At 34.7% G+C, this 72,089-nt stretch overlaps 1 non-coding gene across 1 annotated transcript; it reads right to left on the bottom strand.

The window, feature by feature from the left end:
- Nucleotides 1-43,669: 43,669 nt before the first annotated feature.
- Nucleotides 43,670-43,776, bottom strand: LOC141715901 (small nucleolar RNA R71). Its single transcript, XR_012572643.1, has one exon. It is a non-coding gene; the product is annotated as a small nucleolar RNA R71 (small nucleolar RNA).
- Nucleotides 43,777-72,089: the final 28,313 nt, after the last annotated feature.

Below are 72,089 nucleotides of genomic sequence, written 5' to 3'. Positions count from 1 at the left end.
CTTAAATAGTTCCTGGTCGTAGGATTACTAACTGGTAATTAATAATCCGCAGAGATCGGTACATACTATGCTTGCTTTATTATGAAGGATGTCTGTTCTCATAGACATTTGTGTGGTGACACTATAGCTAGTATGTAGGTGCTTATTATAGAATAAGTTCACTGAACATGACTCGCACAGCTGAACAACTGATGGAGTTCACTCACGTGTCAGCAGTTGTTCACATAGTGATAGTTGTACAAGTATCCTTAGACATGAGGTCATCATAGTCATCTTGTGTACACTGAACTATGCTTTGGTTTAGTTCTTAGTCTCCAGGGACAATTATTAGGGCTCTACTGGGTATAGGAATTTGTACACGAAGATAGTGTATGATCAATAAAGGATCTACCCCTTCCAGTGAAGGAAGCGAATGTTCAAGGCTGATCCACTTATGCTAGTTTAGGAATCTCTGGCCAGAGTGAATGAAATTAGAAAGGAGTTTCTAATTTGCATAGAACTAAGCATAGTAAATGGTAAGCAAGTGATTAAATTAGATAGGCTTGACACGAGATCCATGCCTTGTATTTAATCGGGACATTGTAGGATAGAAGGAGTTTATTGTACGGTAACTATTCACTGAATAGGTTCTTGGTATTCTAAGCATTGATTTCATATTATCCGGATAGTCGCGATATGCTGAGAAGTATCCCTCACGATGTAGAATAAATGTGATTAATTAATTAATCATATTTAATAAATTAGAGAATTTATATAAATAATGATAAAATAGTTTTATTATTATTTATTTCTACTACCGGCTTAATATTGAACCTACAGGGTCACACCATAAAAAGAGAATGATTTGATGGTGGAGGAACTAATTAATAATGACTAATAATTATTTATTTATGAAATAAATAATTAATTGGAAAATTTAATAATTGATTAAATGAGACTTAATTGATTATAAATTAATTAAGAAAAGTTCTTAATATTATTAATTAAAGGATTTATTTTTTTGGAAATTAAATCAAGAGAGAGAATTATTTCTAAAGTATTTAGAAAAAGGATTAATAATTAAAAGGTGTTTTAATTATTAATGAGAATAATAAATGGGATAATAATAATAATATTTATGGGAAAATTTCAGCTGAAAATTTACCTATAAATATACTATTATAAACCCTATTTTTATTCTAACCCCAAAATTTTATAAAACCTAATTCTCTCCACCTCCTCCTCCTTAACGTCGTTTTCTTGGTGGATACCGGTGGAGTGCTTCACGTTTGAGGAGCAGCTACTAAGGATCTCCGATCGTTGCTCTTGGATCGCATATTAAAGGTTAGTAATCGATCCCTACGTTTTTACCACGATTTATATGCTTTTATTTGGATTTTATGTGTGTAAAAGTGTTTTACCATGCCTCCGCTGCGATTAAAATCCAACATACTCAACTCATATGATTTTATTCGGTATACACCTCTATCTACCCTTCGTTTTACCCAAATCCGACTAACGGATTGAAAGTCATGCTAAAAACAAGTAAACACTGAACATGTAACACCCGAGAAATATCGTGTAATTATTTGTATCAATATATGATTATTATGTGAATATTATATGAAATTTTGGTAAATTATCTGATGATTGATAATAATATTTGGATGTTTATATATAATAAAATGTGAGTATGTTAATTTTAATATATCCAGAATAAAATATAGATAATTAAGGTATTTTTCTGGTAATTTATGAAGTGTTATATGATTTTATAATGATTTATGAATTTATTAATTATTTTCTGAATAATTATAAAATTATTTTATAAAGCCTGGAATCGTCCGACTTCAACCGTCCTAACCTAATCTGGTAATTCCGGACATTTTCCGTGTTTTGACTTTTTCGATCCGGATTACGGTTCGACCCGTGCACGGCCCGGCGCAAAATTTTCGATACGATAATCATTTCGGTGAATCAACGAAACTCGTATTCTCAAAAGACAGGGTATTATTACATTATATCCGTATTAAGTGTTTTATAAAAAGCCCGGTTTGGATAATTATCTAATACGGGTATCAAATCGGATCGTTATTGCAGTTACTTAGCGGCTAAGCAACTAATTTAACGATCCAAAATGATCCGAAACGAACCAATATTCCGTAAATATAAATAGCACATTTCTTATTTCGTTTTATTCATTTATTCATTTACAACCAGTAAAAATATAGTAAATACAGAGAAAAACCCTAGAACCCGATACGTTCCTGAGAATCAAACGCACAAACAAAGGCGTTACCGAACTTCGATTCAAGCGTGCGATATATCAAAACGAAGCTCTCGAAAAGTACTTTCTGAATCAATCAACCATTTAAGTGCAGAAATCAAGGTGATTTTATTATTTATTTATTTTAATTCAAAATAATTAAGGATTAATATATGAATTTTTGTTCTTGATGTTGTTGATATGATTTGATGATTCCATCGTGTAGATAATATTTTTCTGGTCATTTTGGTATATTACACTTCAAATTTGGAGTTCAATAACGCATATAAATTGAGGTTTGATTTTCTGAAAATCCTCTAAAAAGTTGTTCTTGGTGTTCTTGAAGAATTATAAAAATCAAAGTCAAATTTGAAGGTGATATTGAACTCCAAATCACAAGTATTTGTAACCGTTGTGAAACCCTTGATCTGTTCTATCTATTTCAACCATCAAATCGTTTAAACGATTAGCAATTTTCAAAATTTGATTCTAGGGTTCTTGACCCGAATTGGGGGTTTTTAATCTATGAATCGTTTGGTGATTTGGAAGCTTGGATGAGCTTTATGATTGAATTTAGAGTCGATTGATGTATATACTTGATGATTATAACCCCTGGAGTAATTAAGTCGAGTTCTTGAAATTTTTAGTTTCTATTTTTCAATTTTCTGGATTTTCCTTGAATTGGTTGATAGTTTTGATCCTAGGAACAGATAGGGAATGATCTAAGCTTTAAATTCATATATAAAACTGTGATTTTGATCGTGTTTTGATACTTCGCCGAAAATTTGCTCGAGCTTGCCGGCTAGCCGCGAGTGTTCGCCGGATTTGATGATCCCGATACCGGGTGTTAGTGTAATTAATGTATGAAGACTGTTGGCAAGTTTATAATGGATTTTGGTTGGAAAAACAAAAGGAACCATGCCGATTTGGGACAAATCGGGGCTGCCGGATTCCAGCCGGAAGGTTCGCCGGTTTCTGGAAAAATTTCCAGATTATGGTCACCTTCAAAGCTTTTCCAGCAACTGTTCTTCACTAAGGGGGTTTTGATCTTCCCTACTCTAAAATCCGAAAAATAAAACTGTTTATGAATTTCTAATTTAAAAATAATTCAAAAATCCTATTCTAATTTTAAAAATTAATATCTTTAATTCTAAAATTATTTTTAAAAACGAAGTTAAATCCTAATTATTTAATTAATTAATTTTAAGTGATAATTAATTATTTAATTAATCAATTAATTTAATTATTAATTGGTTAATTATTAATTAAGCTTAATTGATTTAATAATTAGATTTAATTATTTAAAATTGATTTAAAAATTCCGAAAAATAGTATCGAGCTTTAAAATATTATTTTAAATTATTTTCAAGGCTCGATAATTATTATAAAATTATTTTAAAGACAGATTCGAGTATTCGAACTCTGTTATTTAATTATAATATTATTAGGAGACCCGTTTTAATTCCAAAAAATGTTCAAAAATTCATAATTAATCAACCGTTCGTCCGTTTAATACGAAACGAACGCCTCTAGACTCAGAAAAATATTATGCTTCTATTAAAAATATTTTCGAGACCTAAATTCTTTTGTATAAAAAGGGCGTTTGATTTATGAATCATTCTGAGTCAGTTATTGATCGATAAAATACTCTTTTTGACCCGATTTTAATTCTAGACGTATCAAGACCTATCTTTTGACGATTAAACTTATGTGCTAAGTGAAATATGTGACTATGTGTTATATGAAATATGTGATATGTGCCTTATGTGTTTATGTGGTATGTGAACTATGAGTCCACGTGTCTATAAAACTTTATATGATTAAAGATGATCCTTATCTGTTATTATCGGGCGGGTAGACGATAAGAATAAACGTATAGACTAGACAATTATATATTGTCAGTTAATTGAATGGTATCTTTTATGATAGATACACATAGTGTGAGGCATTTAAAGACAGACAGAGATTGTAAAAGTGAAGCCTGATTAATAGTAAGAAGACGAGCGAATTCAGAATATAGATAAACTTGAAATAGCAATTGTTAAGAAAGGTCAAGTAGCATGTTAATGGAAATACAGACACATCAGGACTGAGTGATATGAAAGATAGTTAAAGATCATAGGGTCACCAATTAAGACAAGTATTCCTAACCTTTCTCCTTAAATACGGCAAATATTTATTCGCTCCTATTCTAATTTCAGAATAGTTAAATATTTTATATTTCGCTGTAATTACTCTTATTTATGCAAGTGCCTTTTTGATCATGTTCTTGATTATCGATTGATCTCTTGAGCAAGTACCCATTCGTTCGGGTTATTTGCGAACCCTGATTTGGGATGTTTTGAAATCAAAATGATTTGATATCAAAATACTCTACGGGCTGGACGGTTATTATGAGGACCAGTGATGAGCTGGATCCTATAGGTCCGGGATGAACCGGACCCTTGGGCCATAGTGCCAGGGTACCTATATGTTGGTGGGTCTATACAGTTGGGTATAGATCTGCACTCTATCCTGACTGATCGGCATGTTATAGTGCATATGTTGGTTTCTACTGTCCAGACTAATTTATTGTTGATCGCCATTAACAACATTCCTTCCCGAATAGTTCATAATTACAAATCAAACAAAGATTTGATTCAAAAGGATGAAATATTGAAACGATCACAGTTCTTTTACAGAAAAATGTGATTTATGATTGAAGGCCAATGAGGGCCAATATTTTGTTCGCTCAACTATTTAAATATGTAAAGATGTTTTTAAAATCATTCAACAATCGTTTCCAGGAGTTTTTCTGATCCGATACCTGGAAACCATTTATGATACTTGCTGGGCACTTTTGGCTCACTCTTGCTTTGTGAACTCTTATTTCTTTTAGTATCAAATGAGGGCAAAGTGAATAGCTTTTAATAGACAGCAAAAGTGGTGAGATTCCAGCTGAAGATATTTGGAGGTGTCAGAGTGATCAATACAAGGAAATTAGTAATGAGGTAATGAAATTGTATTTAGACAATGTAAATTTTAGAAGGTTAGATTCTTATTTCATACTATAACTTGTAAGCGATCTTGAATAATAAGGGGTTATATGTATATTTATTTTAATATACAGGTTTTTAATATTTTAAAGTTGTGTAGTGACACCCAATCCTGACCCCGGATTTGGGGGTGTTACAGTTGGTATCAGAGCTACAGGTTATTGGTCACTGAAATAAGAATAGGTGAGGGTAAGATATGAGTGATAGGTCATATGAGATAGGAAAGATTCTAGGCATACTCAGTTTAAGTTCGAAATGAGTGCGAATGAGGACTAGCAAGTCCGATACGGAATTGGTAAGCCCGAATTGTTGAGGGAAGTGTACGGCGAATATCGTAACGCTATAGATATATTGAGTTCTCCGATCCTACATTAATGAGGAATCGATAGATCGGCGGAGACTGGATATGTTACCCTACGTTTCATGCGGTTTTGAAGAAAATGCAATTGATTTTTGTGAGAACTTGTGAAAGAGATGCTAGGTGAGTTTTGATACGATTTAACTTAGAATTAGGTAACAAAACGAGATCCACGCTTGAGGAAACAAGTTGATGGAAGCTGATGAAGGGCCAAAGTTTCAAGCTGTAAAGGCACCACCGTTGTAGAAAGATTCTTATCACATACTGGGCGCTGCGTGAAGACCGATATTTACCTTACTAGGTATAGGTAAGGCTAGCAAGAAGGTGCGATCCTATCAAAAACATCGAACCGCCTGCGTGATTGTAAGTATAACGTCAAGAATGATGGCAAGATTGTCAGAGATAGTACCAGATGTCAGCATTGCGGAAAAATTGCGAATAAATGATATACAGTAGTAAATGAAACTTTATCGACTAATAAGTGCGAATAGAATCCAAGGAAAAGTAGAAGATGTACCAAAATGGAGAGACCCTTATATGGACATTCCTTCAGTTAAATATTTCATTAGCGGATCAAAAGAATAACAAGTAACTTATATAGTAATGACGACCAAATATTTGATTTACAAAATTTTAAAATGAGATTTCGGAGAAGATTTTCTTAATCAATTTTCAGAAGATTGTTGCATGAAATGAGTTTTACGATTTGGTTGTCGAATTACTATTAAAGTTCTTGTTATTATAAACAGAAAATGACCTAAAAAGAAGAATGGGCATAGAATCAGTGTTGTTAGTTTGAAGGACTAAGTGGAACCCCCCAGTAGGGAGAAAGTTTAAAGTTTTCATGAAAAACGAGAGTAATCTTTGTTTAAATAATACCAGCAATTGAATGAACATGTTAAAATATTATATACCCAATTCATGAAATTATTAAAATTTAACGAGATTTGTAATTTGAACGGACAGCGGATGATTGAAGGAAATGGAAGAATCTTCCAGATAATTGGAGAAAAATAGTATTCCTATTGACGGAATTGAGACGTTGCGGGATCGACTGTTACCCTACGTGGCATAAAGGAAATCGGAAGTAATAATTATAAACTTCGTAGGAATGCGATTACGATCAAATCATTAAAGCATTTAATGTGTAGGCATTTCCAGACGACATTTTGAAGATATAATGTGACCTAAATTATGAATCTCTCATTCGACTGGTTTCTGAAGGCATACGTAGGTGAAGCGTGGAAGGTGATCAACATCGAAATTCCTCTTCTTAATACGATAACATATGTTGTTTTTGATTCTTGGATATGTATAAGTTTCTTCTATGGATAAATCATATGAGGTGAAAACGAAAGAAAATTTGTTGTATTCTTTCTGAATTGTTTCTCTCCTCAAATCACTGATTTCTGATTGAGACAAGCAGTGTTGTGGTATGACGCTTTGTCGAAATGATGAAGAGTCGGGTGGGACGCCACCTAATCATGTGATGTATGCCATATAGTATGAAAGACTGGCCATCTTGAATACGAATATGGTTGTCTCATTCACATCTAAATCTTCACTCATTCTTCTTCCTTCAATTTACTGAATTTACTGAATAAGGAATAACAATGCCACAAACGATTAGGAGAATTTGTAATTCAGTAAATTGAAGGAAGATGAATGAGTGAAGATTTAGATGTGAATGAGACAACCATATTCGTATTCAAGATGGCCAGTCTTTCATACTATATGGTATATAGCACATGATTAGGTGGCGTCCCACCCGACTCTTCATCATTTTGACAAAGTGTCATACCACAACACTGCTTGTCTCAATCAGAAATCAGTGATTTGAGGAGAAAAACAATTCAGAAGGAATACAACAAATTTTCTTTCATCTTTACCTCATATGATTTATCCACAGAAGAAACTTATACGTATCCAAGAATCAAAAACAACATATGTTATCGTATTAAGAAGAGGAATTTCGATGTTGATCAGCTTCCACGTTTCACCTACGTATGCCTTCAGAAACCAATTGAATGAGAGATTCATAATTTAGGTCACATTATATCTTCAAAATGTCGTCTGGAAATGCCTCCACATTAAATGCTTTAATGATTTGATCGTAATCGCATTCCTTTGAAGTTTATAATTATTACTTTTGATTTCCTTTATGCCACGTAGGGTAACAGTCGATCCCGCAACGTCTCAATTCCGTCGATAGGAATACTATTTTTCTCCAATTATCTGGAAGATTCTTCCATTTCCTTCAATCATCCGTTGTCCGTTCAAATTACAAATCTCGTTAAATTTTAATAATTTCATGAATTAAATAATATTTTAACATGTTCATTCAATTGCAGGTATTATTTAAACAAAGATTACTCTCATTTTTCATGAAAACTTTAAACTTTCTCCCTGCTAGGGGGGTTCCACTTAGTCCTTCAAACTAACAACACTGAGTCTATGCCCATTCTTCGTTTTAGGTCATTTTCTGTTTATAATAACAAGAACTTTAATAGTAATTCAACAACTAAATCGTAAAACTCATTTCATGCAACAATCTTCTGAAAATTGATTAAAAAAATCTTCTCCGAAATCTCATTTTAAAATTTTGAAAATCAAATATTTGGTCGTCATTACTATATAAGTTACTTGCTATTCTTTTGATCCGCTAATGAAATATCTAACTGAAGGAATGCCCATATAAGGGTCTCTCCATTTTGGTACATCTTCTACTTTTCCTTGGATTCTGCTCACACTTATTAGTCGATAAAGTTTCATTTACTACTGTATATCATTTATTCATAATTTTGCCGCAATGCTGACATCTGGTACTATCTTTGACAATCTTGCCGTCATTTTTAACGTTATACATACAATCACGCAGGCGGTTCGACGTTCTTGATAGGATCGCTCCTTCTTGCTAGCCTTACCTATACCTAGTAAGGTAAATATTGGTCTCCACGCAGCGCCCAGTATGTGATAAGAATCTTTCCATAACGTGGTGCCTTTGCAGCTTGCAACTTTGGCCCTTCATCAACTTCCATCAACTCGTTGCCTCTAGCGTAGAGCTCATTTTATTACCTAATTCTAAGTTAAATCGTACCAAAACTCACCTAGCCTCTCTTTCACAAGTTCTCACAAAAATCAATTGCATTTTCTTCAAAACCGCATGAAACATATGGTAACATATCCAGTCTCCGCGATCTATCGATTCCTCATTACTGTAGGATCGGAGAACTCAATATATATATAGCGTTGCGATATTCGCCGTACACTTCCCTCAACAATTCTGGCTTACCAATTCCGTATCGGACCTGCTAGTCCTCATTCACACTCAGTTCGAACTTAAAATGAGTATGCCTAGGATCTTTCCTATCTCATATGACCTATAACCGAAAGTTCGATACGAGAACATAAGTGGAGATAGAGTAATGGTGATTCTACTGCGAGACTTTTTAAGAAATAACGAACTGATGATGGAGTTTTCACCCGATTGTGACGATGATAATTAAGACCTTGTGTAGTTATTGAAAGATAAATAAACTCACTAATGAAATTGAGTGTGTATTGTCAAAGAAGGAGTATTGGTGTAGTTCGTTGAAGGATGCGGCATAATTTTTAAAAGTAAGTATACCCAATTAGTAATGGTAAGGGATAAGTTAAGAGACTTGCGAAATAAATTTTTTAGAAACAACAAGATAAACTTTAAAGTTCGCTAATAAAATTTTGTAATATTCTGAAAGAACTGAGAAAAGTGTGGTTATAGTAATCATTGTTGGTTTAAGACCTTAGTCCCATTTCAAAAAGATATATGTTATACCAATTAATCATACAAATGCTGGTCAGAATGATATAGTTAGAATTATGGTGAATGGATGAATTTGGTTGATGGAAGTGGATGGATATGATTATGGACAATTTGGTTGATTGATGGTGTCCGCTTGAGTTCGACTGGTAGTCAATGATAAGGGGGAAGTGCTCCCCAAATTTTCAGAAATTACCCTACATGTAAGGATAAAGAAGTATATTATCGTTCTCGTCAGTACTCCAAGTAACTACGATCTCGAATCTTGAGAAAGTTAGTATGCCCAAACCGACTTTATATAATTGGTCTTTCATTCCAGTTAGCTAGACAACACTTGGTTTAAGTGATCAGTTAAAAGAGTTAATTGAACAAATTTACCAACCAATGGTTAGCTAAATGGAGATCGATTCCAATTAGATTGAGTCAAGCTCTAACATGATTTTCAGATCCAAAATCAAAACGGTTAGCAAGTTGAAGGAAGTGATGGCATTAGCAGGAATCAAAATTTTAATATAATTAGTGTGATGTTACCACAGATATATGCGATATTTTATCTAGATGAATACTCTCTTTTCGATAAACAAGAGGAACGGAAAGTAATTGGTACATGCTAGTAAGAAGAAAATTTTCAAGAACTAAAGGTTCAAGATAAAGCAAAGAGATTCTATCATCTGTAATAACATTCCAGGAAGGACCTGAAAGTATACCCATATCGAATGGTGATTGAATAAAAGTTTTCGAAAGCTCGCAAATCCAAGTATCGAATGTAAGACGAAGACTAGCGAAGTACGCATGTGAACTTGGGAAGAAGAAATGTTGATCAATTGGAGAAAGCCAAATATGTGATCAATAATGATTTAAGTGAAGCTAAGAAAGTAACTATCAATGAATTCCTTCTTCCTTACCTGCAGATGTCCATCATTTATCGGTTTGCAGTCGTATCTTGGTTTGTTGTATGATTCCATGTACTACTCTATTTCTTTTCTTTTTAAATTGTCAGAGAACAGACTCTACGCAAGAGGAGAGTTTGCGAATATGACTTTGATTGAAAACTGAATAAGGAATAATAATGCCACAAACGATTAGGAGAATTTATAATTCAGTAAATTGAAGGAAGATGAATGAGTAAAGATTTAGATATGAATGAGACAACCATATTCGTATTCAAGATGGTCAGTCTTTCATACTATATGGCATACAACACATGATTAGGTGGCGTCCCACCCGACTCTTCATTATTTCGACAAAGCGTCATACCACAACACTGCTTGTCTCAATCAGAAATCAGTGATTTGAGGGGAAAAACAATTCAGAAGGAATACAACAATTTTTTTTTCATCTTCACCTCATATGATTTATCCACAGAAGAAGCTTATACGTATCCAAGAATTAAAAACAACATATGCTATCATATTAAGAAGAGGAATTTCGATGTTGATCACCTTCCACGCTTCACCTACGCATGCCTTCAGAAACCAGTCGAATGAGAGATTCATAATTTAGGTCACATTATATCTTCGAAATGTCGTCTGGAAATGCCTCCACATTAAATGCTTTAATGATTTGATCGTAATCGCATTCCTACGAAGTTTATAATTATTACTTCCGATTTCCTTTATGCCACGTAGGGTAACAGTCGATCCCGCAACGTCTCAATTCCGTCGATAGGAATACTATTTTTCTCCAATTATCTGGAAGATTCTTCTATTTCCTTCAATCATCCGTTGTCCATTCAAATTACAAATCTCGTTAAATTTTAATAATTTCTTGAACTGGGTAAATAATATTTTTAACATGTTCATTCAATTGATGGTATTATTTAAACAAAGATTACTCTCGTTTTTCATGAAAACTTTAAACTTTCTCCCTGCTAGGGGGGTTCCACTTAGTCCTTCAAACTAACAACGCTAAGTCTATGCCCATTCTTCTTTTTAAGTCATTTTTTATTTATAATAACAAGAACTTTAATAGTAATTCGACAAGCACATCGTAAAACTTATTTCATGCAACAATCTTCTGAAAATTGATTAAGAAAATCTTTTCCGAAATCTCATTTTAAAATTTTGAAAATCAAATATTTGGTCCTCATTACTATATAAGTTACTTGCTATTCTATTGATCCGCTAATGAAATTTCTAACTGAAGGAATTCCCATATAAGGGTCTCTCCATTTTGGTACATCTTCTACTTTTCCTTGGATTCCGCTCGCACTTATTAGTTGACAAAGTTTCATTTACTATTGTATATCATTTATTCATAATTTTGCCGTAATGCTGACATCTTGTACTATCTCTGACAACCTTGCCATCTTTCTTGACATTATACATACAATCACGCAGGCGGTTCGACGTTCTTGATAGGATCACACCTTTTTGCTAGCCTTACCTATACCTAGTAAGGTAAATATCGGTCTTCACGCAGCGCCCAGTATGTGATAAGAATCTTTCCACAATGGTGGTGCCTTTGCAGCTTGCAACTTTGGCCCTTCATCAGCTTCCATCAACTTGTTGCCTCCAGCGTGGAGCTCGTTTTATTACCTAATTCTAAGTTAAATCGTACCAAAACAGACCTAGCCTCTCTTTCACAAGTTCTCACAAAAATTAATTGCATTTTCTTCAAAACCGCATGAAACATAGGGTAACATATCCAGTCTCCACGATCTATCGATTCCTCATTACTGTAGGATCGGAGAACGCAATATATCTATAGCGTTACGATATTCGCCGTACACTTTCCTCAACAATTCTGGCTTACCAATTCCATATCGGACCTGCTAGTCCTCATTCACACTCAATTCGAACTTAAAATGAGTATGCCTAGGATCTTTCCTATCTCATATGACCTATAACCGAAAGTTCAATACGAGAACATAAGTGGAGATGGAGTAATGGTGATTCTACTGCGAGACTTTTTAAGAAATAACAAACTGATGATGGAGTTTTTACCCGATTGTGATGATGATAATTAAGACCCTGTATGGTTAATGAAAGATAAACAAACTCACTAATGAAATTGAGTGTGTATTGTCAAAGAAGGAGTATTAGTGTAGTTCGTTGAAGGATGCAGCATAATTTTTAAAAATAACTATACCCAATTAGTAATGGTAAAGGATAAGTTAAGAGACTTGCGAAATAAACTTTTTAGAAACAACAAGATAAACTTTAAAGTTCGCTATAAAATTTTGTAATATTCTGAAAGAACTGAGAAAAGTGTGGTTATAGTAATCATTGTTGGTTTAAGACCTTAGTCCCATTTCAAAAAGATATATGTTATGCCAATTAATCATACAAATGCTGGTCAGAATGGTATAGTTAGAATTATGGTGAATGGATGAATTTGGTTGATGGAAGTGGATGGATATGATTCTGGACGATTTGGTTGATTGATGGTGTCGGCTTGAGTCTGACTGGTAGTCAATGATATGGGGGAAGTTCTGCCCAAATTTTCATAAATTACACTACATGTAAAGATAAAGAAGTATATTATCGTTCTCGTCAGTACTCCAAGTAACTACGATCTCGAATCTTGAGAAAGTTAGTATGCCCAAACCGACTTTATATAATTGGTCTTTGATTCCAGTTAGCTAGACAACACTTGGTTTAAGTGATCAGTTAAAAGAGTTAATTGAACAACTTTACCAACCAATGGTTAGCTAAATGGAGATCGATTCCAATTAGATTGAGTCAGGCTCTAACATGATTTTCAGATCCAAAATCAAAGCGGTTAGCAAGTTGAAGGAAGTGATGGCATTAGCAGGAATTGAAAGTTTAATAGAATTAGTGTGATGTTACCACAGACATATGCGAGATTTTATCTAGATGAATACGCTCTTTTCGATAAACAAGAGGAACAGAAAGTAATTGGTACATGCTTGTAAGAAGAAAATTTTCAAGAACTAAAGGTTCAAGATAAAGCAAAGAGATTCTATCATCTGTAATAGCATTCCAGGAAGGACCTGAAAGTATACCCATATTGAATGGCGATTGAATAAAAGTTTTCGAAAGCTCGCAAATCCAAGTATCCGATGTAAGACGAAGACTAGCAAAGTACGCATGTGAACTTGGGAAGAAGAAATGTTGATCAATTGGAGAAAGCCAAATATGTGATCAATAATGATTTAAGTGAGGCTAAGAAAGTAATTATCGATGAATTTTATAATACTGTCAGTAAAAACTTAAATATTATAAATAAAAGCCTTTTATTAACTTCAGAAATGGCTTAGCTAATAATGCACATATTAATATTATCAAAAAAAGTGGGCATTCCTTATGTTAAAAGAGTTAATGAGTAATGAGAATGAAGAACTAAATAAGAAAAGAAGTGGAATCAAAAGGATGATAAAGAAATTTTATAAAATAGTTCAGGATATAAGTAAGTGGTAACTGTCAGCTGTGTCAGAACTGATAGGAGAATGAAGTGAAGCACTGATAATTGAAGATAGAAATTTCATTCAAAGAATGCGTGTAAACAGGGGAGATTAAACCCAGGGTATTAGTGGCAAACTGTTAAGGAAGAACGTTGCAATGAATCTCATATCGGAATTCTTCAGAAATAAAGCAAAGCCCCGAAGATTCTAACGAATGATTTACCAAGGTTACCTCAGGAAATGAGGTAAGAATTTCTTATCAGTTACTGTACGGAGTGGAGCTGGTGTCAAAAGCCCTGTATCGTATAACCCAGTAGGGATGAGACAGTGAGTAAAGGAAAACTTCAGAAATATGGAATGAAAGAATAATGAAATAAAGAGTACTTCGCGCTATACACAAAAGTGATCATGGAGAAAAGAGAAACGCATCGGTTATCAGAAATTGTAAGTCTGAAGATAAAATAAATATAGTGTATAAGGAATAATTGGATAGTGTAATTGTATTTATTAATAACATCTTCGCCCATTCAAGAATTAAGGAAGACCAAGTTGAACACCTGGAGATATGCATGCGAAGGGTAAAAGATTAGCAACTGCGTTCTAAGCTACAAAGGTATCAACTCTGGCTATAATTACTTATGAGCTACGGAAGTATGATTAATTACCAACCAAGCAAGATCCATTCAGAGACAGATGTCTTGAGTAGAAAAGAAAGAGTGAGCATCACTAAGATTGCTGGAGAGTGGATAAAGGAATTGTAAAAGTTAGGAATTGAGAACAGGTTTTGATCCAACTTCTGGATTAAACTGATAATTACTTTGTTGTTAGATATCAAAGGTGGTATTAATATAAATGATTGACGTTAACTTCAGTATGGAATGTTGTGAGCATCAAAGTTCATATTGATATCTAATTTGATATGACAACAAAATTAGTATTAATACCAAGAGTTCGGTTTTGAATAAAGTTATGGTTCATTCTATTCCAAATTAATATTTCCTTTCAGATAGTAAAAGATTTCGCTCGATGAATATACTTGTTAGTGATTGAAAAGAAATTGAAAAATACTACAAAGTGATGAGTTAAATGCAATTGTCGAGATTCTCTTTTAATTTTTAGTTTTGAATAGATTTAGAATATTTCAAAGCATCAGACGCAATGAGCTCAGTATATCGGGTGCATACGGATGGAAAGTACAAGAGACCAGCTAAAGGTTCTCGAATACAATTGAAAACGATTATAGGCCAGACTAACCAAACAGAAGGAGACGCGAGAAGTAAAGTAGAACAGTCAGGAAAATGGAAGGTGTATAAACACAAATTATTAAAATTAGAAAGAAAAGCAGATTAGTATAAATTAAGTTAGTCCATCGAGACAATGAGATAGATAGAACGATTAGAAATGGGTTGACCCTGTTGTTACAGGCATAATGAGTTCATAAGATGTTCAAATGTATATGGATAAGAAGGATAATGTGGCTCCCTACGTATAAAATGAAGGTTGATTCAGGTTACATGAGTAACTGACATATTTAATGCCGGTGAGAGGCCGTTGAGTTGTGATTAAAGTGATGAGACCCAAGGAATTATAGGAAAGATACTTGAAAAATATCATAATTAACAACAGAAAGCAAATACGCCCTGGTCTCAGTCCATCATTTACAAATGAAGAAGAAGATTACAGGAACGGTTAAAGAGCCTCGAATGCGATGTGAAGCGATTACAAATTAGGTTATTTGAACGAAGAAACATATGAGGACGAGGTTCAACACCGAGTAACAGTTGGAAACGCACATAAGCACGAGTTACTAGAATTAGAAATAAAAGAGAATTAAGATGTGTTTGCTGGTCCCTCCTAGATATTAAAATAGGCCGGATAAATAGAAGTGAGTTGGCTTCACCGCTACCCGTATAGCAAATTTATAGGGCGTTTATATGTACATATCCAGAAGGAGTAAGTTAGCTCCATTATATATATAGGAGATGGAAAGTTGAATTGAGTTATACAAGCAACAAATAGAATATGATTTTAGCGAGAGACTATTAAGGTTAAAGTTATAAAAAAATTATAAGGTTGAGAGATTAACCTGAGAAAATGAAAGTGATAAACTTGAAAAGTATCAGTATTATTCATTAACGTGATTCTGAGGACATAATCCTTTTAAGGGGGAAGGATGTAACTCCTAGGAAATATCGTGTAATTATTTGTATCAATATATGATTATTATGTGAATATTATATGAATTTTTCGTGAATTATCTGATGATTGATAATAATATTTGGATGTTTGTATATTATAAAATGTGAGTTTGTTAATTTTAATATGTTAAGAATAAAATATATATAATTAAGGTATTTTTCTGGTAATTTATGTAATGTTATATAATTTTATAATGATTTATGAATTTATTATTTATTTTCTGAATAATTATAAAATTATTTTATAAAGCCGGGAATCATCCGACTTTAACCGTTTTTACATTTTTACAACCCGAAACCCTTCCGAAAACTCCTTTCTAACCTAATATGGTAATTCCGGACATTTTCCGTGTTTTGACTTTTTCGATCCGGATTACGGGTTGACTCGTGCGCGGCCCGGCGCAAAATTTTCGATACGATAATCATTTTGGTGAATCAACGAAACCCGTATTCTCGAAAGACATGGTATTATTACATTATTTTCGTATAAAGTGTTTTATAAAAAGCCCGGTTTGGATAATTTTCTAATACGGGTATCAAATCGGAACGTTATTGCAGTTACTTAGCGGCTAAGCAACTAATTTAACGATCTAAAATTATCCAGAACGAACCAATATTCCGTAAATATAAATAGCACATTTCTTATTTTGTTTAATTCATTTATTCATTTACAACTAGTAAAAATATAGTAAATACAAAGAAAAACCCTAGAAACCGATACGTTCCTGAGAATCAAACGTACAAACGAAGGCGTTACCGAACTCCGATTCAAGTGTGCTATATATCAAAATGAAGCTCTCGAAAAGTATTTTCTGAATCAATCAACCATTTTAGTGCAGAAATCAAGGTGATTTTATTATTTATTTATTTTAATTCAAATTAATTAAGGATTAATATATGAATTTTTGTTCTTGATGTTGTTGATATGATTTGATGATTCCATCGTGTAGATAATATTTTTGTGGTCATTTTGGTATATTATACTTCAAATTTGGAGTTCAATAACGCATAGAAATTGAGGTTTGATTTTCTAAAAATCCTCTAAAAAGTTGTTCTTGGTGTTCTTGAAGAATTCTGAAAATCAAAGTCAAATTTGAAGGTGATATTGAACTCCAAATAACAAGTATTTGCAACCGTTGTGAAGCCCTTGATCTGTTCTATCTATTTCAACCATCAAATCGTTTAAACGATTAGCAATTTTCAAAATTCGATTCCAGGGTTCTTGACCCGAATTGGGGGTATTTAATTTATGAATCGTTTGGTGATTTGGAAGCTTGGATGAGCTTTATGATTGAATTTAGAGTCGATTGATGTATATACTTGATGATTATAACCCCTGGAGTAATTAAGTCGAGTTCTTGAAATTTTTAGTTTTTATTTTTCAATTTTTCTGGATTTTCCTTGAATTGGTTGATAGTTGTGATCCTAGGAATAGATAGGGAATGATCTAAGCTTTATATTCATATATAAAACTGTGATTTTGATCATGTTTTGATACTTCGCCGAAAATTTGCTCGAGCTTGCCGGCTAGCCGCGAGTTTTCGCCGGATTTGATGATCCCGATACCGGGTGTTAGTGTGATTGATGTATGAAGACTGTTGGCAAGTTTGTAATGGATTTTTGTTGGAAAAAACAGAAGAAACAATACCGATTTGGGGCAAATTCGGGGCTGCCGGATTCCAACTGGAAGGTTCGCTAGTTTCTGGAAAAATTTCCAGATTCCGGTCACCTTCAAAGCTTTTCTAGCAAATGTTCTTCACTAAGCGGGTTTTGATCTTCCCTACCCTAAAATCCGAAAAATAAAACTGTTTATGAATTTCTGATTTAAAAATAATTCAAAAATCCTATTCTAATTTTAAAATTTAATATCTTTAATTTTAAAATTATTTTTAAATACAAAGTTAAATCCTAACTATTTAATTAATTAATTTTAAGTGATAATCAATTATTTAATTAATCAATTAATTTAATTATGAATTGGTTAATTATCAATTAATCTTAATTAATTTAATAATTAGATTTAATTATTTAAAATTGATTTAAAAATTCTGAAAAATAGTTTCGAGCTTTAAAATATTATTTTAAATTATTTTCAAGGCTCGATAATTATTATAAAATTATTTTATAGACAGATTCGAGTATTCGAACTCTGTTATTTAATTATAATATGATTCGGAGACCCATTTTAATTCCGAAAAATGTTCAAAAATTCATAATAAATCAGCCGTTCGTCTGTTTAATACGAAATGAACGCCTCTAGACTCAGAAAAATATTATGCTTCTATTAAAAATATTTTTGAGACCTAAATTCTTTTATATAAAAAGGGCGTTTGCTTTATGAATCATTCTAAGTCAGTTATTGATTGATAAAATACTCTTTTTGATCAGATTTTAATTCTAGCGTATCAAGACCTATCTTTTGACGATTCAACTTATGTGCTACGTGAAATATGTGACTATGTGTTATATGAAATATGTGATACGTGCCTTATATGTTTTTGTGGTATGTGAACTATGAGTCCACGTGTCTATTAAACTTTATATGTTTAAAGATGATCCTGATCTGTTATTATCGGGCGGGTAGACGATAAGAATAAACGTATAGACTAGACAATTTTATATTGTCAGTTAATTGAATGGTATCTTTTATGATAGATACACATAGTGCGAGGCATTCAAAGACAAACAAAGATTATAAAAGTGAAGCCTAATTAATAGTAAGGAGACGAGTGAATTCAGAGTATAGATAAACTTGAAATAGCGATTATTAAGAAAGGTCATGTGGCATGTCAATGGAAATACAGACACATCAGGACTGAGTGATATAAAAGATAGTTAAAGATCATAGGGTCACCAATTAAGGCAAGTATTCCTAACCTTTTTCCTTAAATACTGCAAATATTTATTCGCTCATATTCTAAGTTCAGAATAGTTAAATGTTTTTATATTTTGCTGCAATTACTCTTATTTATGCAAGTGCCTTTTTGATCTTGTTCCTTGATTATCGATTAATCTCTTGATCAAGTACCCATTCGTTCGGGTTATTTGCGAACCCTGATTTGGGATGTTTTGAAATCGAAATGATTTGATATCAAAATACTCTACGGGATGGACGGTTATTATGAGGTCCAGTGATGAGCTGGATCCTATGGGTCGGGGATGGACCGAACCCTTGGGCCATAGTGCCTGGGTACCTATATGTTGGTGGGTCTATGCAGTTGGGTATAGATCCGTACTGTATTCTGACTGATCAGCAGGTTATAGTACATATGTTGGTTTCTAGTGTCCAGACTAATTTATTGTTGATCGCCATTAACGACATTCTTTCCCAAATAGTTCATAATTACAAATCAAACAAAGATTTGGTTCAAAAGGATGAAATATTGAAACGATCACTGTTCTTTTACAGAAAAATGTGATTTATGATTGAAGGCCAATGAGGGCCGATGTTTTGTTCCCTCAACTATTTAAATATATAAAGACGTTTTTAAAATCATTCAACAATCGTTTCCAGGAGTTTTTTTTATCCGATACCTCGAAACCATTTATGATACTTGCTAGCACTTTTGGCTCACTCTTGCTTTGTGAACTCTTATTTCTTTCAGTATCAAATGAGGGCAAAGTGAATAGCTTTTAATAGACAGCAAAAGTGGTGAGATTCCAGCTGAAAAAATTTGGAGGTGTCAGAGTGAACAATATTAGGAAATTAGTAATGAGGTAATGAAATTGTATTTAGACAATGTAAATTTAAGAAGGTTAGATTCTTATTTCATACTATAACCTGTGTAATGACACCCAGTCCTGGCCCCGAATTTCGGGGTGTTACAGAATATATAGACCGACAGTCAAACAAACAAGTCACATAACATGTCAAACAATCAATGAAATTTCATTGATAAGGAAATCTTGGGTCTTGAACAGTCTTTCGGGTATTTAATATGATTTTAAAAACATTTTTCAGAGTTAAAACGGGTCGTTGGGTCAATTTTAAAGCAATAGACAGGGTTCGGTTGGCCAAATCTGGCTTCAAAATAATTTTCTAATAATTATCGAGCCTTGAAAACAATTTAAAATAAAATTTTAAAGCTCGAAACTATTTTTCGGAATTTTTAAATCATTTATAAATAATTAAATCTAATTAAATAATTAATTAAAATCAATTAATAATTAATTAAATCAATTAATCAATTAATTTTTGAATTAATTGACCAATTAACTAATATATTATTAACTAAAATTAATTAACTAATTAATTCAGATTTATTTTTGAATTAAAAATAATTTTTGGAATTAAAATAATAATTTTTGGAATTTTCAGTAATTAAAAATGAATTTTTATAATTAAAATAAATAGGAAATATGATTTTTAATTATTTTATAAACAGGAATCCTATTTCTGCAACTTCTGGAAACTACAGGGACTAAACTTCATCGTCCCCAAAAGTTCAGGGACTAAACTGCAATTTTGCAGTTCAGTCGCCGGAAAATACCCTGTCTCGCCGGAGAAGGCGATCCAGGTACAGTCACACCACCACAAGCTCCAGAATTGAAGCACAGACCACCAGGAACTTATATCAACAATCAAATCATCCTAATAATCTCTGTGTTGGCCGGAAATTGGCCGAGAAGTTCGTCGGTTCCCGGCGAGCTCGACGTAAACTTCAAATGACAACTCCCTCCTCTACAGACCTCGTCGATTTGCAAGACTTATACGAATCGATTGCAAATTTCATAAGGAGCGCAACTCACCCCTCTAGAACATCTATCTATCCCGAAATAAGAAACCCCCAAATTCAATCAAGAACATTCAAACGAATTATAAACCTTAATTTCTAAATTCCAAAATCAAACTCAATTTTGAACATGTTATTGAACTCCAAATCAGTCATATAACTTATCAAAATCATCAGGAAAACAAGCTCTACAACATGTAAGCATCAAATCATTCAAACAATCATCCGTACGAAAATTCATATTTTTAATCAAAATAATTTGAAAATAAATAAAAATATATAAAATCAACCTTTGATTCTGCAGTAAAACGAGTTCTGGAATCTGATAGTACTCCTCAAACCTTCGATTTGGTTACTCGAGCTTTCCAAACAAAGATCAATAACACCTTCAAAAGCTGGTTTGATTTTCAGAAGATTTTATGAATATATGAATTTTCTCTGTAAAATTCTATAATTACTGTTTGCAAATGATTTTCAGTACGAAATAAAATACTGTAAAGGCTATTTATAATTACGGAAAATTAGTATCCCGTTGGATCATTCCGGATATAATATTGTACATTTATTTATAAAATAGATCTAAACGGTACCGATTTTCGGGATAATTATCCAAATCAGTACAATTTGTACTACGGTCTTGGTCTCAGCGCCTGGGTATACGTATTACGAGGTGATAATTATAATAGTTTAATAAAAAGATCCTGTTTATCGAAAATACGAGTTTTATTGATTTACCGAAATGAATATTGTATCGAAAATATTGCACCGGGACCCGCACAGGACAAACCGTACGCCGGATCGAAAAAGTCGAAACATGGAAAATGCTCGGAATATTGCAATTGGGTTAGGAAGGAGTTCTCGGAAGAGTTTCGGGTTATAAAAACGTAAAAACGGGTGAAGTCGGCTGGTTTCCGATTAAATTAAATAGTTTATAAATACTCGGAAAAAGAATTTATAAAATCCATAAATTTCCTATAAAATCATAAATCAACATAAAAATAAATAGGAAGATATGACATTTATCTATATTTTATTTTGGACATATAAAAATTAAAATACTCAATTTATATTATTTTTAAACATCCAAACACATATACCACTTAACAAATAATTCACAGAATAAATACTGAACATGCATAATATTTATTTATTTGCAAAATAATTACACGATATATCCCAGATATTACAGGCCGGATTTGTGGCCGAGTATTTGTGACGGCCTCAACCCTTGGGTCGGGAGTTGACGTCACTAACAATATCAAAATACAATTATAATACAATCAACTCACTTTTATTTCAATATAAACAACCCCTTCACAAGATCTTTTCCAGGTTCAAGTATAATTTAGGTTACACACTTTAATACAAACCAACTTATTTAAAACAATCTGACACATCCAACTTCCTACAGCAACTCACAGACCACACATGGTCTGACACCATAAACTGAGAGGAGCTCAACACATGAGGAACTAGAAACTGGCCCTTCCTACGATAGCAGAATCCCTAGGCATCTGCAATTTGAGAATATATAAAATATTTTGCAAGAGTGAGCGATCAATCGCTCAGCAGTACCACTATATGAATAATAATAAAAAAACAGTTTATGATAAATGATTATAGGAACAGAATTTAGAACTCGTTTATAAAAACAAGTAAACAAGTAAAATTGGATATCAATAACTAGCATGCTCTATAAAACATCTCATTAATTGTGTTGTGTGAATACCAGAGTTCAATTTTAGCATACTATTTTCATTTCAAAATCTTCCGTTCCATTACAGAAACCATAAAACCACTTGTCCCGTTACGGGGACCCAAAACATTTGTTACGTTACGGGAACCACAAAATCATCTCGCTCAGATATGTATGTATTGGATGATCCCTGGTGAGACAGCTGATCAGACTATCTCCATAGGACGGATCCACCTGCCATTCGATGAAACTTGTTCCGGAACTCAGAGACTAGCTAGATCCCTGTCATGCTAGACTAAGTGGTTTAAATAGGGTGTGCAACCACTTCGCCTCTTACGCTATCTTCCTGGCCGTTACAGGCCCATGAGCACGCTCATCAAATTATCTGATCTACTTTATCCAGTTCTCAAACCATTTACCCTCTCTTTTAAACAGTTTTATCATAGCACACCTTCCAAAACATTTTCATTTTATTCAAAATTTAGAGATAGGTATTTTCAGAAGTTACTTTCCCCCCAAAACATCAGTTAACAAAACAATTGAATCACAGGGGATGTAACTTAAAATGTTCTGTTCCAGTACATAATTTAAATCAACAGTTATTCATATATTACTGAACCATAAATATATGGTCAGGGGTACTTGCCTAAATAAGATTTACCAACTATTACTGGCTGGCCTTGCACCGACTGGAATGCTCGGGATTTCATTTAGACGTCTGAATATGCTTGACATATCCTTGCTAACAATCTACCCGTACATTAACAAACCCCAACTCGTAACATACGCATTAATATAGTACACGTATCACCTAGGGTTCACGTTCTCAAATGTCGGTTCGGTGTTCGTTTTCAGAAAATACGCATACTCGTCATTTTAAGAAATTAAGGTTATTGGTCTTGGAAAAATATTTCATGACATATAAACAGATTTTATATAGAATATTTATATATATATACTCATTTGACATCCCGATAATTACTGGGTACGCTCCCGTATTTCCGTAATTTGATTTCCCGAAAATTGGGCAACATTCCCTTTATTTATCAGACTAACCCGTCAAAGCAATTCGACGACAAATCAACAACAACAATCACCACAATCCAATTTCACAAATCCCAACCACCGATTCAAACCAATTATTAATTATTCATATTTTTATTTATTCGTAGGACTCAGAAATATTCATCATAGTCCATCGTCGGCTCGTCGAGGCTCATCTTCGATGGTGATAAAATTCACGGTTCCCGTTTATACCGGGCATCCTACGGCAATTTAACCGATTAATTTATATAATTCTCGCCCAAAATATTTTTATTTCACGAATTGCAATCAAATGATTTCTACAGAAAAATTAAAATAAAATATAGTTAATTACAGTTTCAATTCAACGCAAAAACACGCGCACATCACGTGCCAACACAACAGCTCGCACAACAGGGAACCATAGGGGACATAGCCAGAAAAAAAATAAAGCACAGCATGAACTGATATACACACACGGAGATAGATACGTATACCTACATGATTATATATACACGAAAATCAGCAGGAAGGAAAAAGGGAAAGGGGCGGCGATTTTACCGGAAAAAGAAAGAGGGACGGCGGTGAACTCACCGGTAACAGAGAGTAGGGCGGAGAAAAGTGAGAGAAGGAGGGGATAGGGAGAAAATCGAGAAAGACGGAGAGGAAATCGACAAAGTAAGAGACATAAATCGATCGAGAGAGGAGGGTGGAGAGACAATGAACTGGGAAAGAAAGAAACGGGTTAAACCCGATTGAATTATCTGCCCACTTTTTATTTTATTATTTATTGAACCAATTAATAACACGACACTTGCAATTTTAAATATCTAACGAGTAAATTACAAGTAACATAACTCCAAAATTTACCAAAATAACTTTAAAATCCCCGGAATAATTAGGAGTTAATAAAATATAATTTCCAGAATTTTTAAATCATTTTTGAAGCACAAATCGGACCCGCATTTTACAATTTAACGAACAATCGCGCGTGTAAATAAAACCAAAAAATTTCCAAAATAATTTTAAAATTCTCGAAATATTCCAAACTTAATACAAATTGAATTTCATAATTGTTGAATAATTCTGGAATTATATACTGATTTTACAATTAAATATAATCAAAAAGTCATTTAAAGATAAATAATTAATAAAATATTGATTTCTAAATTTTATAAAATCCTAAAAATAATAAATAAAATTATGAAGCAATAAAAATGATTTTAGAGATAATCCAAGTATTTATGAAAATAAATGTTGAATAAAATCACCTTTAAATATAAAAACAAAATAACACAACTTTACAACTAATTACGCAAATGATCCTCGAACACCAATTATCACTTATAACTAATAACAAAATAATATCCAGCTGACAGAACACATACATATATTTTATTTAATTAATTATTTAATAATTACACATTCAAATAATGCAGAAATGTATGAGTTGTTATATCCTCCCCCCTTAAAAAGATTTTGTCATCTGAATCTGATCTAACTAAACAAATGAGGATATTTGTCAAGCATATCTGAATCTAACTCCCAATTGGACTCTTCCACTCGAGGATTCTTCCACAGTACTTTGACTATGGGAATAGACTTATTTCTAAGGACTCGCTCTATACGATCTAGGATTTGGATCGGCCGTTCCACGTAGGACAAATCTGGTTGAAGATCGACTGGCTCATATTCAATAACTTGATTCGAATAGGGGATATAATGATTTAACATAGATACATGGAACACGTTATAGATATGCTGCAACTACGGTGGTAGGGCAAACTCATAGGCCACTTTACCAACTTTTCTCAATACTTCAAACGACCCGATATATCAAAGACTCAGTTTTCCTTTCTGCCCAAACCTAACCAATCCTTTCCAGGGCGACACTTTCAACAAGACCAACGAACCTATTTCCATATCCATGTCATTTCGATGTTGGTCTGCATTCTTTTTCTGCCTATCTTGAGTTGCTTCTAATCTTTTACGAATCAATGCAACTGCGTTCTTGGTTTGTTGAACCAACTCAGGACCTAACAATTTTTGTTCTCCTACTTCATCCTAATAGAGTGGGGATCTACACTTACGTCCATATAAAGCTTCGTAGGGCGGCATTCCTATGCTGGCATGATAACTATTATTATAGGAAAACTCAATCAAATTTTTAAATTAAACCTTGGGTCTCGATCAGACACAATTAAAATAGGGACTTCATGTTTGGTCACAATTTCATCCAAATACAACTTGACTAACTTATCCAAAGAATAATTATCATTGATCGGAAGCAAATATGCAGACTTCGTCAATCTATCAATAATTACCCAAATAGCATCATGGTTCGACTTCGTCTTTGGTAATCCTACTACAAAATTCATTGCAATTTCTTCGCATTTCCATTATGGAATTTCCAAAGGTTGTAACAATCCACTTAATCTTTGATGTTCTACCTTCATTGTCTGGCATACATGGCATTTGCTAACCCAATTTGAAATTTCCTTTTTTATTCCTGGCCACCAAAAGTTCTTCTTCAAAGCTTGATACATCTTAGTGCTTCCCGGGTAAATGAAAAACCTAGAATTGTGAGCTTCCCGCAAAATCTCATTCTTCAGTTCAATCACATTGGGAATCTATATTCTCGAAGAAAACCTAAACATACATTTGTTATCCTTTTGAGTACAATTTTTTCCCCAGTCAAACTATCCAATCATTGATTCATAACTTCTTCTTGACACTTTCTAATCCTTTCTATTAATTATGGCTGAAAGGTGATTTCATACAATTGCTCTTCATTATGTTCTGGCACTCGAACTTCAATTTCCATCTTTTCCAATTCTTTTTCTAGTTCCTCAGAAACTTTGATCTCATTCAATCTTTCCTTCCTACTCAGGGCATCTGCTACTATATTGGCTTTGTCTGGATGGTAGTTGATGGAATAATCGTAATCCTTAATCAGTTCTAGCCATCTCTGTTATCTCATCTTTAGATCCTTCTGGGTGAATATATACTTTAAGCTCTTATGGTCCGTGTAGATCTCACACTTTTCTCCGTACAAGTAATGTCTCCACAGCTTCAACGCAAACACTGTTGCTGCTAACCCCAGATTATGTACTGGGTACTTTTGCTCATGGGGTTTTAACTGACTAGAGGTGTAACCAATAACTTTATCATGTTACTTTAATACAAAGCCCAAACCTTTCAAAGAAGCATCACTGTAGATTATAAAATTTCCCGTCTCATCTGGAAATGCTAATACTGGAGCTGTTACTAATCTCTTCTTCAATTCTTGGAAACTTTCCTCACATTTCTCTGTCCAAATACACTTCTCATTCTTTATGGTCAGCTTGGTCAATGGAATCTCAATCTTAGAAAAGTCCTTTACAAATCTTCGGTAATAACCTACTAACCCAAGAAAACTTCTAACTTATGTCGGGGTCTTTGGTTGTTCCCACTTGGATACAGCCTCAACCTTTACAGGACCCACCTTAATTTCATCCTTTCCTACTACATTACCTAAGAATTGAACTTCATCCAACCAAAATTCACACTTTGAAAACTTAGCATACAACTGTTTCTCTCTTAGCCTTTATAGGGCAATCCTCAGATATTTAGCATGGTCGTCTTTAGTCTTCGAATAGATGAGGATGTCATCAATAAATACAATCACAAACTTATCCAAATACTCCTTGTACACCCGGTTCATTAGATCCATGAAAGCAGCTGGAGCAATGGTCAATCCAAATGATATCACTAGGAATTCGTAATGTCCATATTTAGTTTCGAATGCAATCTTCGGTATGTCTTCAGGCTTAATCTTCAACTGATGGTAGCCCGATCTCAAGTCAATCTTCGAGAAACAACATGCTCCCTTAAGCTAGTCAAACAAGTCATATATCCTATGTAGGGGGTACTTATTCTTGATAGTCAACTTATTTAGCTCCCGATAATCGATACACAACCTCATACTTTCATCCTTCTTCTTTACGAATAGCACTGGTGCACCCCACGGAGATACACTTGGCCTAATCACACCTTTATCCAATAATTCTTGAAGTTTCTTAGCTAGTTCTTTTATTTCCACTAGAGCCATGAGATAAGGATCCTTGAAACTGGTTCTGCTCCAGGAACTAAATTAATGGAAAACTCGATTTCACGATCTGGTGGCAATCCTGGAAACTCGTCTAGAAAAATGTCTGGAAATTCGCTTACTATTGAAATCTCGTCCAGATTAGGTACTTCTTTCTCAATGTCTACTACATGTGCTAAGTAAGCCTCACATCCTTGTCTTAAAAATTTCTTTGCCTTTAATATCGAGAGAAATTTCTTTTCTTGCCTTTGTCCTTGATAATTTACCTTAACATTATCCTAAGTAAACATCATAATCTTCTTCTTTTTATAGTCAATATTTACCTTATATTGGGACAACCAATCCATTCCTAAAATCACGTTGAACTCTCCTAGCTCAAAGGGTATTAGGTCAGCTGAGAAAGAATGCCCGTCGATTTCCAATTGACATCTAGGGCAGAATTGACTCACTAAAATTCTATCTTGATTAGCTACTTCTATAGTCAGAGGTTCAGCCAGGTCTTCTAACATTAAGTCCATCTTATTCACACAATCCTTTGATATAAAAGACTTAGATGCTCCTGAATCAAACAAAACTTTAACAGGTACGGAACAGAGAGAAAGCATACTTGCAACTACATCCAAGTCCTGAGTATTGGACCTCTTGGTCATCCTGAAAGTTCTGGCTTTAGTTGTGCTAGATGCCGGTCCTTGAGACACAGTACCTTGAGGGGACGTCTTACAATTCCTAGTGAGATGTCCAATCTTACCACAGTTTTAGCAAGTAACCGCGGGTTTTTCCGAGTTGCATTTCGATGCATAATGACCCTTTTGATGACACTTGAAACACTGAACATCCCTTTTGCATGAGCCACTATGCTTCTTTCCACATATCTTACAATCCACCGCTGAGTTTGCTGATTGGGTTGGAGTGGAGGCAACTGAAGTGGTAGTAGACCCGGCCAGAGGAAAATTTTGTCTTCTAAATCTTTTATTCCTATTTTGGCCAAATCGCTTCTGAAACATTTGACTGGATCCTCCTGGATTTGTCTCACCAGTAATACCTTCAGACTTTCTCTTCTTATCACCCTTTTATTTAGCAGCCAACTTCTGATCACTTTTGATTACTAGGGCGGCCTGAACTACAGAGGGATATGTCTTGAGCTGCAAGGCTACAACCTCACTACAGATTTCTGACTTCAATCTCTGCTGGAACCTCTTCGCTTTCTGAGCTTCAGTACTCACATACACGGGTACCAATCGGGCCAATTCCGTAAACTTGGCCTCATATTCTGCCACACTTTTTTCATCATGCTTCAATTCCAAAAACTCAACCTCCAGCTGACTTTGCAAACAATCGGTAAAATACTTTAATAAAAATAATTCCGTAAACCTGGTCCAAGGAACATGACCTTCTCCTTCCAAGGTACGAGTGGATTCCCACCAATAATTTGTTTCACCCTTCAGAAAATAACTCGCATAGTCTGATTTTAGATTATCACTTACTTGTGTGAGGGTAAAGGCTTTCTCCATTTCCTTTAGCCAAATTCTAGCAGCAACTGGGTCCACCTCGCCCTTAAATTCTGGGGGCTTTACCGACTGAAAAGATTTGAAACTCACAGTTTGATTCACCTCTCTTTGCTGAGGTTGCTGCTGAAGCTGAAGTTGTTGCTGTTGAATTTGTTATTATTGCTACTGTATGAACTGATGTTGTTGTTGCTGTTGTTGCAGAAATTGTTGCTGCTACTGAAATTATTCTTGCTGCTGAGCCATTTGATTAGACTGTCAGCGCAGCAAATCTAGCAACTCACCCATAATTGGGCCCCTTTAGAAGCTCTACTAGAGGAATTGGACGGGATATTCTTCTTGGGCAGCATTATCCTGAAACACAACAAATAGTTTTAGTTTAAAAGAATTGCCCCCGGGTAGCAACATTTTCATGTGCCAAGAGAATGCTGCCGCAATAAAATATTCCCATCCTCATTTAGTTGGGGTCCGACTGTAATGAGTGGCTAGATTTAACAAAATCAGCAAAAAATGCAATAATAAAAGTAACAAAAAGAATAACAGTGCGACACTAACAGCATACACCAATACTTATAACAGCCGCTAACTACTATCACAACCTACTAACTGAACTCACATGATCAGACTCGTTCTTGCGAAAGGGATATCTAGGAATCTCTATCCGCCATTACCAATGGAACCTATACCAGGGAGACACACTAAATGTCAGGGCAATTCCAGGATCCTCAATATATGCCAGGGTTACGCCTTCGAACCCTCGACTAGACTCTTAAACTTGCTCCTCTAATGTGATTTGCTGATTCACACCCTATACTCCAATTCTACACCTTTTTGACTCTATTCTTAACCTAAATCGGGGACTCAAACCTATAGCTCTGATATAAACCTATGACGGCCTCAACCCGGAGTCGGGAGTTGACATCACTAACAATATCAAACTACAACTATAATACAATCAACTCACATTTATTTCAATATAAACAACCCCTTCACAAGATATTTTCCAGGTTCAAGTATAATTTAGGTTACACATTTTAATACAAACCAACTTATTTAAAACAATCGGACACATCCAAATTCCGACAGCAACTCACAGACCACACCTGGTCTGACACCATAAACTGAGAGGAGCTCAACACAGGAGAAACTGGAAACTGGCCCTTCTTATGACAACAGAATCTCCTAGGCATCTGCAATATGAGAATATAAAAAATATTTTGCAAGAGTGAGCGATCAATCGCTCAGCAGTACCACTATATGAATAATAATAAAAAAAAGATTATGATATATGATTATAGGAATAGAATTCATAACTCATTTATAAAAACAAGTAAACAGGTAAAACTGGATATCAATAACTAACATGCTCTATAAGACATCTCATTAATTGTGTTGTGTGAATACCAGAGTTCAATTTTAGCATGCTATTTTCATTTCCAAATCTTCCATTCCATTACAGGAATCATAAAACCATTTGTCCCGTTACGGGGACCCAAAACATTTGTTCCGTTACGGGAACCACAAAATCATCTCGCTCAGATATGTAAGTATTGGATGATCCCTGGTGAGACAGCTGATCAGGCTATCTCCATAGGACGGCTCCATCTGCCATCCCATGAAACTTGTTCCGGAACTCAGAGACTAGCTAGGTCCCTGTCACGCTGGACTAAGTGGTCTAAATAGGGTGCGGAACTACTTCGCCTCTTACGCTATCTTCCTGGCCGTTACGGGCCCTTGCGCATGCTCATCCAATTATCTGATCTACTTTATCTAGTTCTCAAACCATTTACCTATCTCTTTAAACAGTTTTATCACAACACACCTTCCAAAACATTTTCATTTTATTCAAAATTTAGAGATAGGTATTTTCAGAAGTTACTTTTCCCCCAAAATATCAGTTAACAAAACAATATAATCACAGGGGATACATAACTTAAAACGCTCAGTTCCAGTACGTAGTTTAAATCAATAGTGATTCATATTTTACTGAACCATAAAGATATGGTCAAGGGTACTTGCCTCAATAAGCTTTTAAACTAATACTGGCTGGATTTGCACCGACCAGGATGCTCGAGATTTCGATTGGAACCTACAGAACCGAAATACCCTAAATTAGACGTCCGAATATGCTTGACATATCCTTGATAACAATCTACCTGTACGTTAACAAACCCGACTCGTAATATACGTATTAGTATAGTACACGTATCACCTAGGGTTCACTTTCTCGAAAGTCGGTTTGGTTTTTTTTTCAGAAAATACGCATACTCGTCATTTTAAGAAATTATGGTTATTGGTTTTGGCAAAATATTTCACGACATATAAACAGATTTCATATAGAATATATATATATATATATAATCGTTCGACGTCCCGATAATTACTAGGTACGCTCCCGTATTTCTGTAATTTGATTTCCCAGAAATCAGGCAGCATTTCCTTTATTTATCGGACTAACCCGTCGGAGCAATTCAACGACAAATCAACAACAACAATCACCACAATCCAATATCACAAATCCCAACCACCGATTCAAACCAATTATTCATTTTTCGTATCTTTATTTATTCGTAGGACTCAGAAATATTCATCATAGTCCACCGTCGGCTCGTCAAGGCTCATCGCCGACGGTGATAAAATTCACGGGTTCCCTTTTATACCGGGTATCCTACGTCAATTTCACCGATTAATTTATATAATTCTCGCCCAAAATCTTTTTATTTCACGAATTGCAATCAAATGATTTCTGCATAAAAATGAAAATAAAATATAGTTAATTACAATTTCGATTCAACGCAAAAACAAACGCACATCACGCGCCAACACAACAGCTCGCACAACAAGGAACCGCCGGGGACATAGCCGGAAAAAAAATAAAGCACATCAAGAACTGATATACACACACGCCGATAGATACGTATACCTACATGATTATATATACACAGAAATCAACAGGACGGAAAAAGGGAAAGGGGCGGCGATTTCGCCGGGAAAAAAAAAGAGGGACGGCGATGAACTCACTAGCAACAGAGAGCAGGACAGAGGAAAGAGAGAGAAGGAGGGGAAAGGGAGAAAATCGAGAGAGACAGAGAGGAAATCGGCAGAGAAGGAGACAGAGATCGATCGAGAGAGGAGGGTGGAGAGACAAACTAGGAAAGAAAGAAACGGTTAAACCCGATTGAATTATATGCCCCCTTTTTATTTTATTATTTATTGAACCAATGAATAACACGACACTTGCAATTTTAAATATCTAACGAGTAAATTATGAGTAACATAACTCCAAAATTTACCAAAATAACTATAAAATCCCAGGAATAATTAGGAGTTAATAAAATATAATTTCCAGAATTTTTAAATCATTTTTGAAGCACAAATCAGACCCGCATTTTACAATTTAAAGAACAATCGTGCCGCTAAATAAAACCAAAAAATATTCCAAAATAATTTTAAAATTCTCGAAATATTCCAAACTTAATAAAATATAAATTTCTTAATTGTTGAAGAATTCTGTAATTAAATACTGATTTTACAATTAAATGCAATCAGAAAATCATTTAAACATACATAATTAGTATAATATTGATTTCTAAATTTTATAAACTCCTAAAAATAATAATAAAATTATGAAGCAATAAAAATGATTTTAGAGAAAATCTAATTATTTATGAAAATAAATCTTGAATAAAATCACCTTTAAGTACAAAAACAAAACAACACAGCTTCACAACTAATTACGCAAATGATCCTCGAACACCAATAATCACTTATAAATAATAACAAAATAATATCTAGCTGACAAAACCCATAAACATATTTTATTTATTTAATTATTTAATAATTACACATTTAAATAATGCTGAAATGTACGAGTTGTTATAGTATTTTTCGTTTTTGCCGGAATCAACGAACTGTGAATTCGTTTTGGTTGTTGTTAGTGTAATCGTGTTGTTGGATTAAGTTTTGATCGATAAATGGGCGAAATCGATGGGGTAACTGTGTTGTTTTTTTCCAGAAATGGGCTGGGCGGAAGCTACGAAATCAGCCGGAGCTTGGGCGGAATCTAGGCCCTATCCAGAATCTGGCGAGAATCTGACGATGTTCGTCAGTTTTCCGACCATGTTCATATCTTTTCCACCGTTCGATCTTTCTAGACTGAGATCCTATTTTAGAAAGTGTTTTTGGATTTAAATTACTTTATAAATTCAAAAATTCCATTTTTAAAATTCCAAAATTCATTTTAAATTCAAAATAATTTGGTTAATTATTTTTAAATTATTAACTGAATTAATTTAATTCCAGACAATTATTTTATTTTATTATTTTCGAAAATCAAAAATTGATTTAATTATTTATAACTTGTTTTGATTAATTATTTCTAATTTAATTAATTGAGTAATTCATTTAATTTTAATTATAAATGGTTAAATGAAATGTAATTATTTGTAATTAAGAGAAATAATAATTTAAAATCATTTTGATCTTTCAAAACTATTATAAAGCTATTTAAAATTCAATTAATATTATTATTAATTGAATTATTCTTATTTAATGCATAATAAATAGACCGTTCGTCCGTTTAATGAAACGAACGCGTCTAGAATCAGAAAAATATTTTGCTTCTATTAAAAATACTTCCAAGATATAAAATCTTTCATTTCGAAAGGTCACTTGATTTTGTAAACGTTTCTGAGTCGCGTAACTATTAAAGAGTTGTATTTCGACTCGATTTTAGTTCTAAACGTACCGAGTCGAACGTTATAATGAATTGAGTTATATGTTATATGGATTATGTAATACGTGGAATGAGTGTTTACATGTTATATGAATTATATGCTGATAATAGTGTCAGAAAACTGGTTTAATCGTATCTTCTGATCCGTAATTCGGATTCAGACGAAACGAGAAGTGATTAAAAGCTTATAATGTCTATTTTGATATTTTGTAATAAAATGATTGAGTCAAAAATGTAAGTAAATGTCATTAGATATGATAGTATGATTATATATGATGTGACTATGTGTTAATTGACGATTATGTGAAGTATATGTGTATTTATGGCATTAAGAACGTGACAAGTGAGGTGAGTAATATAATGTAGTGTTCAGATTGATATTGGAGTTCAGTTTAATTTATTGGTTGTTGATTGAAATAGATTAATAGGGAGAAAGTATAATTAAAAGATGAGATAATGTCAGATTTTTGATATAATTTATATTCGTAATGATGTATAGGATATTGTGTTTGAATTAGTTTGACTGTAAAATAAAGTCAAAGCATGATTATGTGTTAACTGATAATTGGTAAGTCAGAAAGGTTATATAGGTTGACTCGTGATTATGTGTTAAATGTTTGTCGGTATACGTGATATGTATATACGATGGGGGTATAGATAGGGGGTTTGATAGTTATGAATTAAAGTCGGTAGACTGTTTAGTGATTATAGTATTGTGTTATTCTTGTAAAGGATCTGGACGAGATGTGCAATATCGAAGATGTACATAAGGTCAAATGGTGTCTCAAAGTGAATAAGGAATAAGTCGAGAGAGAAATGATGTGATGTAGATAGAGTATAGTCAAAGGTTATATGTGAGTTGCGATATGCTTAGATTGTGGAATTGGAAAGATGAGATTGAGCTGTGAGTTTGGAATCGAATTTAAGGCAAGTTCCTAAATTCTTTCTTATATATGTTACAAAGATTTGATACTTCTCTCATAATTATGGTATTATGTTTATGCTGTGAACCACACTTGGTAAACCTTTACTTCTGACAATGAAACCCGTGATTTCTTTTTACCTTCAAGTTTTGAATAGCCAAACACTTATCATATGCTATGATACCAATTTAATGTCACCAGATACCTTTCATTTATTGAGTACACACCCTTGTGTACCTGATTTATTTTCATAAATACCAAACCTTTGTTATTACAAGATCGAAACTCTAATCTCATATGATTTGATTATCAAATACAAATGTTGTTTTGAGTTGAATGCTTTATAACTATTGATTATGATTCAGTTTATGGAAATGAAAGTTTTTATTGAACTGAATTATTAGAATTAGATTTTTTTTTATAAAATATATGGATCGGATTCGTGGTCAGGCCAGATTCGTGGTTAAATGTAGGCCAATGTGTGCCTTGGATCCAGTATAGAGAATATGGTTGTATGCCATGTTCGGGGTTAGCGCATGACTGATCAGCATCTTAGCTTTGGTTTTTAGGCAAAATGAGATAAGTCTAATTCAATAATTCCTTTAAGTGATTGAATTTCCAGTTTTCAGTTGATGCAAATACTACCCTGAGTTTGTGAACTCTTATTAAACTATTTCGAATGGTTGTTGCTATATTGGTACTTGTTGAGCATTGTTGCTCACCCTTGCTTTTATTATAACCATTTTAGAAAGGCTTAAAGTCGAGTTGCTCGGGTTCAATAGCATTTAAGGCTAAGGCTGTGCGAAGAATATGAGTGGTTAAGTTATCCAGAGGTCAAAGAAGGTATCTCGGGAAATTGATGAAGGTTCGAGTTAGAGTTATTTATTGAGTTTCAGTGGTAAATCAGGTTGGTAAATAAACTAGTAATGATTCTTCTTATCAAAGATGACTTAAAGTTGTAAAAGATAGTGTTTATTAATAATAGTGGTTGATTCTAATTTTAATGTTGTAACCTGTATGCGATACTATTTTTAGGGGGTTAAACTGTGTTCTTTTAAATTATTTTCAAATGTTCAGGTCTTTAAATTATTTGGTTTTTATTATCTTTCAAAAATACAGGTTTTTAAAAGTGTTTAAAAAGTATTTTTTTATCACGTCAAATCCAGACCCCCGGATTTGAGGGACGTCACATATGAAATGCACGCAGTGGGGTAGATGTGTGTTTCTTGATTTTTTTTTTGGATTTTATAAATTTTTTTCAAGAAAATCAAGTTTTAGGTTCTTAAGGTTTGGAACTCAACAGGCTATATAAAATTTGTACTGATAATTAATTGACTGTAAAAAACACTGAAGAATAATTATCAATACTTACTTGATCTTTACTAAAAATTAAACTAGTTGTGCTACAAATCTGTGTTCTTGAATACTTTAGAACACAACTACTTTTTGAGAGAATACAAGAATTTCTAGATCTATTTTGTTACTCTTAAACTAAGGACCCATGACATGTTTTCTAGATCAACATGCACAATTTACACAGATTGCACTAAAATAGACCAACACATTTTCTAAAGTCCTTTTGTCTATTTCTATTTTAAGTGCAGCAACTCTGCATACAATCTTCTAGGTCTGAGAAACTTCTTTGTTCAGTTCATCTTATCCCTTGATCTTGCACTCCTCAAGATACATTTATAGACTTTTCATTTTGATGATAAAATGGTTTGTTGACTGATAATCTTAAATCTTCAGGGTTGATGTTTTCTGTATTTCTTGAAGCTATTATCGAGATCTTCAAATTATATAAAGACGTCCATATCGAGATATATAATGGCTTATCGATATCTCCACTTCTCTACATGTGTAAATAGCTTGTCGATATCTCCACTTTTCTACATATATTTTGACTTATCGATATCTCCATTTTTCTACATGTATTTTGACTTGTCGATATCTCCACTTCTCTACATATATTTTTGACTTGTCGATATCTCCACTTCTCTACATATGTTTTTAACTTGTTGATATCTCCACTTCCCTACATGGTAAATGGACTTATCGATACTCAACTTCTCTATAGGCCAAATTGACTTCTTTATAGGTAAAGTGACTTCTATACAAGTGAGGTGACTTCTCTAAAGGCCAAAGTAACTTTTTGATAGACTTCTTGACATTCCTTGATATGTGACTTCTTGATATTTGATTTAGAACATTTTTCAACCTATAGTTTTATTCTTTACCAAGCAGTTTATCTTCATTCTGAGGCATGATCAGGTTTGATCTTCTTCCAGAGATTTATTCCTAACTTGTTGGTTGTCTAGTAAAAAATACTCAAGTCTAGTCTAAACATTTTTACAGACTCAATAAATATCATTATAGATTACGTAAGATGACAAGTCAACTAAATCTTAGGATTGTCAAAGTGACTTAGTCCTGTTATGTTAAAGGCATGTCTTTCCCAACAATCTCCCCCAATTTGTGAAAAGACTACTTGTCACAAATTCATGCCTGAGAACAAGACTACTCCCAAGCTAAAATTTGAAAAATAAACAAAAATATAAAGGTACAGATTTTTATATGTAGATGTCATTAATGAGATTTGAGTTAACGGAATTAGCTCAAATCTTCATAATCAGGCTGAGATTTAATCAAGTTCTTGAGTCTACAAGATATTCTAGTTCTTCAATGATCTCAATACCTTTTGAGTGCTTCCACAAGTTATCACCATTCATTTATTGAGTAACTGTCAAGATACTTAACTCTGAACCTTGAGAATCTATGAGTCTTGATATTGAGAAATACACCACCTTTAAAAACTCTGCTCAATTCTCTAGCTTTCAGCTTATTTGATCTTTTATCAAATATCTTCAAATCCTTAGCCTTTATAATAGCATTCTCATCTCCTTCAGCCTTCTCAATTGCTCTTTTTTCCTCTCTATCTCTTAAACTTGTATCCAATTCTATCTTTCTCAATGTTGAGTGTGAGTCATTCTCGTTCATCAAACTAATCACCCTTTCAAGTTCCACTATAGAATAATTTTCAATTATTTATTTTTTGAGTAGGTTGAATGAACCATCTTTGAAGTAATCTTGATTAAAATAATTCCATAGTGCTCTCATTTCAACCTTGCTCTTCTTCAGTTTTCTTTCAATGAACTTGAAGTGTGTTTTGACTGGTGGCTTGAATATTGGAGGTTTGGCTATTTTCTTCAAGAAAGATTAATTGGCTAGGACATGTATTTTTAGTAGAGAGTTGTCTGTGAGTTTGTATAGATGTTTAGGCTTGGAGTTTTGAAAGCCTTAAGTTTTTTGTTGGCTAGGAATTTGGTTTGATTGTTGTGGAGTTATAGATTTTTGTCTTGTAGGTGCTTTCTTGTTGTCATTCCCATATTTTCCACTCTTCTTCTTGTTGTCTTCATCTTTCCCTTTCGTCTAATCTATTTTACTCCCACCGCTTTTTCTAGCTTGACTTAAATTTGAGCCAAAAGATTTGTGTTCATCTTTCTTTTTCTTATCATCTACTTTGTAATCTTCTTTTTCATTTATAATAGTCTTTGGCAGCATTGCACCAGCATTTCTCAAATATCATACAAAATGGTGATCATCTCAAGGTCTTCAACATTCTTGATCTTCTTTATTTTCAGCTCAGGCTCAATCACCATCATTATCTTTTTACTTTTTATTACACAGTGCTTTGGGAACAGAAAGTGTCTGCACTTATTGGTAGATGAGCAGGTGTAGGCCACCCCTTTGTTAGGTTTAAGATATGCCTCAAGAAATCTCTTTCTTGGCCTGCTTTGAGTTTCATTAGAAATTGAGTGTCCTTCTGGTCATCATTTTAACTTTGTTAATGAAGACATCTAATTTTGGGGCTCTCCTAGATTTAATAAATTCCAGTGAGACCTGCATGCATATGTCAACTCGAAAGTCATTAATGTTTGCCACTACTATACCAGGATACAAGTCTTTGGCCAAGAAATTGACAGCTTCCACTTATTGCTCTTTTTGTCAACCCTACATCCAGCAAAATCTGCATCTGTGTATCCAACAGCTTCAAAACCAATACCCTTAGGATACCATAATCCCAAGTTAGGAGTACCCTTCAAATACCTAAAAATCCTCTTGACAACCATTAAGTGTGATTCTTTAGGATTTGCTTGAAATCTTGCACATAAATAAGTAGTAAACATGATGTATGGTCTACTTGCAGTCAAATAAAGTAGAGATCTAATCATTCCCCTATAACTTGAAATTTCTACACTAGTTTCTTTTTAATCTTCATCCAACTTGGTAGTTGTAGACATAGGAGTATATGCAGGTGAACAATCTACCATCCCAAATTTCTTCAGAAGATCTTTGACATACTTAGTTTGACTGATGGAAATTCCATCACTTCTTTGACTAACCGAAGGCCAAGGAAGTAACTTAATTCTTCCATCATGCTCATCTCATATTTACTTTACATTAGTTTTGAGAATCTTTGACAAAGCTTCTCATTAGTAGAACCAAAGATGATTTGAACTAGGATAATGTCGTCACCACATTGCTTGTAAAATAGAGTTTATCAATTATGCCTCTAGTGAATCCATTCTTAATCAAGAATCCTGACAAGGTGTCATACCATTCTCTTGGTGCTTGCTTCAGACCATAAAGAGCCTTTAGAAGTCTATAAAGAAAATCTGGAAATTTCGGATCTTCAAAGCCAGAGGCTGCTGCACATAGACTTCTTCTTCCAATTCACCATTATGGAATGCACTCTTCACATCCATTTTATATACTTTAAATTTTGAGTCTGTAGAAAATGCAAGAAAGATTCTTATTGCTTCAAGTCCTGCAACTTGAGCAAAAGTTTCATCATAATCAATTCCTTCTTCTTGTGAGTAGCCTTTGGCAACAAGTCTTGCTTTGTTTCTGATAACAACACCATTTCCATCTATTTTGTTAATGTACACCCACTTTTTTCCAATAATGCTTCTATTTCTTGGTACATGAACCAACTCCCAAACTTTATTTCTTTCAAATTGATTTAGCTTTTCTTGCACAACAGTTATCCAATCAGGATCAAGTAGAGCTTCTATAGTTTTCTTAGGCTCAAATAGGGATAGGAAGTAGGCATGTAGATATTCATTTGTAGTGAAAATTCTAGTTCTCACCAGCATTGAGATCACCAATAATAGTGTCTCTAGAGTGACACTTGTCCCATTTTCTAGTGCATTGATTGTGATGACTCGACGTGTCCTCATTTTCTTCATTATTGGCATGACTTGTAGAACTATCATCTCTTTCTCCCCTGAGTTTGTGCTATCAAATTCAGGTGAGTTTCTGTCTTGAGATGAATCTTCATGTACAAAAATAATTTGATCAATAGCTTCTTCTTTTCTACTGTCTGCATTTTTTCCATCATCATCTTTAGAATCACTATAAAGTTTGAGATTTTCAAAATTCAAAGCTTTAGCTTCACTTTCATCAAGACATTCCAAAGAAGGACACTTGTCATCATCAAAAATCACATTAGTGCTCTTCATATCTTTCTGTGCTCTAGTACATAAACCCTTTAAGCAGTCCTCTCCAATGAATAACCAAGAAAGATTGATTTAAATACTTTAGAGTCAAATTTGCCAATATATTCAGGGTTATTCTTTAACACAAAGTATTTGCTTCCAAACACATGAAGATGTTTAACTTTAGGCTTCTTCTTAGACATGATTGAGTAAGGTGACTTGCCAATGCTTTTATTCATCAAATATCTGCTCTGGGTATAACATGTTGTGTTAACAGCTTCCTCCCAAAAGCTTGTTGGTTGCTTGGCATCCTGCAACATTGTTCTTGCAGCTTCAACTAGAATTTTGTTCTTTCTTTAAACCACACCATTTTTTTGAGGTGTTCTTGGAGCTGAGAACTCTTGAGTGATGTCCTTCTCTTTACAGAAATCACTTAATATAGAATTTCTGAACTCGGTACCATTGTCACTTCTCAATCTTTTCATAGAATTATCATATTTAGCATGTTTATCGATATTCTTTATGTGCTCAATTATAATGCATGAAGTTTCATCTTTAGAATGCATAAATTCCACCCAAGTGTATCTTGAGTAGTTATCCACCATTACCAGTGCATATCTCTTCTTAGAAATTGACATGACATTCAAAGGACCAAACAAATCCATATGGATAAGTTGTAGAAGAGGATTCATAGAAATCACAGTTTTTCTTTTGTGACTTGATTTCTTTATATTTGCTTTCTGAAAAGCTTCACAGACTTCATCTTGGACAAACTCCAAGGTTGGCATGTCTCTCACTAATTCTCTTTTTACAAGAGGGTTGATTTCTTTGAAGTTTAGGTGAGAGAGCTTTTTGTGCTGAAGTCTGCATTGTTCACTTAATGCCTTAGTGTATAAGCAGCGCACTTTGTCCTTTCTTACTGAGGTCATATTTACAACAAATAGGCTTCCTTTTCTTACTCCTTTAAGAGAAATTGCACCAGTCTTTTTTTTATAATTAAGCAATTGTCAAATGAAACTCTAAAACCTTTATATGTAAATTGACTAACACTTAGAAGATTAACTTCAAGTCCTCTAACCGGTGCTACATCTTGAATGACAACATTACCACAAATCGAACTTCCATATCCCATTGTGAATCCCTTTTTGTGGTCTCCAAATGCTACAAAAGGGCTAGCCATCTTCCCAAATTGTGATAGCAGGGCTTTATCATCTGTCATGTGCCTGGAACATCCGTTATCAATGATCCTCATGACCTTATTCTTCTTGCCCTGCATGTAATGAGTTTTAAGTATAGAGAACTCAAAGATATCGACAAGTTAAAATGAAGATATGAAGATTGGAGATATCTGTTGAGTGGCATTTATGACACTTTATTACACTTTGTAGAGCTTTGAATTGGTGTAATTGTACTCAAATTGTTGGTATTTTAATGTGTTTTCTAGTGTTTTTGTATTTTCAGGCATTATCTAGGTAATCAGGTGAATTAGTATTTTGGTGCTAATGTAGTGTTAAGGTGGTGTTAGAATAAAATCTTTTGGAAAGATGACACAATTCAGCAAGAAAATGAAGAAATTAGAAGTTGAGCCAGGGAGTCAGCGCGCCCGAGTTGTGATAGCGCGCGCCCGGGCCCAAAGTCCAGAAACTCAGCGCGCCTGCACTGGTCAAGCGCGCGGCCGCGCCAGGTCGAATTTAAGGAATCCTGATTCTAATGGGCTTTTGATCCAGAAGACTTCTACTCTGCATGGGGCTGCTATATATACATAATTAAGTTCATTTTTCAGGAGAGACACATCAGAGAGCATGGAGAAGGAGTAAAGAAGACCGTTTTAGCACAATTCAACCAAGGCGAAGAAGACCTAGTTTTAACTTGTGATTCTTTATTTAAGTTATAACGTTGGATGCTAGTTTTCTTATTTTTGAACCTATACTCTTGTGTTATACTTTGTTTATTATCCGTTTATAAAGACTACGTTTATTATACCATGCTTTCATCGGAACCCACGTTGATGATGAGTCCGATTATGGGCTAGTCGTTATCGTGGGGTTCTAGCAGATTTATTTATGGATTTCTTTAGTTGATTTGTTTCGATGCCTTAGTGTGTGGTGATTGTATAATAAACTAGTATTGGTTGTGCATATTCGTCTTATAAGCATCGCGAACTTATAAGATAGCTTGTTAATTCTTAATGAAGTGAAAGTAAATTTAAGGGTTTAGAACTTGCCATGCTAGCATAGGTTCATGTGTATTTGTTATGCATGATTCGTAGATAATTTTAACCATCTTACTTGCCCTATGTAATCACGATAGATAACTTGTGCATTAAATCGTTATGTTTTCAAATTCTATAAACATATAGGGTCTCAATATAATTGGTGTCTATTCAGCTTCTATCTATTTTGTGGATGTCTGATAGAATGGTATTCGTATAACAAAAGTTGGCATTTATCAGTTTCGTGTTATCTGATTAGTGTCATCACCATTACATACTAAGGTTAAGAACAAAAAGGCTATTGAATGAAGTATTTAATGAAGTTAGGATCCTATGTTTGTCATATATATTAATTCAACCATTCTTATTTTCTTAGTTATAATTGTTAGTTTAAATCTTAGTTATAAAACAATCTCAATTTATTGTTCGTCTTAACATTGAATAATAGCCATATCATTGTTGCATAAGTGCATAAATTACAAAGTTAACCTAAACCAGTCTATGTGGGAATGAATCTGATTTATATCGTATACTACTTGCGAATGCATATACTTGCGTGAAATATTAGCGTGTGTTTAGAGACTAACAAGTTCTTGGCGCCGTTGCCGGGGACTCGGTGTTAATTTTTAGTTTATGTGTTTGTCATCAGTGGTCGTTAAAGTTCATTGACTCGGACATTGTTACCTATATGTTTCCTTGTCTTATTTCAGGTACTCTAGTGAGCGTGTATGCATACGCATTCGCGGTCTCATAAGAGAAATCTGGATAAAGCCGAGGAAGAAGTTGTAGTGGTTCGAAGAGAAGTTGTTGAGGACGAAGAGAAGGTAGAAGAAGAAGAGAAAATCGAGGAACCAGCTTGCGTAGTGATGGGTGATCAAGCAGAAATTTCTAAGGCTTTGATAGACTATTGTCAGCCTAAGATCAATGATATTAAGTCAAGCATCGTCAGACCAACCATTTCGGCTAATGCTTTTGAGATCAAGTCAAGCACGATTCAGATGATACAGAACTCAGTTCAATTTGGGGGTTCTCCTACTGAGGATCCCAACATGCACATTAGGGATTTCATCGAGTTCTACGACACTTTCAAGTTTAATGGTTTAACTGAAGATACTATCAAGCTGCGACTCTTCCCATTCTCTTTGAGGGATAAAGCAAAGTGTTGGTTACATTCTTTACCACCAGGGTCTATCACCACATGGGAGGATCTTGCTCAAACGTTTCTCACTAAATTCTTCCCCATGGCAAAGATTGCTGCAATTAGGAATGCTCTTACTCAGTTTGCTCAGCAAGCTGGTAAATCTCTGTGTGAGGCTTGAGATCGATATAAGGAGATGCTAAGGAAGTTCCCACACTATGGCATGCCTGATTGGATGATTATAAACTATTTCTATAATGGATTGGGTGCTACTTCTAGACCCATGCTCGATACTGCATCAGGAGGAGCCTTGTGGGCCAAGAGCTACAATGAAGCTTATGAATTGATTGAACTGATGGCTGCTAATGAATACCAGAATCCTTCTCAGAGACTGACTTAGGGAAAAGTAGCAGGAATTCTAGAGTTGGATACAGCAACTGCTATAGCTTCCCAACTTAAGGCTTTGACGATGAAGGTGGACACTTTGGCCAATTATGGATTTAATCAAATCACTAGTATTTGTGAGCTTTGTGCTGGTGCCCATGAGACTGATCAATGTGCTATTTCTAGTGAATCAGCTCAGTTCGTGAGCAACTTTCAGCGATCACAGCAACCTGTGCCAGCCACTTATCATCCCAACAACTGCAATCATCCTAATTTCAGCTGGAGCAATGCTCATAATGCGGTTCAACAGCCTTATCAATAGTATCCATCCAAGCAGTATAACCCCCCTGGGTTTTAGAAACCGCAACTTCAGCTGCAGCAAGGTAATGAAAAATCTGAATAAGAGGAGTTGAAGCTTATGTACAAGAGTCAAGTTGTTTCTATCAAGACCTTGGAAAATCAAATTGGACAAATTCCCAATGCCTTGCTAAATCCTCAACCTTGTACATTACCTAGTGACACTGAAGTGCTAGGAAAGAGGGAAGCTAAGGAGCAGGTAAAGGCAATCACTTTGAGGTCTGGAAGGGTTGCGAATCCTGAACAAACTCAAGTTTCGAATGAAGAAGTTGGGGTTAAAGAAGAAGTAGAGCAGCATGAAGCAGAAGTGGAACCAAGGAAGACTACTATTAAGCACACTCCTCATGAGGGTAATACAGGGGAGAAACAGATCTATTCTCCACCGCCTTTTCCTAAGCGGCTGTAGAAGAAAAAGCTGGATAAACAATTTTAGAAGTTTCTGGAGGTGTTCAAGAAACTTTATATCAACATACCTTTCACTGAGGCTCTTGAGCAGATGCCTAGTTACACAAAGTTTATGAAAGGTATACTTTTTCGGAAAGTGAAGATAGATGATATAGAGACTCTCGCTCTCACGGAGAAATACAATATTGTGCTGCAACAGAATTTGCCTCCGAAGCTTAAAGATCCAGGAAGCTTCATTATTCCATGCACTATTAGAAAATTGTCTTTTGACAGATTCTTATATGACTTGGGAGCTAGCATCAATCTGATGCCTTTGTCAATCTTCAAGAAGTTGAATTTGCCTGATCCAAAACCGACTTATATGACTTTATAGTTGGCCGACCGTTCTAATATATATCCGCGAGGTATTGTGGAGGATGTCTTGGTCAAGGTTGATAAACTCATCTTCCCTGCTGATTTTATAATTCTTGATTTCAAGGAGGATAAGAAGATTCCCATAATTTTAGGAAGAACTTTCTTGGTGACTGGCCGAACCTTGATAAATGTGTAGAAGGGTGAGCTTATAATGCGAGTGATGGATCAGGATGTAACTTTTAATGTGTTCAATGCTATGAAATTTTCTCCAGAAAATTAGGAGTGCTTAAAAGTGGAGTTGGTCGATTATGTGGTTACTGCAGAACTTAATCAATTGCTGAGGTTTGATGCATTAGAGAAAGCCTTGTTTGGGAATTCAGACAGTGAAGATGATGAAGGTGAAGAACAATTGCAATATCTGAATGCTTCTACCTGAAAGAGGAAGATTGATATGCCTTTTGAATTTCTTGGAATGGAGGAATTAAATAAAACTCCTAAATGCCTCAAGCTATCTATTGAGGAAGCTCCTACTCTTGAGCTTATGCCTTTATCTAAACATTTGAGGTATTCGTTTTTAGGTGATGCATCTACTTTACCTTTTATTATTGCATCTGACCTTTCAGATAGCGATGATGAGAAGCTTTTGAGGATTCTAAGAGAGTTCAAATCGGTAATTGGATGGACCATAGCAGATATTAAGGGAATCAACCCTTCTTATTGTATGCATAAGATTCTACTAGAGGAAGGTAGCAAGCCTACGGTTGAGCAGCAAAGAAGACTTAATCCAATCATGAAGGCAGTGGTGAAGAAGGAAATTCTTAAGTGGCTGGATTCAGGGATTATTTATCCCATTTCTGACAGTTCTCGGGTGAGTCCAGTTTAGTGTGTACCGAAGAAAGGAGGTATCACGGTTGTTACTAATGAGAAGAATTAGCTCATCCCTACTCGAACAGTCACGGGATGGAGAGTTTGTATAGACTACAGGAAGCTGAACAAAGCCACGAGGAAGGATCACTTCCATCTACCTTTCATTGACCAGATGCTTGACCGATTGGCTGGTCATGAGTACTACTGTCTTCTGGATGGCTATTCGGGTTACAATCAGATTTGTATCACTCCAGAAGATCAGGAGAAGACTACCTTCACTTATCCATTTGGTACTTTCGCCTTCAGACGAGTTTCTTTTGGTCTATGTGGTGCACCAGCCATATTTCAGAGATGGATGATGGCCATCTTTTCTGATATGATTGGCCAGAATGTGGAAGTGTTCATGGATGACTTCTCTGTATTTGGCAATTCTTTTGATGAATGCTTGCTAGAATCTTGGACATGTTCTTAAAAGGTATGTTGAGACCAACTTGGTTCTCAATTGGGAGAAATGTCACTTTATGGTGCGATTGGGCATTATACTTGGGCAAAAGGTTTCTAGTAAGGGTCTTGAGGTGGATAAAGCCAAGGTGGGGGTCATTGAAAATCTTCCTCCACCTATTTCTGTTAAGGGAATTCGTAGTTTTCTTTGTCATGCAGGTTTTTATAGGTGTTTCATCAAGGACTTCTCTAAGATTTTGAAGCTATTGTGCAGTTTGCTAGAGAAAGATATCCCTTTCAAGTTTGATAACGAGTGCCTTGCAGCTTTAGAGACATTGAAAAAGAGTTTAATCACGACACCTATTATAACTGCACTTGATTGGAATGAACCTTTTGAGATGATGTGTGATGCACGTGACTATGCAGATGGAGCAGTTCTTGGGCAGAGAAAAAACAACATATTTCATGTGGTCTACTATGCTAGTAAGACCTTAAATGGTGCTCAACTGAATTATACTACTACGGAGAAAGAACTCTTGGCTATTTTCTATGGTTTTGAGAAATTTTCATCTTATCTACTTGGGACTAAAGTGACAGTTTTCACTGATCACGCTGCAATTCGATAATTTGTCTCAAAGAAGGACTCGAAGCCGAGATTGATTAGATGGGTTCTTTTGCTTCAAGAATTTGAATTAGAGATCAGGGACAGAAAGGGGACTGAAAATTAAGTCACTGACCATCTATCTCGATTAGAAAACCCTAATGTTACTTCACTGGACAAGACATTGATAAATGAGTCTTTTCCCGATGAGCAGTTGTATAGAGTGCAAGAGGAAGAACCGTGGTTCACAGACATTGTGAACTACCTTGTGAGTAATGTCATGCTCCCGACTTATCGTACGCTCAAAGGAAGAAGTTTTTGCATGAAGTAAAGTGGTATATGTGGGATGAACCGTTTCTTTTTCATCAAGGAGCTGACCAAATCATCAGGATATATATTCCGTACAGCGAAACGGGGGGGGGGATCTTTTGAGATTGCCACACAATGGCTTATGGAGGACACTATGGTGGAGAAAAGACAGTAGTTCGTATTCTTCAAGCAGGTTTCTTTTGGCCGACTTTGTTTAAAGATGCTCATCAGTTTGTTTTGAAATGTGATCGATGTCAACGTGTGGGTAATATTTCTAAGAGGGATGAGATGCCTCTTAATGTGCTTCTTGAGGTTGAAGTCTTCGATGTTTGGGGAATTGACTTCATGGGGCCATTTGTCTCATCTTGTAACAATCAGTACATCTTGTTGGCGGTTGATTATGTGTCAAAATGGGTTGATATTAAGACGTTGCCAATGAACGATACGAAGGTGGTGCTTTATTTTCTTCACAATCAGATATTCACAAGGTTTGGAACTCCAAGAGTCATAATCAGTGATGAGGGGTCGCATTTTTGCAACCGCAAGTTCACTGCTATGATGCAAAGGTATAATGTGAATCATCGTATTGCTACGGCTTATCATCCTCAGACAAATGGTCAAGCTGAGGTGTCTAACAGAGAGATCAAGTGCATCTTAGAAAAAGTTGTGTGTCCATCAAGGAAAGATTGGTCTTTGAAGCTTGATGAAGCTATGTGGGCTTATAGAACAGCATATAAGACTCCATTGGGAATGTCGTCATTTCAGTTGATTTATGGTAAGAGGTGTCATTTACCGGTGGAGCTCGAGCATAAGGCGTATTGGGCTTTGAAGAAATTGAATCTAGACTTGGATGTAGCTGGAAAGAAGAGGATGCTTCAATTGAATGAACTTGACGAGTTTCGACTTCAAGCTTATGAGAATAACAAAATGTATAAGAAGAAATTCAAGAGGTGGCACGATCGGGGTCTAGTACTCATATCATTTGTGCCAGGACAACAAGTTCTTTTTTTTAACTTTCGTCTCCGTCTTTTTCCTGGAAATTTGAAGTCAAGGTGGTCAGGGCCCTTCATAATCAAAACTGTATTTCCACATGAAGCAGTGAAAATATTTGAGAATGATCTGGGCTAAGCATTCAAGGTAAATGGTCAGAGGTTGAAGCATTACTATGGTGACACGGCAAACCGCGAGGTGGTTAGTGCCGTTTTGTTATCCATTTGATCTCAAGTTTCTACGTCAAGCTAACGACGTAAAATAAGCTCTTCTTAGGAGGCAACACAAGTTTGTTATACATTAGTAGGTATAGGAATCAAGAAGAAAGAAGAAAAACACAAAAAAAGAAAAAAAAAGAAAAAACATCAGGGCCAACTTCAGTAGCCAAGCGCGCCCGCGCTGATCTAGCGCGCGGCCGCACCGATTTGGCAGAAGGTGAGCGTGCCCGCACTTGTCTAGCGCGCGGCCGCGCCGGGGGCCCGACTCAGAAAGATAAAAACAACAGTTTTGAAGAGGAAAAAATCGGATTTCTGCTACAAAATCAATTTCAAACCGAATTTTACTCTTCCACATCCCAAATTTCCCTCTCCAAATTAAACCCATTATTTCCACGATTCCCATAATCAATTCCCACTTTTATTCCATATCTAATTTTTTTCTCACCACCTATATATACACACACTTATACACAAACTTCTCTACCACATCACAAAATCTCTCAAACACTTAGCTTTTATTCACTCTTATCCAATCTCAATGACACCTAAGAGATAAAGAACTCAAGTAAGGAGCAGCACCACCGATTCTTCATCTACGGGTGGTGTGAGGCAAAGGTTTTCTACTCCTGAGGCTAAATAGGAGTACACGAGGCTTCTCTCGAAGCCTATTACGAAGGAACGAGGTTTTCTACCATCAAGGAAGGATGGTAAGTTGTTGGAGATGATTCTAGAAATAGGCTGGGTTCCTTTTTACGAGGCTCCCGCTGTTGTGCCCATGAGTGTTGTACGAAAGTTTTATGCTAATGCGAAGGCAGAGAAGAATGGATTCATGGTGGTTAGGGGATGACTGTGGAGTACCGTGCGGATGCGATAAGGAGGGTGATTGAGCAGCCCGCGAGGAAGCCCGGTCAGGACACTTGGAACAATAAGACTCTGGAGGACTTTAACTTGGATCTGATTGTTGCTACTATTTGTGTGCCCGAGACTCACTGGAAGTTCAAGAGGGGCACAACTGATTACTCCATATTCCCTGCATCGTGCATGAACAGGTTTGAATGGGTTTGGAACTCATTTATTTGTGATAATATCATACTATCATCACATGTGCATGAGATTACTGTGGAGCGTGCTCGTCTGCTTTGGGGTATTCTTCAGGGTGACTATATTGATTTGGGGATGGTTATATATCAGGGGATTTTGAGGTTCTTGAGAGGAGGTACTACGGGTTCTATACCCTATGTGTCCGTTGTGACGAAGTTGTGTATGGCAGTTCATGTTTATTGGCCCGCGTATGAGCAGCTACAGCTTCCCAGTGCTCCTATCGACAGTTCTACGCTGTTGAACATGACCGATTGGTATGGTGGCTAGCCCGATCCTAAGAGGCTTGGTTATTCATATGATCATCTGCCAGGTGGTAGACCTGCGGATCAAACTTTTGCTGGTGGGACGCAGCAGGAAAGGAAGGTAGCTTGGAGAGCTCAGTTGGGAGAGGAGGCTGGTTCGTCGCAGCAGTAGCAAGAAGAGGCTGGAGCTGAGGTTAGAGCTGGTTTGAGTACGACGCAGTATAGGAGTCTAGCGAGGAGGATGGATGCGATGCACGACATCCATAGTCGGTTTGCACGTGATCTCACCCAAGCAATTGGGACTGCATTCAGAGCCACCGGTGTTGACATCTAGTGGCCAGTATTTGGTGAGGATTCCGTGTATCCACCTCCATACACGCCTGACACTCCACCCGTTAAGGGTGATGATCCTGATTCGGAGTAGGTATGCCTGATTCCTTACTATTACCGTCACTGAGGACAGTGAATATTTTAAGTTTGGGGGTAGTAGTTGAAGGAATATGTTTTGTGTGAGTCGCATATAGTTTGTATATTCATGATATTTTAGTTCATATAGTTGCATAATTTTCCATATAGTAGTTTTTATTTATTTATTTTGGTAGTTTTTATGTTAGTTTGTTCATGTAGTTTCATGCATTTACATAATAACATAATCTCGTAGATGATTTTTCCGGTTGACTTGTGATATTGATGCAAGTGTAGTGATGTCGTAATTAGTGATGTTAATTCTTATTTAATTGATTTGCATGCTAGATACAATATAACACCCACCAAATCCGGGGTATAGATTTGGGGCATTATTCATTAACTACAAACCAAACCTGCACAGGCGGAATATAAATATAATAATTACCCTGAACTACTGCTACTCAGGATCTTTTAAGGTTAAGAGTTGAAAACAAGAACGACACACTAACTTTATTATAAACCCAAATAAAAACAATCTGTCTCAAGAACTCTCTTTATTACAAAACTTTATTCTATCTACATTCTCACCACACAACTTTTATTCAAACCAACATTACAACTTATCCTGTTACACCTGATCTGGTAACTCAAAGCTCTCTTCTGGGATAGGGATGAACACTCTTGGTATAAGAGCGTCCCGCTGTTTGACTCGCTTCTTGACTATGCGGGTTCTGATAAGTTTCATTCTCTACCTTAACTTTAAAACAATAGGAATAACAATAAAAGAGGATGAGCCAAAATTGCTCAACAAGCCTGCAATAATATTTATAGTATGAAGAGAAAAGAATAAATGAATCGATAGTCTGATGGTTTGAAAAACCATTTGTATCTGTATAGGATAATAATTTGCCAACACTTGCGAGTGCCAAATGAACAAGACTGGAAACAAAAACCAACATATGCACTATAACCTGCTGACCAGTTAGGATACAGTGCGGATCTATACCCAACTGCATAGACCTAACCAACATAAGGAGTACTCAGGCAACTATGGCCTATTAATTAAAGGTCTAGGTAAAAACCATCCAGTCCAAAGTTTAGCATCCGGAACAATCAGAATGCTTTTGATGTATCCCAACATCAGGATATATCAGAGTATATATATAACAAGGGTAAAAGTATTGGAATATGAATAGGGGATTCAATAAATTAGGAAAAATTAAGAATCGAAATGAAATAGAAACAAGAATCAATAATTGCGTAACAGTGTATATGAACAAGAATTATCAAAGTGTAACTGATATGGAAAATGGGGTATAATTCACTATTCTGAATTTAGAATAGGGGAAAAACTTGTCTTGTGCGTACTTAACCTGGTTCAACTCACCGCCTTCTATCTCCTGCTTGATCTGCCTTGTTGATACTGAATCAATCATAGAAAGATAGTTGTTTAGATAACCCACTACATACGCGTACCTCGAATTGATACCACGTAACCCTATCAATCTACCCATGCGTTTCTAACTGACTCGCATATATACATATATAATTATAAAGCACATAAGGTTCATATAATCATGTAAAACACATAGCATATAAAGCACATAATTGATTTTTTTGGACTTATAAATATTTTTGGAATCGATACTAGACTCATACCTGTATTAACTAACCCTATTTGATTTTATTATAATTTTTCAGGATCTATTTGACTCTATTCTACCCATATTAGGGCATATACACAATTAACTATCACAAGACGACTCTCTTTCGGAAGAAATTATGGCTTACAATTATTTTTATTGGATTCGTTTCATTTTTTTGAGTCTAGAGGTCTTCGTTTCACTCAAATCGGACTAACGGTTTAATTACTACGAATTAAACAAGATTTAATAAATTAATAATCAATTATAAATTATTAATTATAATTAAATAATCCTTAATTATATTTTTTAATAATTAATTAATAATTATTGTATTTTTAAAATAATTAATCCCTAATTATTAGGATTAATTACAATTATTACCATTATTTACAAATTATAATCATTTACCCGATTATATCGATAATTTACAAATAAATAATCGATACAGCTAATTGATGCGCTATTTATCGAATAAATAATTATTATTCGCTCCATAATTGAACTCAACGATCAACTACTCGTATAAATACGAGCTACTCGCATTCCTCGTAAAATTATTGAACTATTATTATTATTATTATAACTTATACGATTAATTAATCATTCATAATTAATTATTCATTACGAATAATCATTACGACATTCTTCAAATAAATAAATTATCGTTCGAATAACAATTCTAATTAACGAACCCATACTCGTATAGATACGAGTTACTCGCAATATCCAACTAATTAACGGATTGCTATTCATATTATTCGATTATTTTTAATCCTAATTTATTAATTAATTACCTAATTATTAATTAATTAACTAACTAATAAATAATTAGATAAATAATAAAATAATTAAATTCGAATTTCTAAATTAATAAAATAATTTAGAAATTAATTATAAAAATTTTCAAAATTTAAAACTAATTTTTATTTGATTTTTAGAATTAATAAAAATTGATTTTCTATTTTATAAAATCAGAATAAATAATTAAAAATTCAGAAACAACAAACAAGGAAACAGGTCATGGGTTTTTGGATCGAAACCGGGTCGAACACCGGGTTGAAACCGGGTTGATTCCGGGTCGTCCACGAACAGCCCCACCGGCAACGACGCCGTTGGGTTTTCCGGCGAAGCAATTCGGCCACTACAGCGATGCAACGACAAAATTAGCTGACGGTTTTCATTCCCCGGCCTTCCAGAAACCTCATCCCACCGTCCTCTTCCATCCCTGTCGCACAGATCGTCATCTCTGGCCAAAAATAGAACAACTCCGGTGAGCTGCAACCGAATCCGACGAGCTCGATTTCCAGGCAAAACAGACACCGTTTGATTCGTTTCTTGGTGGGTTTTCACTCCAAATCACTCAAGGAACACAACCATGCCAACAATATCGTCTAATAACACCAGGAACAATTTCTCCGATCAAACCAAAACATTTTCCGGCCAAAACTCAAAGTATCGATTTCGTACACGAAAAATCACGAATAATAACTTAAAATAAAGCTTATTACTTCTACAATCTAACCCTTATAACCACAACAATCTCAGATTCATGTATTTTCAAAAATAAATTAAAATAAAATTACATAACTTTAAAACTAAGAACTAACACTTAGAACCTTACTTTAATGAATTAAATAGCATAAATCTATTGTAAACAAGTATATGAAACTATCCCAAGCATCAAATTCAACCCAGATCCCACAATCAAAAATCCCCAAATTCAGTTCATGAACCCTAACATACAAATTGAAAATCGAAGCAACAAAACATGAAATTGATGATATGAATAGAAAGTAGAGATCGAGAGGATCATTTTGGTTACTCACATGAAGGATTTGAGCAACAGAATCACTATGAAATCTGATGTTTAATTCTCTGCTTGTTCTTCACCAACACTACTTGTTCTTGATTTTCTGATTTTTTAATTATAATTAACTAATTAATTAATAATAAATCAGCTATTTATAGTACTGAGAATAATAACCTAAATAAAATTAAGGGGCTAATTACACATCTAATAAAAATATTTGGCCCCAATTTTATAATTTTTGGGTATTAATTATGAATTTTTAAATATCCTATAAATACAAAATAAATGCTAAAAATTCCCTAAAATTATGAATATTACAAAAATGCAAAGAAAAATGATGTATGATAATTTCAGGATCATATAAAAATAAAAATGTGATTTTTGTGGGGCTTTTGGTACCCGAAGGAGTCCGGAAAAGTCATTTTTCGTGAAAAAGGTAAATTTGTAAATCGTCTAGGGGTTCAGAATAGCGATATGGTATAGGTCATTTTTGGAAAAATAGGGCCAATGATTTTGTTTGAAATACGGGTTTTTAAAACACTGTTTGAGCTGTACGGGTTTTGATATAAAATATATAACTAACGATAAAACACTCAATAAATACCCAAAACACGTTCGGATCAAAACAGACAACACGTAGCACATAGCAATTAGGGTTTAACGACTCAACACAGTTAATCACATAATAATACACATAATTTATCTTTATTATAATATAATACAAGCGTAATTTCTTGGTCGTTACATTCTCCCCCTTAACAGGATTTTGTCCTCAGAATCACACTATGTAAATAACTGAGGATACTTCTCTAACATATCACTCTCGAGTTCCCAGGTTGATTCTTCAACAACTGGGTTTCTCCACAAAACTCTCACTAATGGTACAAACTTATTCCTTAATACCATCTCTTGTCGATCTAAAATTCTTATCGGCTGCTCTACATACGACAAATCTTCCTAAAGTTCTATTGGCTCATATTCTATTACATGCCTTGTGTTAGGGTTGTACTTCTTAAGCATAGATTCATGAAATATGTTATGAATATGCTGCATATGGGGTGGTAAAGCTAACTCGTACGCAACCTTTCCGACTTTCTTCAAATTTTCAAATGGTTTAACGTAGCGAGGTTTTAATTTGCCTTTGTTGCCAAACCTAGTTAGTCCCTTCCATGGTGATACCTTTAGCAGTACATGTTCCCCTTCCTGGTAGTCCATATCTTTTCTTGATTGATCTGCATATTTACGCTGTCGATTCTGCGCTGCTTCAAGTCATTTTCGGATAAGTTCTACTTTTTCCTTGGTCTGCTGAATCAGTTCTGGACCTAGAATCGTGCGTTCTCCAACTTCATCCCAACATGTAGGTGATATGTACTTTCTCCCATCATATAAAGTTTCATAAGGTGGCATTCCGATACTTTCTTGATAGCTGTTATTGTAAGAAAATTCCACTAGCGGTAAGTGTTCATCCCAATTGCCTTAAAAGTCTAGTGCGCATACACGTAGCATATCTTCAATTGTTTGGATTGTCCTTTCACTTTCCCCGTCCGTTTGTGGGTGATAAGCAGTTCTCATGTTCAACTTGGTTCCTAGACATTATTGGAATTATCTCCAAAATCTTGAATTGAAACGGGGATCTCGATCCGATATAATAGATACGGGTACTCCATGATGCATAACGATTTCCTTGAGATATAAGTGCACCAACTTGTCCAGTGAAAACCTTTCGTTGATCGGGAGAAAATGTGCTGACTTCGTTAATCGATCAATGATAACCCAAATTGCATCATGATTTGCTTTCGTCTTTGGAAGTCCCACTATAAAATCCATGGCTAAGTGCTCCCATTTCCATTCTGGAATATCTAGTGGTTGTAGTAGTCCGCTCGGGCGTTGATGTTCAGCTTTCACTCTTTGGCACATATAACACTTGCTAACCCATTCTGCTATTTCTTTCTTCATATTTGGCCACCAAAAGTTTTCCTTCAGGTCTCTATACATCTTCGTGCTTCCAGGATGAATCGAATATCTTGAACTATGAGCGTCTTGCAAAATTTCCGCTTTTAATTCCGGTTCGTTAGGTATCCAGATCCTTGAAGCAACTCGAAAAATTCCTTTGGCATCCTTCTGACTGGTAATCTCTTCTCCTGTCAAGTTGTCAATTTCCTGATCCATTACTTCTTCTTGACACCTTCTTATCTTTTCCAATAGTTCCGGCTGAAAAGTCATAGCGTAAATCATTTCAGTAGAGCTTTCTGGAACACGAACTTCAATCTCTAGTTTATCAAATTCTTTGATTAAGTCTTCTAAAGATGTTAATAGATTCAATCGTTCCTTTAGACTTTACGCGTCTGCTACTACATTGGCCTTGCCTGGATGATAATTGATTGAAACGTCGTAATCCTTGATTAACTCTAGCCAACATCGTTGTCGCATATTGAGTTCCTTCTGTGTGAAAATATACTTCAAGCTTTTATGATCCGTGTAAATCTCACATCTTTCGCCGTATAGATAGTGTCTCCAAAGCTTTAGTGCGAACACAATTGCTGCTAGTTCGAGATCGTGCGTCGGATATTTTTGTTCATGCGGCTTTAGTTATCTAGAAGCATATGCGATCACGTTGCCATGTTGCATCAAAATACATCCAAGTCCTCGATAAGAAGCGTCGCTGTCTATGACAAAATCTCCTTGATCGTCAGGTAAAACAAGCACAGGTGCAGTTATTAGTCGATTCTTCAATTCTTGGAAACTTGCTCCACATTTCTCGTTCCATTTGAACTTTTCATTTTTTTGTGTCAACTTCGTCAATGGTGTGGCTATCTTTGCAAAATTTTTGACAAATCTTCTGTAGTACCCTGCTAATCCCAAGAAACTTCGGACTTCCGTTGGCGTCTTTGGTCTTTCCCAATTTAGAATAGCTTCAATCTTCGCTGGATCCACTTGAATTTCTTCAATACTGATGATGTGTCCTAGAAATTGCACTTCCTTCAACCAAAATTCACATTTTGAAAATTTCGCATAAAGCTGCTCCTTTCGTAACACCTCCAATGTCCTTCTTAAGTGTGCTGCATGTTCTTCTTCCGTCTTTGAATAAATCAAGATGTCATCAATAAATAAAATGATAAACTTATCTAGATACTTCTTGAATACTCGATTCATCAAATCCATAAATGCTGCAGGTGCATTCGTCAGTCCAAAAGCCATCACGAGAAATTCATAGTGTCCATACCTCGTTCTGAACGTAGTCTTTGGAATATCTTCTGCCTTGATCTTTAACTGATGATAACCTGATCGTAAGTCAATTTCGAAAACCATGCTGCTCCTTTTAGTTGATCAAATAAGTCATCGATGCGAGGCAAAGGATATTTATTCTTGATAGTTAACTTGTTCAGCTCACGATAATCGATACATAATCGCATACTACCGTCCTTCTTTTTCACGAACAATACTGGTGCGCCCCATGGGGATACACTTGGCCTTTTAATTCCTTTGTCGAGAAGTTCTTGCAATTGCCATTGACATGTGGTTGATGGTTCCAGTGCCTTGTTTGTACATGACAATGAAGAAAGTGAAGATGAGCAAGATGATCAAGTTCCAATTATTCAAGCTATGGAACAAAAGAACAAAGGACCTCACAAGCAAGTTGTTTTGGAACTGGAAGAAGATGAATACTACACTTTGGATGAGCCAGATGAAATGGACAAATACATGGCTTACTTGGCTAGAAAATTTTCTAACATTAGAGTCAAGAGGCCAAGGTTGTTCAAGAATAAGGGACAATCTTCCAACACAATGTTATAGCATCTCCGGTAAAGACATTCTTTAACTGTGCCAAACATGTCCACCTCATCATAAATAATTATTTTTAATTTATTTCTTCATTTATTTCACATTTAACACCATTCGACTCCAATATTTGACATTACATGTGAGGTTCCTAGATAGTACCCAAATAAATAATATAAGAAGCTAGATGTAATATAATTGATATCGATAATATATACTTTTAGTGTAAGTATTAGGTTTTTTCCATTTAAAGGCAATATGGTGCAAAAGTTAATTTTTCTTGGCACCCTTGTGACTCCGGTAGGAAGGCACAAAGGAGTGGCATGTCACGTAAGATCGGGCACCGAATTGTTCTTACGACTTTTAACATTTTTGAAATGTTTAAATTAGTCTGATGACCAAATTACACCACGTTAACTCATTTACACCAATTATATATAAATTATAATTTCTAACCTTATCAAATAAATTATACATTTTGCACATTTCTAGGACGTTGTAATTACGTAAGTTTTGTAGCTCAGCCTCAAAATTTTAGAACGAATGGTCTATACAGAAATCTTTATGCACCTATTTCCAGCCCAAGGAATTGGGTCTAGTACTTACCCTTTAATGATATCTTTAAAACTGAGAAAAAATATCATCTTAAAGAGGTTATAACATAAGAGATATTTAATTTTTTTAACTTTAAAATAATTAAAATTTATTTTATACACCACATTATATACAACATACATAGTTTAATTCAATTATAAAATATATACTAAAATTATATGTAAATAACGTTTTTACATCAAAATTGCTTATAAATTCAATAACATTATTGAATTGGATGAACATATTTCAAAATACGAAGATCACAATGACAAGTAAACATAATAAATATGATCATGAATAATCAAAAGTTATTAGATAAGAAAATCTATCATAAATCAGTGTAAAAAACTATGTTATACATGTGTTATGTATATAAATGTGTATTTAATCAAATATATAACTTTATGCAAAAATTGGAACCAATGTTTAATACTAAAAATATCTGAAATATATTAACTATGATGATAGAGGGGTTATTAAATTTTAATACATGTCCCAAATTGTAATATCCCGTATTTTTTGAATAATATTAATAGTTGAATAATAGAATAAAAGGATTAAAATTAGATAAGAACTAGGATTTGAAATTGAATTAGACGAATAAACCAAAAAAATTGGATCAGACTTTAATATCGATAACTTGTAGGTTAAGAAATAGGGTTTTGTAATATTATATATACATCATATTCGTCTTACTCGTCTTTAATATCAAAATTCATAGGGCTTTTATAGACAAATATAAGTAGTCTTATAAAATTCATAGAAAACTCATCGTACGTCAGAATTTGTTGATTCTGGATATTTCGGAAAGGGATTTTTATTCTCTACAACTTTGGTGATTCTTGTTTTTCCATAAGACATCGTTTAGAGGGTCAAAAAGGATAAATAAGAATCTGATCAGAATTAGAATCATGGAGAAGTTCGAGATTTTAGACATTTCGTGTTTAAAGAGTTAATATGGATTGAACTTGTGCTCTAATGTAAATTATCTGTTTTTATGATTGAGGTAAGTAACTTCCCGTTACTCTGTATTATTTGTTTGCCTACTTGTTCTGTAAGTAAATTTCGTTGATCCGCATATTCTGAAACATGAATTATCCATTTGATTACGTAATTGAATCTTTATTATTTAGTATGTGTCATGTAACGCCTTATTATGCATGAGTAGATGTTCTTCTATATTTATTTAGTTATTATAAGTATGATATGGATATGTGAGTAATAATATAACAAATTTTCGAAATTCCCCAATCTAGTCATGTATAAGAATTAGAACCTGATCACTGGGTATTGTGATATATAGAACATATAACAAGTTTGCGCACGTTCCAGAACACATCGATACATTTTTGAGCTTCGATTTCACTTGATGAAGGATGTAAACTAGCCCCTCATTGAATAAAAATAAGAACCCATCACTTGGAAAGTGTGGCATAAAGTATAAGACGTCGGTCACTGGAAAAGTGTGACACAAGGTGTGATTTAGGGCTGTGGGACTAAAGATAAGAATTTGTTATTAAGAATTATTGATTGATTAAAAATTTTGATGATGTGGATTACAAAATATGTTGTGTGATTCGTTTTGATCCTTGTCCTAAAAAATATATTGTGTGATATTTGTTATCGAATATTTGTGCAATCATGTGTGATCTATGTTATTTGTCGCATGTCTAAACTGTATTTTGAAAAAAAATTAAAAATATTATTTTGAATCATTGAACAGTAGTTGATTGCTGGGTTTTGCCGGCCATCCTTACAAATTCAGGTTTCGTCCAAGATTAGAGTTGGATATGATTGAAGTTTGAGGACTTAGAATTGGAGAATATTGACTATTCGACTTCTGTTAGCTGCGCTTTTGTAATAATAAACCTTTTTAATTAAATTTTGGATTATTAATTATATTTTATTTTAGTTTCGGTTTAAAATTAATAGTCCGGAAGTGCGGGTTGTTATAATTGGTATCAGAGCAGGCTGTCTTTCGGAGTGTGTTAGTTATGGGACTATTACATTTCCTAGGATGCGTTCCTATGGACCATAGTTTAAGCTTGACCTATAAGAGAGTATAGGGCGTAGACGTATAGAATTATTGTGAATTTGGGACCAAATTTTTTTTAAGAAGGGTAGGATGTAATATCCTAAATTTTTTAGAATAATATAAATAGTGAATAATAAAATTAAAAAAAATTAAAATTAGATAAAAACTAGGATTTAAAACTGAATTAGACTAATGGGCCTAAAATTTGGATCCGACTTTAATACATATAACTTGTAGCTTAAGAAATAGGGTTTTGTAATATTATATATACATAATATTCGTCTTCCTCGTCTTTAATATCAAAATTCGTAGGGCTTTTATAGACAAAAATCAGCAGTCTTGCAAAATTCATAGAAAATTCATCTTAAGTTAGAATTCGTTGCATATGACATTTCGGAAATGCTTTTTGTTCTATATAATTTTTGTTGATTCGTGTTTTTCAAGAAAACATCGTTGAGAGAGGTCAAAATGGCTAATTAAATATCTGATCAGGATTAGAATCGTGGAAAAGTTTGAGATTTTAGATGTTTCATGTTTAAGAGTTAATATGGATTGTATGTGTGCTCTAATGTGAATAATCTGTTTTCGTGATTGAGTTAAGTAACTTCCCGTTGCTCTATATTATTTATTTTCCTATATGTTCTATAAGTAAATTTTTGTTGCTCCGTATATTTTGAAACATGAATTATAAGTTTGAATATGTATTGTATTTCTTGAGTCTGTAAAAAGGTTAGAAGATTAGGCTGGAGTATTTTTATGTAAACAGTTTCAATCGTAAGAATAAACTCTGGAAGAAGATCAAACAATGATTATGCCTCAGAGAAAAGATGTAGAAGCTTGGAGTTGAATAAATCTGTTTAATGAAAAATGTTCTAAGTCAAGATATCGACAAGTCACATATCAAGGTATATAAAGAAGTCAATCGAGAACTCCAGAATGACTTATCGAGAAGTCTAAAATGGCTTATAAAGAAGTCTCGGATATATCGAAAAGTCAAATGAAGATGTGAAGATTGGAGATATCGACAAGTTTCTGCATGTAGAGAACTCAAAGATATCGACAAGTTAAATGAAGATGGGAAGATTGGAGATATCGACAAGTCAATTCCTCATTAGAGAACTCAGAGATATCGACAAGTTAAATGAAGATGTGAAGATTGGAGATATCGACAAGTCAATTCCTCATTAGAGATCTCAGAGATATCGACAAGTCAAAATGTATATAGAGATCTGAGAGACATTGACAAGTCATTTCTACATGTAGAGATCTAGAGACCTCGACAAGTCAAGTACACTTATAGAGATAGAGACCTCGACAAGTCAAATAAACTTATAGAGAACTTAGAGATCTCGATAAGTCATTATACTTATCGAGATGTCAGTTCTCTATAGAACAAACTAGAGATCTCGACATGAACCTCAAATACAGTAATACAGACAAGTTAAAGATTCAAGATTATTAATCAACGAACGATCTATTCACTAAGATTGGAAAGTCTACAAAAGCAGCTTGAAAAGTGCAAGATCAAGGGCCAAGATTAACTGACAAAGATTGGTCACGGACGTACAAGATTTGCAAAGATTTACTGATCCAAAAATAGAAAAAATCAGAGATAGCTTAGAAAAGGGTTTAGTACATCTTATTGCATGTTGTGTATACATGTGTTTATTAATCTATAAAGTAAACACTGATCCCATGTTTTTAGGAGTAACAAAATAGATCTAAATTTTTTTGTACTTTCTCAAGGAAAAAGCTGAGTTCTTATATTTTTAAGAACACAGAATTTGTAGCATGACATATTTAAATAGTACAAATTGAGTTTTGAAATATTGTGCTTGTGATTTTATTTATGTTGAACACAATACCTTTACAATTCATAAACTGTTTTGTTCACAATTATACAAACAAATTTTAAAAAGGCTAAAAATCAAGAAAACACATTCACCCCCCTCTTTGTGTTGTACTCAATAGCTAACAAGTGGTATCAGAGTAAAATCTGATAGCAAACAGATAAAGAACTTGGAAGTATGAGTGCACAAAAGATAAGCAGTATCAAGATACCAGCCTTTGATAAAATCAACTATACACTTTGGAAAAAGAAGATGATGTTGTTCATAAGGATGACCAACCCATTGTACATCCAGATTCTCAAAAAATGCCCTTTTACTCCCATGGAAAGGGTTGATGAATATACTGATGGAGATATGGTCATTCGAGCTCATTTTTTCCCTAAAGACCCCTCAAAATACATTGAATCTGAAAAAGAGAAGTCTCTCTAAATAGTGGCCTGCAACTAATTCTGATAGAGTCACTTGATAATGTTATGTACAACAATATTGTTAGCTGTGACACAAACAAACAGATTTGGGAGAAGATTGAGATTTTATGTGAGGGTACAGAGGAAGTTAGATCAAATCAAAGAAGGATACCGGTGTCTCGATATGAGGGTTTTATGGCAAAACCTAAAGAAAGAATAACTGAAGTCTTTGAAAAGTTTAACAAATTGATAAATGACTTGCAACTTCATGATAAATATTATGAAGCTGAGGAGGTGAAGCTAAAGTTCTTTATATCTCTTCCTGACCATCTTGAATAAAAAATATCAGCTATTAGAGAAGGAAGAGACATGAGTAGAATGACACTGGAATTGTTATATGGGATCTTGAAAACTTATGAGCTTGAAATATTACAATGAAAGCCGTTAAAGGCAAACCAAGGACATGTGGTTGATGGTTATAAGCAAGTGAAGATGAACAAGATGCTCAAGCTCTAGTTAGTCATGCTATGGAGAAAAAAGAACAAAGGACCTCAGAAATGAGTTATTTTGGAGCTAGAGGAAGATGAATTCTACACCCTGGATGAGCTAGATGAAATGGATCAATCTATGGCTTACTTGGCTAGGAAACTCTATAACATTAGAGTTAAAAAGCCAAGATTCTTCAAGAACAAGGTACAGTCTTCCAACAGCAACAATTGGAAACCAGCAACAATTGGAAACCAAAGACTCAGTACAACTCAGCTAGCAAAGGTGGCTACAAAACTGGATATGTAAGGTGCTTCAACTGTGATGAGTTGGGTCACTTTGCTACTGAGTGTATGAAGCCCAAGAAGGTGAAGAAGGACAAAGTATATTTGGAGTTGGAGGCAAAGTATTAAGCTCTCTTGAAGAAACAGTCTGGAAAAGCTTATATTGTAGAAGGCAATAGTTGGGATGATACTGATAATATTGATGAGGATGAAAAAGTTGGAAACTATGCACTAATGACTCTTGAGCATGGAGAATCATCTATTTCAAAATTAGAGGTACCAACTCTAACCACTATTGATTTAAATTCTAGTCAATATAAGGAGACTGTTGAAAAGATGAGTTTAGAAATGTTTCATATACACACAAGTATGGTGGCAGCTACCGAGGAAGTGAGTAGGTTGTCAAAGATATATGAGGAGCTTGAGATTGAGAAACAAATTTTAGAACTGCATCTTGTTGAGCTTGAAACGGTCAAGTAGGAAAATGAATATCTAAATAACAAGTTGAAGTGTGCTAATGAAATGGAAGCTATATTGAGGGAAAAGATAGAAAAAATGAAGTGAAGTTGAAGTCCTTCATGAATGCTTCTCAGTTAGTTGGTCAATACCATGAGAATAACAAGCCATGTGCTAATATAGCCATTGGCCTTTACTATGATGCCTTGAACAACAACAAGAAGAATGAAGGTGACAAGGGCAAAGCAACTATAAATGAAGATATCCCAACTATGCTGAGGAAGGTTGATTTACCATTGTTCAAGGCATGTGAAGTCAATTTCAGTGAAGAGGAGTTGGTCATCAATCAAGAATTTGCGGATGAAGAAAAAGAAATGAAAAATAAAGAAACCACTCATGCTGCTGAAAGACAGAAGAAGCCCATGGTTAACCAATTCCCTAAGACACATGTCAAGGAAGTTAAGACTGAGAATACATGAAGGAAGAAAAAGAACAGGATTGGAAAGATAGGAGTAAACAAGAGAAACAACTTTGCATTTGTTGCAGATGCCCCCAGAAAGCAATGTTAGAAATGTGGCTCAACAAATCATCTAATTCACCTTTGGAAAAAAGATGTTAGCGAGCCAAAAGTGGGAGCCTATAGATAAGTTGACGAATGTAGAAGTCCCTTACTCCTTTATGAAAAATTTGACGATATACCTTGCAATATGAAAGTGATGCCAAGTTGTCATAAACTGAGAGTAGATTTGAAATATGTTAATTGTGAATCTACAGATAAAAAGGAAAATGCAAAACAATTTGTTCAAACTATTCCTTCTGAATTAACATATTCTAATTCTGCAAATTCTGTCAGTAAGAAGAAAGTACCCAACACTGCTTGGGTAGATTAACATACTTAATCATCATCATACGCAGCGAAAAATGAAGAGAGTCATATGGATCATAGACAGTGGATGCTCAAGGCATATGACAGGTGATAAAGCCTTGCTATCACAGTTTGAAGAGAAGGCTGGCCCATTAGTGACTTTTGGAGACAACAACAAAGGTTTCACAATGGGATATGGAAAGTTAATTTCTGGAAATGTTATCATGAAAAATGTAGCACTGGTAGTTGGTTTAGAAGTAAATCTCCTAAGTGTCAGTCAATTCACAAATAGAGAATTCAATGTTTCATTTGACAAAGGAGAATGCTCAATCATCAGCAAAAAGACTAGTGAAGTTGCTTTGAAAGGAGCGAGAAAGCGAAGCCTATTTATTGAGATTTACACTCAGCAAATAAGAAAGAAATCTGTTGCTTCTATACCAAGGCATCCACTGAGCAAACAAGCTATGGCACAAAAAGTTCTATCACCTTAATTACAAGGCAATCAATACTCTAGTGAAAACGGAGTTAGTGAGAGACATGTCATATCTAGAGTTTGCTCAAAATGAAGTTTGTGAAGCTTGTCATAAAGGAAAAATGAAGAAGTCAAGTCATAAGAGTAAAACTGTGAATTCCAAACGTGCACCTTTACAACTCATTCACATGGACTTATTTGGACCAGTTAATGTCTTATCAATTTCAAGGAAGAAATATGCACTTGTGATGGTGGATGATTACTCAAGGTACACATGGGTAGAATTTATGCATTCTAAGGATGAAACTCCATACATCATAATCAAACACATAAAGAAGATTGAGAAACAGGATGAAGATCAGAATTGTGTGAAGAGATTGAGGAGTGACAATGGCACAGAATTCAGAAATGTAACTTTAACTGAATTCTACAAAGACAAGGGCATTGTTCGAGAATTCTCAGCTACTAGAACACCTCAGCAAAATGGGGTAGTTGAGAAAAAGAATAGAACACTGGTAGAGGCTGCTAGAACAATGCTACAAGATGCCAAAACTGCCAACAAGTTTTTGGGAAAAAACTGTTAACACTGCATGTTATACTCAAAACAGGTATCTCATCAACAAGACTCTTGGAAAATCACCATACTCAATATTATCTAAAATAAAGTCTATTGTGTAGCATCTTCATGTGTTTGGAAGAAAGTTCTATGTTTTAAAAGACAACTCTGAATATGTGGGAAAATTTGACTTTAAGGTTTTTGGAAAAAAAATTCTGGGATATTCATTGGAGAGAACTGCCTACAAAGTATATGTGCTTGAACAAAAGAAAGTTATGAAAAGAACATATATGACTTTTGATGATGACAGGTTTCCATGCTTGGAATGCCTTGATGATAATAAAGCTAAGGCCCTTAAATTTAAAAATCTCAACATTGATAGTGATCTGAAGATGAAGTTGAAGTCAACACAAGCAACAGAATGGATGAAGAGTCAATTGAACATGTGAATCATGAGAATGGAAGCTCATCTCAATCACCTGATTTTGATAGCACAAACTCAGGGGGAGAAAGAGGAGAAAGTTCTGTAAGTCATGCCAATGATGAAGAAGATGCATAAAATTCAAGTTAACAAACTCACACCATGTGTAATAGCTCGTATTTTTTATACTTTATAAAACATTTGATGAATAGTAACCCTGATAGTAGGGGAAAACATTTTAGCCCACACTATGTTATGCATGGGAAATTTAGTTTCTGAGTCGACAACGCGATTATACGTACCAAATAAGTATATGCATAAGATTTATTACGAAAATGAATAAGCGACCAAGCGAATACGTAAGCGAATAAATAAAATGTATCAAGCCATGCAAACCATGCAAACTAACTGATTAAGGAATAACCAAGGTTAGCAACCAAATAGTAACCTACCTAGTGAGCATAGTAACCTATCTAGAAAATAGTGACATGAATAGTAATGGTGGTACTCAGCTAGAAATATAGCTTGGAAAATAGCCTAGCTAGGAAGATATTGAAAGATTTGAAAATCATGGGAATATATAATAAAGATTATATCGTATTTTCAAGAAGCAACCAAGGCAAGCACAAAAATTCTCTCTTTTCTCTTATCAAAAGCTCCATTCTGCCAATACCATTCCAAGAAGAAATCAAAATTCAAAACTCCACGTCAAGCCATGGATAAATCCTCTAATTAATTCCTAAGCTTCCTACATATCAAACTAAGGTAAGATAAAAAATTTAGTGCATTTTATTAAGGTTTGGATAGGCAAATAATTCCATGAAAGTGATGATGAATAGTGCCAAATAGGAACACTTCTTGATTTCTTAATTTTTATGGCATGATTTAGGATCCTTAAGCACAACCAAGCCTCCCCAAGATTCAACCATCAATAAGAAAATATTTCAAGCTTTGAATAAAGGTATAAATCCTTACCCAAATTAAAATTCAATAATCAAGATGTGAATAGAGCTTTGGGACTGCCAACTGAGAATCTGGTGGAGGTACCAACTCCTGATGAGCTGACTAAGTTTATGGACTTCATCAATTATGGTGGGAGAATTAACCTGTCAAGCTTAAGCAGAACTAATCTAAGGAAGGAGTGGCCATTCATCTTTGACTTTGTAGTAAGGGCCTTTACTTGCAGAAATTGCCTCTACAGTTGAAGCTAGGAGTACAACTTCCCATGATCATGTCATAGGGGAGGCAAGCTTAGCACATTCAAGTGCCAGTGTGTTGCAAGACACAAAAGGGTTTGAGGTTGGTGCACATGAAAGTACCCCAGTCAAATCCCCTCCAATTCAATTGGAGGTTCCCACTATAAGTGGGGGACAACACACCGTCATAACCACAGAGAAATATGTGAGTCAAATTGTGATCTCAGTCACAGGAGTTTCTAATGAACCATCAAGCTCTCAACCTCACATACTCTCTCAGTGGCTACAAGAATTTGCCTCTCAACCAACTCCTGTAGATGATCTACTAGTAGAGCAGATCTCTGGACTGGCTAACATCTCACAGCATCTTTTAACTTCAAACATGAGCAACCAAGATTATCAAGTCATTATAATTGCTTATAATGAAGAAGTTGAGGAGCAAAAGGAGAAAATTGTCAATGATGCTGAGCCAGATGGGAATGTGGATACATGGCTGTCTGAGGACTTTGCTTTGGAGATGAATCAAGTTTTGGCCAGATTTAGAGAAGAGTATGTTACTATTCTGGGCAGCAATGCAAAAGACTTGAGTCCTGAAGCTATCTATGATGCCATTACAGATGTATACAAAGCTCAGCTCAAAGCATTTCGTTTGTTTGGTAAGGCTCTTGAAATCAAGCTCACTGGTCAAGAAGACAGAATCAGAAAACTGGTGAATGAGAAAATGGACAAGATCATACCATCTCAAGAGCAGATCTCTTCGAAATTCAAGCATTTTTCTGAGCAAATGGCTAGGATGGATCTTGCCTCTATTGAGAAGGAAGTCAAAAATCTCAAACTATCCTTCACAAATCTCTATACAGTGATCCAGCAACAAATTACTTACTCAAATGAGACCAAAGTCCAGCTGGATCAACTTCACCAGAGCAGATATAAGCCGTCAGCTTTGCTGATGGAAGGGATCAAAGAGGTTGTAGAAGAACACTTTGGTACATCTAGCAGCTCTTATCAGCCTGGATCCACCTTAACAAATCAGCAAATTCAGTCTCTACAGGATCAAGTCACAGCATTGCAAGACTCCAACTTCTCACTCACTGCACAAGTTCAGGATTTGATATCTCTTATCAAGAGCCAACAAACAGACATCCAAACTCTGGTGGACTCCCATAATCATCTTCAAATGCAAAATTCCATAGCTTTAGGAGCCATCATGGGTAAACTCAATATACCACTACCTTCTTTGCCTGAACAAGTAAGACCTGAAATCCCTACTCCCCTTCTCATGCCTGTCAACAAGACTAAGGGGGAGATAGAGGCTAGGTTGGCACAGTCAAGGTCATCTCAACAACAAGTCCAAAGTGCTGAAGAGAGTTTAAATCGAAAAATTGTTATTGGAATGGAGAGACTTTTTAAAGCAGCTGAGGGTCCCAGTTAAAGCAGAGAATTTGATGAACTGTTTAAGGCACTCAGAGTTTCTCTCAATAACAATTTCTTCACCTACAAGAAAGCATTGGACAGGACAATAAACTCAATAAGAGTGATCTTTGTAACTAAAGACAATTTCAAGGAAAGAAAAATAATGGTCAACATCAATTACTCAGGGGTTGACAGATGTATGCAGGTGTCCCGTAACTATCTTATTTCTACGAGGGCATCTGAATTAGATGTTTTGATAAGCAAAGTCAAAATTGTGATTCATGAAGATACTTTCTTGCTAACAGAATTGAAGAATGCACAAGTAGCTGCTTTCCCAGAAGCTTATCTACAGCCTAGCAAGGGAGTGGCATACAGTTGTTCTACTACCAAACATTTTAAACATTTTCAAGTTCCTAAATAGTGTGTCATGGCAAACAAAAGGCTCATGATGACTCTTGAAACTAAGCTAAAAGTAAGCTCAAGTCAGTCTACTAAGACTTATGGAAGCAGGGGTGGAGAGAAGAAGCAGGATGACAATAAAGATGAAGACACGAAGAGAAAAAGGGAAAGGAAGAGCAGAAAACCTCATGATGATTGAGGAACTCAAACAACCCTAAATATCCAAACACAACCACCTCAAACCTCAGCTCAACTCACAACATCAACTATCTCTAACATCAAATATTCCCAAACACCTAAGCCAAAATTTCTTTACAGATAAACTGTCAACTCCTTCCTAAAAATTCCCATCACCTCAAGCCTCACAAATTTCAAGAAAATAACAACCCTACCTTTATCCAAACCTTCACTAAAATTCAATCTCAAATATGTGGGAAGAAAGCCTAAAAAAGTCAAGCCTGTAAAGGAAGTAGAAGTCACTGAAAGGGCCATCTGTAATTGGTTTAAAGAATCTGACTTTCTACCTCTAAATTGGTGCATCACAGATGAATACCTTTTCCAAAATTCAGCTGAGGAAATTGTCAAAGTCTGGGTTGTATAACTGAGAGAAGTTAGAGTCTATTTTAAGGATGTTACATTCACTCTTCTAAACAAAGACTTAATGGATTCTTTGTCTCTAGCAGAAATTAAGAGAGTGCTAAGTTTGTTAAAAGGCAAGGACACTGTTACAAGAACTTGGAGATCATCTTTGGCTAAATGGTTGATTGAAAAGGAGGAAACAAAGAAAAGAGATAAGGCTGAAGCTGAAGAAAGAAGAAGGAAACATGATGAAGAAATATAAATGTTTATAAAAAGATCAGAAGAGTTGAAAGCAAAAGGAATGAGCAGAATTTCTAAAGATGGTAGATTTCTAAACATTAAAGTTGGTGGATTCTCAAGATTCAGTTTAAAGTATCTGGACCAAGAGTACCCTAAGGAAGCAAGGCAAAAACTTGTGGAAGCTCTAAGTGGAACACTCATCATAGAAGAACTTGAAATTCTTGATCACTTGAAGGATAAACTTAGAGAAGAAGCAGATATAAAAACTGTCCTTACCTGATTCCTGTAATCTTGGAACTTGGTGAATCTTATGTTGTACAAGTTGTAATTTTATCAAGCTTTATGTTTTAATCTTATCTTCCATCAGTTTTAAACTTGGGGTTAGTCTTGTTAACAGGCATGAATTTGTGTGAAGCAATCTTCTCACAAATTAGGGGAGATTGTTGTAAAAGACATGCATGTACTTTAACAAGACTAAGACAACTTTCCAACCCTAAGTAAGTTGTTTTGTTATCTAAATTTGTATTATGTACTTGTAACACTTAAAGTCTGTAAAAATGCAAAGGAGGAGACTGGTGTCTTTTTCCTAAAATAGTATCAGGCCTAAGGATTTCATCTGGAAGAAGATCAAGAAGATCATGCCTCAGAAGAATTCTGAAAAAGCTTGGAGTTAAATAAATCTGTTTGGAGAAAAATGTTCTAAGTCAAGATCTCTACAAGTCACAGATTTAATGTTATAGAGAAGTCATTCGAGAACTCCAGAATGACTTATCGAGAAGTCATTCAAATTCCAGAGAGTACTGACGGATAAGCAATATCTACTCGATGGATGAATAACATCTACTCGTGGGATGAGCAATATCTACTCGACGGATAAGCTATACATCTACTCGACGGATAAGCAATATCTACTCAATGGATAAGCAATATCCACCGGGAGTAGGGAAGTCAGGAAAGCTACTCGAGAACTCAAAAAGATATCGACAAGTCTTTCTTTCACTAGAGAACTCAGAGTTATCGACAAGTCTATATCCATTCAAGAACTCAGGGATATCTACAAGTCAAGTGAAGTTATGAAGACTAGAGATCTCGATGAGCTGAGGACCTCTACAAGCCAAACTCATTATGGAGTATTAGAGATCTCGATAAGCCTTTGTACTTATCGAGATATCAAATGTTCAAATGAATCAAACTGGAGATCTCGAAATACAGTCTCAAAGTACAAAATTGCAGATCAGTTTAATATCCAAGATAAACAATCAACAAATAATCCAACAGCTGGATTGGCAAGTCTACAAAAAGCTGCTTGAAGTGTGTGGAAAATCAATGGCAAAGATTAACTGACAGAGGAAGATTAAAGTAAACACTGGATACTAAAGATATGCTAAGCCAGAAATGGAAGATTTGCTTTTCTATTAATAGAAATGACAAGTGACAGTTTAGAAAAGCTAATAGCATGTTTATTATCCACTGTGTAAACCAGCAGTTAAGTGAGCTATAAAGTTAACACTGGTCCTCTCGTTAGAATTAACAATTTAGATCAAAATTCTTGTAACATCCTCGAGAAGAAGCTAAGCTCTTTAACTTCGAAGAGCTTAGAAATTTTGTAGCAAAGCATCTTAATTTTTAATACAAAAATTAAGTAAGTTTTGAAGATTTGTGTTCTTTATTTTGTGCAAGTTTAATTTCTGCATGAACACTTTTCTATACAAGATTTAATTTACTTTGTTCAACCATTATCTTTCAAGAAAAGCCTAAAATCAGAAAAAACACATTCACCCCCCCCCCCTCTGTGCGTGATTCATTACCTAACAAGTGGTATCAGAGCCAAATCTGAAAGAAAACAGATTCAAGATATTGGAAGAATGAATACACAGAAAATCAGTAGCAACAAAATTCCTACCTTTGACAAAGCTAACTACACTCTTTGGAAAAAGAAAATGATGTTGTTTATCAGGATGGCAAATCCATTCTACATTCAGATCCTCAAGAATGGACCCTTCATTCTGATGGTAAGGGTTGAGGAATCTATAGATGGAGACATTATCATACCAGCTCATTATGCCCCAAAAGATCCTGCTGAGTATACAGATCCTGAAAAGGAGAAAGTTTCCCTGGATAGCAGCTTGTAAATGATATTGATTGAGTCACTTGACAATGTGATGTACAACAATATTATCAACTGTGACACTGCCAAGCAGATATGGGAAAAGATTGAGATACTGTGTGAAGGAACTGAGGAGGTTAGATCCAATCAAAGAAGGATACTGATTTCATAGTATGAGGGTTTCTTACTGATGGCTAAGCCTAAGGAAAGCATTACAAATGTGTTTGAAAGATTCAACAAGCTGATAAATGACTTGTAGCTT

Source organism: Apium graveolens, chromosome 3 (genome assembly GCF_009905375.1).
Source record: "Apium graveolens cultivar Ventura chromosome 3, ASM990537v1, whole genome shotgun sequence".
NCBI lineage: Eukaryota > Viridiplantae > Streptophyta > Magnoliopsida > Apiales > Apiaceae > Apium > Apium graveolens.
The sequence above is the reverse complement of the archived record's forward strand: the minus strand, read 5'-3'. Positions and strand labels throughout refer to the sequence as shown.